The sequence below is a fragment of the Perognathus longimembris genome, chromosome 10, assembly GCF_023159225.1.
Source record: "Perognathus longimembris pacificus isolate PPM17 chromosome 10, ASM2315922v1, whole genome shotgun sequence".
NCBI lineage: Eukaryota > Metazoa > Chordata > Mammalia > Rodentia > Heteromyidae > Perognathus > Perognathus longimembris.
Window position 1 is genome coordinate 1,671,888 of NC_063170.1, and position 66,968 is coordinate 1,738,855.

A 66,968-nucleotide genomic window follows, 5' to 3' on the forward strand; every position below is an offset into this window, starting at 1 on the left:
GCTCCTGTCTCGCTCTGTTTCACAGGGAGAAGTCTGAGAGGCGGTGCCTGAGCTCCGCGGCCCCGCCCGCGGTCCCCAGCAGTGGAGTGGCACGAGTACCCCCGACCAGCCACGCGGGGCGCGGCAACCACACCGCAGGTAGGGCCTGCTGCTGCGCTCCGGGCTCCGCGTCAGACCCGACCGCAGACACTCGGGTCTCCACCCGCACGCTCTCACCCTTACGGACGTGTGTGGTCTGAGTCACTCTGCTGTCCCCAGGGGGGTCACGTTAACACGCGCCAGGCAGGGAGTCCATTCCGTGCCGTCCGGTGCCGGCCGGGCGCTGAGTGTCCACCATGGGTCGTATTGTTCGCTGTCATCGGCGTCCACTGAGCGCTGGGTTTTTCTTGGTTGTGACCGTGGCGCAGCGGCGCGCAGTCCCTTGGGTAGAGGGGTGAGATCCGAGCTCGGGTGCGCGGCGTGGGGTCTTGCGCGCCCCGTGCCTCTTCTCTCTCCCTGGACGGCCAAGTGTCTGTTGACTCAGTAGAAACGGTCGGAGCACAGCTGCTTCGGGAGAAATGCTGGCCTCTGTTCTGCGTGGCGGCCAGAGGGCCGAGCGCCCCGCCCCCCCGCCCCGTGTCAGCCCGGTGCTGACCTGCGTCTTCTGCCTGCAGAGCTTCGGGTGGAGGTGGAGCCCCCCCCTCGCCAAATGCCCCGGGAAGGCAGCTCCTCCGAGTACTCCAGCTCCTCCTCCAGCCCCATGGGGGCGCAGGCGCGGGAGGAGAGCTCTGACAGCGCCGAGGAGAACGACAGACGTAAGTCCCGGGAGCCTGCGGGGCTGCCCCCCCCCCCCCGGCCGCGGAGCCGCACTGACGCTCCGCTCTGCCCCCAGGTGTGGACGTGCAGGCTGAGGGCGACAAGGAGAAGCCCGTGGTGCTGCTGAGCCACTTCCCCGCCAACTCCGCCAGGCCCACGGCCCAGGTTCTGCCCGTGCAGAACGAGGCCGGCTCCAGCCCAGCGGGCCACCCCCCCCTGCCCCCCCAGCTGGTGCCCACCGCCACGCACCTGGCGCCCGTGCGGATGCTGAGCGCCGTGCACAAGCCAGACCGCGGCGGCGCCGACATGAAGCTCCTCTCGTCTTCCATGCACTCCCTTCTGTCTTTGGAGGAAAGGAACAAGGGGCCCGGCCCCCGGGGAGGGGCCAAAGCGGACAAGAACCTGGGCGGCGCAGCACTGGACGCGCTGCCCGCGGCGGCGCCCCACCCGCCCGTGCAGGTCCTCGCGGGACTCGCCGAGGGCAGCTCCGCCTCGGCCACGGTCTCCTTCGGGCCTCGGGCCAAAGTGGTGCCCGCCGCCGCCCTGGACAGGGTGCTGAAGGCCGCGCCGCCGCCCGCCCTGGCGGGGGAGGCCAGCGCGGCCGCGGCGGGGACGCCGGGCGCGGTCCTGCACGTGGCCCGGCCGCCCCTCAAGCTGCTGCTGTCGCCCTCGGTCCCCGCGGAGGCCGCCCCCGGGCAGACCTCCTGCCCCAACAGTGTGCAGATCAGCGTGGCCCCGGCCATCATCAACCCCCGGACCGCGCTGTACACAGCCAACACCAAAGTTGCCTTCTCCGCCGTGAGCAGCGTGCCCGTGGGGCCCCTGCAGGGCAGCTTCTGCGCCAGCAGCAACACTGCCTCCCCCAGCAGCCACCCCTCCACGTCCTTCGCCAGCCTGGCCACGCTGCCCAGCTGCCCGGCGCCCAGCTCCAGCCCTGCGCTCTCCTCGGGCCCCGAGAACACCTTCTACGGCGGCGGCGGCGGCGGCTCCACCGGAAACATTCCTCCCTCCAGCCAGAGCCACCACCACCACCACCACCCCCCGCAGCCCCCGGCGCCCGCGCCCGGCTGCATCGTGTGCACGTCCTGCGGGTGCAGCGGCAGCTGCGGCTCCGGCGGCCTGACGGTCAGCTACGCCAGCTACTTCCAGCACCCGTTCTCGGGCCCGTCCGTGTTCACCTTCCCCTTCCTGCCCTTCAGCCCCGTGTGCGGCAGCGGCTACGTGGGTGCGCAGCAGTACGGCGGCTCGGGCTTCCCCGTGGTGCACGCCCCCTACGGCGGCAGCGTGACCCCGGAGCCCGTGCTGGGCGGGCAGTCGACCTTCGCCGTGCCGCCCGTGCAGAACTTCATGGCCGGGACCGCGGGGCTCTACCAAAGCCAGGGCCTGGTGGGCACTAGCAACGGCTCCAGCCACAAGAAGAGTGGGAACCTGTCTTGTTACAACTGTGGGGCCACGGGCCACCGCGCTCAGGACTGCAAGCAGCCGTCCATGGACTTCAACCGGCAAGGTAGGCCCCCCCCGGGCGCAGCCCGCCCAAGCGCGCACGGGCCCGCACTTGAGCTCCTGGAAATACTCATGCCTCGTTCTCTGCCAGCTCGGTGTGTGAACGCGGGGCCTGGACTCTGTCCCCGAGCCTCCGTGCTCAAGGCGAGCACGTCATCGCCTAGCCGCAGCGCCACTTCCGGCTTTTTCTGAGTCATTGATTGGAGACAGAAGTCTCACTGACCCTCCTGCCTGGGCTGGCTTCACGCCACGATCCTCGGGGCTCCGCTTCCCGAGCAGCGGGGCCGCAGGCGTGAGCCGCCAGCCTTTCCCGAGCCCGCTGCTCATCCTGGCTACCGCCCCGGGAGTCCGGAGGAGGGAGGAGGGGCTGCTGGTGCTCGCGTCGGGCAGCGGCGAGCCGGCTCGAGCCCTCTGCTCATCCTGGCCACCGCCCCGGGAGTCCGGAGGAGGGAGGAGGGGCTGCTGGTGCTCGCGTCGGGCAGCGGCGAGCCGGCTCCAGGTGGCCTCGTGGGCTCCGAGTGGAGCCCGGTGCGGAGCAGCCGGAGGGAGCCGTGGCCGTGTGTGGTGCGTGCTTCCCTCCGCTGCCCTTCCCCGCCCCTGGGCCTCGTGCATTCCAGAAACCAGCTTTATTTTCCTTCTGGAAAAATTAAACTTGATGTTGGGCAAGTTGGTCCTGGCCCCTTGTGCCTGGTAGAAGCCACCGCCTGGGGCTTGAGCGGCCCAGTGTGGGAGGGGAGCGTGGGGCTCTTCACGCGGCCCCTTCCTTCCTAGAGCTGGGCTCCCGCGCACTGCCAGGCTCGCTGCCCTCTCCACAGTGACAGGCACAGCCTCGGAGCCAGAGCAGGAGGCTGGCGGGGGCCTGGCCGTGGCCTCCCCGGGCAGCTCTCACAAACCCGGAACAGCGGGGCCGGGAGCGGGGCTCAGTAGGACAGTGCTCGCCTCGCACGCATGTGCGGAGCCCTGGGTTCCATTCCTCAGCACCGCATACTCAGAAAGAGCTGGAAGTGGCGCTGTGGCTCGGGTGCTGGAGCGCTAGCCTCCGGCAGAAGCAGCTCATGAGTTCAAGCTCCAGGACTAGCAAAACAAAACCAAAAACCCACCGCAAAGAAAACGGAACAGTATCCAGAGGGTGTGGGGCAGTGGTCAGGACCGGAAAAGACGGCCAGTCGGTGGTGTGTGTGTGTCTACAGTAACTCCAACTTGATCTCTTTCTCCCTCCCTCTAGGTACTTTCAGGTTGAAATATGCTCCCCCGGCAGAAAGTCTGGACTCCACAGACTGATATTTTTCTCTGGCAACAGAACACTATTAAGCCATGGAGACCTAAGGAAAAGTAAATGCAAAGCGGAGAAGTCTAGTTGCTGTTGAGCTTACTACTTTTAATCCAAAGGTGCTTTATTTTACTAGACTGGATAGAAAATCGAGCGTAGAAGTGCATCCCACTCAATGTTATTGCCAAAATCCTAGCTGGGAGCCGTGTCAGGACTTGCCCCGGGTCCCGCGGAGCCTCGCCTCGCCTCGCCTCGCCGCTGCTCCCTCCAGGCTCACACTCAACTCCAGGGCAGCTACGCAACCCAGGCGGAGCCCGAGCCCCCGGCGCGCCGCGGCCGGGCTGGGGAAGATGTCTGTCTGTCTGTTCTGTTTTCTCCTAAAGCGGTGAGGCACTAATCTCTGGGATTCTAAGGATTGCACTACAGAGGAATGTACCTGGCAGCGGCCGTCTGCACCGTGCGCACGCGCATGCGCTCCGGGACACAGACGCCCCTGAGAGCGGTCGGGGCCAGGCTCCAGATGCGACTCAGCGTCACCACCAGCAGGCCGCTCGACGGGGCGCACCGCACCGCACCGCAGACGCATTAGTACGCCCTTCCCTTCTTCAAGCACTTGTAGCAATTCCAGGCTTTCCATTTTTTCCCCCTGAAAATAAATAATAAACCCTACAATAATAAATAGGAATAGTTCACTTTCAACAACTTCCTTTCTAAGGGTCCAAAGACCATCGCTCGGCCGCCTGCCGGCGGCTCTGAACCTGTCCCGTCCACCGCCGCCGACCAGACCAACCCCTGCGGGACACCGGACGCCCGGCGGTGGGAGCGGTCTGTGCCGGATGCTACTGGCTGTGCGGAAAGCTGGCGAGCTTTGTGCCCCACGGGGCTCCCCACGGACGGGGTCTCCGAGGCACAGACCTGTCAACAGTAATACCACCCTGCGATTTGTAAGCGGAAGATTTGAAACTTTCTCCTGTCAACTTCTTTTGTATTAAGCTGTGTATTTATAGTTAATTCCGTTAAAAAAAATGGCCTAGAAAACCAGTAGAAGAGATAAGACTCGGGGGAGCCGCGCGGCCCAGCAGCACGTGGGTGCAGCCCGCCCGCCTGCCCTCCGCAGGAAATCCCAGGCCGCGGGTTTCTGCTCTTCCCACGGGGACGGAAGCTTTTTGGTTCAGAATTTAGGGACTGAAGTCTTCAAGACGAAAGGGAATTTTCTGCTCAACATCTGAAATGCTGAAGCCTTCGCTGTTGAAACACTGACTGGTGAGGTCTTCCCCGGAGTTTTCCACTCGAATATGCATGGAGAAGAGAACGACGGCTTTCAGACCATTCGTTCTTCAGACGGACAATCAGCGGCATGCCAAATTGGTGTGAGTCAAGAGAAAGCCCTGGAAGGCCTGTGGTGCACTAACAAAGCAGGAAGTTGTTACATTTTTTATGAAGGCTTTTAGTAGAGTTTTGTAGTCTTCTTTTAGTAGTTTTATTTCTATGCAATGCAGAATTGACAGCCCTGTGTTTCCTGTCACTGGTACAGTGCTCCACGCGGCTCTGAAGGGCGGGCGTGGGCCCAGCTGAGCACCGGAGGCCCTCGGCGTGGCGCGTGGCACCGCGGCGCGCGGGCAGGACCCGACTGACACAACTTTGCCTTAAAGAGTCCCGGACTGGAGTGTGTCGTGCCGTGTTCTTAAGGAAGACCCGGAGTGTCCATTGATGTTTACGATTTTAATATTTCTGAAGGCCGTTTCAGTGGCCTGGATATGTGCTGAAAGCCAAACTTTTAAATTTTTTGGTTTTTTTAAACAAAGAAATATTTTAAATAAATCCTATTTCAACACAGTGAAATTGTTGGAAACTGTCTCATAGCAAAAGAAAAAAGTCATATTTAAGTTTTTTGTCTTAGTGGTCAGCATCGAGGAATGGAAGTGTCTGTTGTTAGCCCTCTAAGTATTTTGATATTAGAAGTTAACCGTAAATCCCGCAAACATTTCCAACAGAAGCGTGCATTCAGAGCGGAGGTCCTGGGTCCCGCGGGCCGAGAAGCGCGCGCGGAGGGCGGCCGGCCCGGGACCCGCCGCCAGGAGCTTCGGAACCGCGCCGGGGACTTAGCAGACTTGCCGGCAGTGTGCGCTGGCCCCGCCGGATGGCTTTCTCTCTGGAAGCAGCCAGTCAGCGGGCTCAGGGCGGAGACCCCGCCGCGCCCCGCCCGTGGTTCCCAACACGGCTTCCGGAGACTGCTCTCCATCTCCACGCTCGGCTCCGCCGGCCTCGCCTGCTCCAGTGTGTGGGGTGCACAGAACACAGTGTTGGGATAAAACAGCTATTTTGCTTTGTTTTTTTAACCAAAATATTCAATTTACCTTATTTTCTAATTTTTCCTCCATGGTAATACTGAAGATCGGGAAGCATTTCATGCTAGAACTCCTACTTGCGGAAGAGCACAGGGGAGCGGAGCTAGCACCTAGCAGTACTTCTGAAAGCCGGCGTGTCGGCGGCTGGAGCGGCGCGAAGGCCCCGCCTCGGGCCCCGCCTCGGGCCCCGTGCGCCAGGTGCCCCCAGGGGCAGGACCTTGGCCCTGGGTCACCTGCTGCCAAGATTCCACCAGCACGGCCTCTCTCGCACCCGTGGCTCCAGCCTTCCAGCCACTCTCCTGCTCTGCGTCTGGTCTTCTGCCATGCTGGCTTCACCCCCGGTGGCGGCGGCCTCGCCTGCTGAGGGGTAAAGGCTGCGGGGGACCGGCCTCCTGAGCCTCCTCCCGGCCCTCCCGCAGGACGCATGCCCCGTGGAGGCCGAGCTGGCTCCCCAAGGACGAGCCACGGGGCCCCAAAGGCCCGGGGTCCGGTCCCAGTGGAAGTGGGCGTCTTTGGTCAACACTTGCAATACTCTAGAACACCATATACTGTGCTGATGGAGGCCAAAGGTCCAGGTCACGCAGTGCTCCCCAGGGGGCAGTGCCCCCCAGCCCCGCCCAGCCTTGAGCGGGCGCAGGGGAGCCCCTGGGAGCCGGGTCGGTCCCCACGTGCACGCGAGCACACCAAGCAAGGCTTCCGCACCGAGACGGAACCTCCCCGGCCCTGCTGGACACGGTTTCTTTTGAGGAATGAAGGGAAATCCTCCCATTTTTGAGCCATTCTTTGGTCAATTCTACAAAATTGCATGTAACTTTATAAATATTTTTAAAAGATATAGTTTTGTAAATATTTAATATTCTAATTTGATTTTGAATTGTAAATGTCAAGTATTCCGTTTTTGGGGTTTTTATGTTTTATTATACTTTGTTAAAAAGGAAAAATTGTACATTTTTAGAATGTTTTTATGAGTAAATTTAATGTACTGAAAATAAAAAATTTAAGGAAGTCCCAGTGTTTGACTTGAGAGGGGTTGAAGCTGCCTCCTAACGCTGGGTCCCCGTCCTCAGCACGGTCCCAGAGCCGGGGACCCACCCCCGCCCCGGGGACGCCGGTGTGACCCGTGACCCCACGCTCCAGTCCACCGCCCCGGGGTGGCACGGCGGGCCGGCAGGCGTCTGTCCCCACGAAGCAGCTTCCGTGCCGTGTTGGGAATGTCTTTATTCACCCAGTGCATCGCACTGTACTAGTTTAGAGGTTGCCATCAACATGTTTTTAAAGCAATATTATGGGACTCTTATGGATGACACAGTACATACAAGAACTGGATACAGCACACACACGAACACAACAGGCTGCAAATATCCGCAGTGTAAGAGCACGAGCTGTGGGGCTCCAGACACACCTGCCCGGCAGGACACCGGCCGACCTGCCGCCGTCTCCTGGGCTCTGCACAGCGGGCCCCGTTGCCTTTACAAAGGTGAGAAGCTCGGATCACATTTTCACGCTTAGCATCGTCCATGGCTGTAGCCCAGCAGAGAAGCGCTCCCCCTGGGTGAGGGGGAAGTGAGCCCAGAGAAAGGCCCCTTTCGGATGTTCAGAGCCTGTTTCTTAGGGGCTGGGCCTGAGGTTGGCGAGCTTCTTGTCCCTGGCCCTGCGCTGGGCAAAGCCAGAGGCAGCCGGGACAGCGGGGGCCTGCGGGGACGAGAGGAGCACTCAAATAACTGGAATGCAGGCCTATTTTATTGGCAACTTGGGATGCAAAGTATTTTATTTTTAAAATTCTAAGATCTGAAAACAAAACAAGCCTGGGTTAAATCACAGGGTTCTCCAAAGCTGAGCGTGCCCCGGAGCTCAGGAAGAGCCTCCCCGCCCGGTGGGGCCGTGGCTCCAGGGTCTGTGCAGGTGGACTGGCCAATTGCATGGGGAATACCCCTTCTCTTCCTCGACCAGGGTTTTTTGTTGTGTTTTTTTTTAACCCTTTAACCTGGAGACGGCTGTTGCAGTCCTACACAGACAGCTTGGTTCCGAAGGTCTCCTGGGAGGCGTACACCATGTACAGGAAGCCGTCCTGGTCCTTCTCGCTCTCGTACACCTCCGAGATGGGCGTGGACACGCTCACCATGCTGTGGCCATTCACCAAGAGGAAGAAGGCCTGGTTGGCGTTGAGCTGAAGACGCCTTCTGTTGGGAGCCATGGGAAGAGTCAGCCTGGTGGCCGTGGACCCGGGTACCCCCCCCCCCCCGCAAATCACTGGCCTCGGGACCTTGTCGGGACTCGAGGGGCAGAGCACTTTTCCTCACCCAGCGTCCACGTGTGAGAGATGTTTGGATTACATCAACACTGGCTGTAATCACTGTGTGTGCACACTAAGTGCGACCAGCGTCTCCCGGGAGGGGGGAGGGGGCTGCCCAGCTGGGCTTTCTCTGGGTTGGGCTGCACATTAGTCACTTGTAGCACGTGGGGGGGGGGTCGCCCCGGGCAGGAGCGGCGGGAGGCCCAGCGCTGGCCCTGGCCGGCGGGGGCTGTCGGGCGCGGTACCTGATGATCTTGATGAGCTCGCTCATGTTCACGTGGTCTGGCACCAGGAACTTGGTTTTGTCCAGGACCGGCAGCTGCTTCTCGCCCTTGTACCGCTCTATTATCACCTAGGAGGCCAGAGGGGTGTGAGCTCGGCAGGGAGCTCCGCGCCGGGCTCCGCACGCCGCCTCCCCACCGGTGCCCACCCTTCAGCAGCACAGGACACCAGGCGCCGCGTCTCCATCGGGAGCCACGAGTTCCTGCCTACTCGGAGGCTGGGAGAGAACTGGCATCAAGCACACACGGGGGCCACTTCCAACTCTCCACCTCAGCCCCCGCGGGCCTCGCCCCAGGGTGCCCCACAGGCCTGGGCTCCACTGGCTGCGGCCCTGCAAGTGCACTCGGCCACAGCTGACCGAACCCAATGCGAGGACAAACTGCAACACGGAGCCGAGCGGGGCAACAGCACAGCCCGCGCTACCTCGCCCCCACCCCCCCGCCCCGTCTTCTTTCCCTCCTAACTTGAGTAAGCCGGTGAGGAAGGCAAAACAAAGGCATCCACAGCACTTGGCCGTGGGGCCTCTAAGTGACCTGCAAAATAACGGGCCTTTAATTACCAGCCAACCTTGGGGGCCCGGGGCGGGGCCCGCTGCTCTGGTCCAGGGGAGGGGGCGGCTCCTCCCCCACAACCACGGCCAATCGCCTGAGAGCGCCTGGGAATGCCGCACCCGCATCCACAGCAAGGGCCGCGGCTGCGGACCTCAGCCAGAGGCATGGCCCGGCCCCTGGGGTGGCCAAAGAGCTGGGTACCAACAAGACAGGCGGCCTGCACCCTGGCTCTGTGGCTCCCCGCCTGTAGCACTCGCAACTCAGGAGGCCGAGGTGGAGGACCGGGATTTGAAGCCAGCTGTAGCAGGAAAGTACACACACCTCCACATCCAATAGCAAAAAAAAAACACAAAAAAACAGGCTAAGAGGTAGAGGTGTGGCGCAAGTGGCAGAGCACCAGCTAAGCAAGTGAGTCAAAGCCCTGAGCGCAAACTCCAGTACCCAGGGAAAACAAGACCAGGGCGACTCCTTTCCATGATAACACAGTGCGCAGAGGTGGCTCAGGCCCCAAATTCAGCTCCCAGCAATACAAAGAAAAAGCAGACACAGCGGCCTCGAGGGGTGACGCGGTCCCCAAAGAAATGATTCTTTACCTGACGTGCGTGTCCACCTCCCCCCGCGCACATCACCTTTAGCGTAACAATGAAAACCACGGCTCTAACTTTTGGCCTTCCCTCTGGGAGGGGCCACGGAGCCAGCAGTCAGCTACGCGCCAGAGGCGCTGTCTGGACCCGTGCTGCGGGCTCCGCACGCCGGCCGAGCCACAGGACCTACCGGGATCTTGGTGGGGTGCTGCTCCCGGATGAGCCGCACGTCTTCCACTCGCTGCTCTGCAAGGAGATGAGGGGGCACGTGAGCACCTCTGCGGGCCTGCACCCGACCGGAACACACGCAGCCACGCGGACAGCGCACAGCATGGAGACCGAGGCGGCCCGGCTCCGCCCAGGCCGGAGAGCTGGACACCAATCCACACTGAGCCAGGACCGATCAGTCAGCGCAACTCTCGCCAACTCTTGATAAAGTGTGCAAACTGTATAGTGTGCGTGTATACATGCGTGCATGGAAGCATCTGCTTATTTACATGTGCATACATATGAGGCATAGGAATCTATGCCTCAAGTTCTCACTCATTCTGGCACTCTATCCTTTGAGCCATGTGCCTAGCCTGCTTACACACACACACACACACACACACACACAATTTCCTTATTTTTTTGGTGTCGGTCCTGGGGCTTGAACTCAGGGCTCAAGGCCAGGGCTCTCTACTTGAGGCACAGACCTTTTGGTTTGGTTGAATCTTTAACAATCGTACTAAGCTCCAGTGTTACACAGGAAAGATAGGCTAAACCCAGGTTTTACTAGTATGGTAATAAAGTTACAGTTAAGATGCTATGTTCTAACCAATACCAATTTACTCTAGCATCATCAGGTGTTGGTTTTTTGCCAGTCCTGAGACTCCAACTCTGTCCCTGAGCCTCTCTGTGCTCAAGGCTAGTACTCTTGTGACAAAGTACCACTTCCAGCCTTTTTGAGTAGTTTATTGAAGAGTCTCACAATGACTTTTCTGCTTGGGCTGGCTTTGAACCACAATCCTCAGAGCTCAGCCTTCTGAGTAGCTAGGATTACAGGTGTGAGCCACTAGCACCCAGCTCATCAGTTTTTTTTGTTTTTGCCAGCCCTGGGCCTTGGACTCAGGGCCTGAGCACTGTCCCTGGCTTCTTACTGCTCAAGGCTAGCACTCTGCCACTTGAGCCACAGCGCCACCTCTGGCCATTTTCTATATATGTGGTGCTGGGGAATCGAACCCAGGGCTTCATGTATATGAGGCAGGCTCTCTTGCCACTAGGCTATATCCCCTGCCCATCAGTTCGGATTTAAAAAGTTAGCATTAGGGTTGGGAATGTGGCTTAGTGGTAGACTGCTTGCTTAGCATGCATGAATCCCTGTGTTTGATTCCTCAGCTACCACATAAACAGAAAAGGTCAGAAGTGGTGTTGTGGCTCAAGTGGCAGAGTGCTAGCTAGCCTTGAGCACAAAGAGGCTCAGGGACGGTGCCCAGGCTGTGAGTTCAAGCCCCAGGACTAGGAAGGAAAAAAAAAAAAAGAGGTAGAGTGCTAGCCTTGAGCAAAAGGAAGCCAGGGACAGGGCTCAGGCCCTGAGTTCTAGCCCCAGGACTGGCGCAAAAAAAAAAAAAACAAACCCAAAAAACCCAAATCTCTATCTATCTATCTATCTATCTAATCTATCTAGGTGCTGGTAGCTCACACCTATAATCCTAGCTACTCAGGAGGCTGAGATCTGAGGATCACAGTTGGAATCTTATCTCCAGTTAACTGCCAGAGAATCTGAAGTGGTGCCCAGGCTGTGAGTTCAAGCCCCAGGACTAGGAAAAAAAAAAAAAGGTAGAGTGCTAGCCTTGAGCAAAAGGAAGCCAGGGACAGGGCTCAGGCCCTGAGTTCTAGCCCCAGGACTGGCGCAAAAAAAAAAAAAAACAAAACAAAAAAAAAAAACACCCAAAAAACCCAAATCTCTATCCATCCATCCATCCATCCATCTATCTATCTATCTAATCTATCTAGGCGCTGGTGGCTCACACCTATAATCCTAGCTACTCAGGAGGCTGAGATCTGAGGATCACAGTTGGAATCTTATCTCCAGTTAACTGCCAGAGAATCTGAAGTGGCGCTGTGGCTCAAAGTGGTAGAGTGCTAGCCTTGAGCAAAAAGAGTTCAGGGACAGTGCCCAGGCCCTGAGTTCAAGCCCCATAACCACCACCACAAACAAGAACTTAGTATCATATTTTCCAAATGTTACTGAAGGAATTCCTTTGTTAAGGTTCTGTTTCTACATTCCCATCTTAACATTTTGCAACCAGCTAGAGGTCGACTACTAAATATAAGCACACTGCAATCTCAGGTTTCTGCCTGGGCCTTCCTGCCGAACCCACCCAGGGCAAGGCTAACCTACCCACAGCTCAGGGTGGTGGGGGTGGCTTCCAGGCAGGCTCTGCCCCACCCCCCAGCAGAGCACCCCCACCCCAGCTACCTCCCGGGGGTGGGGACACAAGCAGGCCCAAGTGCTGACCTGCCACCTGGGGACCCGGCCCGCGGCTGGGCGTCCACAGCCACCTCTCCGCACAGACCCGGGCTCCCTTCTTCCCGAGCCCCAGGGGGCCGGGGGACGCCCCCACCGCCCGGTGCCCCCCGGAAGCGGAGGGCGGGGTCCGGGGCGCACAGATCACTCGCGGAGATGTCTGCTTCCACTTCCCGGGACGCGACACCAGCGTCGCCCAGTGACCGGCTCGGGTTCGGTTTGACCTCGTTGGCCCTTGGGCCGCGCCGTCCCGGCCCCGCGCACACTTCCCGGCTCACGACCCACGGCCCGCATCCTAGGAACGACTTCTGCCGGGCAGCGTCCCCGAAATGGGCGCTGTGAGGGGCGCGGGACGCCGGCAGGGTCCTCCCGAGCCGCCGGGATGGGGGGGCCCCGGCCGGCGCCCGCCGCCACCCGGTCCCCGCCGCCGGCCCCGAGCAGCCGGCGCGCGCCGCACCAGGCGCCCGGCCGCGGCCGTCCGGCCCCGCGAGCGCCCCGCGCGCCCGGCCGTTCCACAGGAGCGCGGAACGCCGCGGGCGGGCGGTGCCGTTAGGCGACCCCCACCCGGGGCCCGCGGCCCGGCCCGCCTCCGCCACCCGGCGCCCCGGGCCCCGCGGGCGGGTCGCGGGGCTCCCGGGCCGCCGACGGGGCGGACGCGGCGTCGCTCGAGGCCGCGGGGGCCGCGGGCCGCGCCCCCGCCCCGCCGCCCGGCCGCGCCCGCCGCCGTCGGGGCTCCGCACCGGCTCGGGCCCGAGGCCGGGGTGCCCCCACCCCCCGCGCGTGCGGGGCAGCGCGGCGCCCCGGCCCCCGCGGGCCCTCGGCGGAGGCCCGGGCCGCGGGCTCGGCCGCCCCGCGCGCCCCCGGCCCGGCCCGGCCCGCCGCCCCCCGGCCCGCCGGCGCCGTCGCCCACCGAAGGTGCGGCGCTGCTTGAAGGTCTTCTCCGAAGGCATGGTGCGGGCCCGGGGAGGCGGCGGGTCCGGCGGCGGCGGCGGCGTCTTCCCTTGTGTCTCCTCCACCCGCAGCGGGGTCAGGTGACCAGCGTCGCGTCACCGGGGGCGGGGCCGGGGCCGGGGCCGGCCGGGGCGGCCGCCATGACGGGCGTGGCGGAACCGGCGGGCCGCGTGCCGACGCGGAGGTGCCGCGCATGCGCCGGCCGGGCGCGCGCGGGTCGGGCGCGCGCCTCGTGCCGCCAGGGTCGCCGGGCCCGCGGCGCCGAGGACGGGAGGGCGGGCGCGCGCGCGCTGCGTGCTCGTGCTCGTCTCGCCACCGCTCGGTCCCGGTCCCCGCCGCCGGCCTGGCGTCCCGGGGGGCCCCGGCCCCTCCGCCCGTCCGGGCCGGGCTCTGCGGGGCGCCGCGCGGGGCCCAGGTGCGGACGCGGAGCCCGCCTCGGCCGCGGAGGCCCGCACCGCGCCGCGCCCTGCGCCCGTGCCCGGCGCGCGGAGGAGCCGGCGGCCCTGCGGAGGGGGCCCCCCCCCCCCGGCCCCGCACGCGCGGCCCCCCCCCCCCGGCCCCGCACGCGCGGCCCCCCCCCCCCCCCGGCCCGCACGCGCGGCCTAGGACTTGAGCCCCGGGCCTGGGCGCCGTCCCCGAGCCTCCCCGGGCTCCAGGCTAGCGCTCTGCCCCTCCCGTCTTTTCCGTGCACGTGGTGCGGAGGAATCGAACCCGGGGCTGGGAACTGCGGTCCTCAGCTCTCAGCCTCCTCACGTAGCTAGGGTCCCGGGCCCGAGCCACCGAGGCTGGCCAGGGGCGTTCTTAGGGCGTCCTGGGACTGGGGGCTGGAAGCCCAGTGACCACCGGAGATGCCCCGTGGGCGGGGCGGAGGGCAGGAAGGCCCCGGACTGCCCGGGGAGCCTTCTCTCTCCCCTCCGTCTTGGGGGGCGCGGTGGGGTGATGAGAGCCTAGGATGGAGACCGTGGCGCCCCCGCGGGAGAGAACAGACTGGCCGGGGACCCCGGGCGGGGGGCCTTCCTGCAGTGCCACCCCCCACCTGGAGCACACTTCTCTTGCTCAGGAAGCGCCAGCCTCACGCCCTGGCGTGTTCATGCCCAGGACAGGAAGCCACACTCTGCTATTGGTCTGTGCTTGGTGATTTGCCTATGACTCCTGGGGCTAATCTTCCACCTTGTACACAAAAAACCCAGAATGGGGGAACCCGGGGAGCAGCCCATGCACAGGTGCGTCGTTCTTTATCTTGCAAGTCAATCGATGAAGAAGAGACATCCTGAGTGTTTCCTGAGGTGAGGAAGGAGGGGTTTGAAGTTCTGGGTGCACTGGTACAGGTTCCAAGGATGCACCTTTAAACACTCTGGGGTGCCCACCTTGGGCCCCAGGAGCTGCATGATTTGGGGTCCTGACACCACACTCTTTGGAAGATGTTTCTGGCTTTACTGCTTTGGATCGATTGTGACCATCGAGTGAAAATACCTGGTAAGCACTTAGTACACAGTCTTGAAGATTGCTCTCACTTCTGGATTGCACTACCACGATGCTTAAGTATTGACGGGTGGCAAAAAGCTTTCTTGGCCTAAATGCTTTTAAGAGATGGGCATTTTCTTAAAGCACTGATTTTTAGTGGGACTTTCTTCCTCTCCCAAATACAAAGGCAGGGAAGACAGTGTCACTGATGTGTGGTCCTGTGGATGAAAAAGGCAAAGGAGGGGCAAGAATGCTCCTTTCCTGGAACACGGGGAGCCCCATGACTCTGGCCCCTGGTTCATGGCCGGGATTGCTTCCTGTGATTTTGAACTCCTTATATCCACATTTGCAAAGCTGCTTGTAAGGTCCGTCCCCACAAAGACGCCCCCACCTCATTAAGTCTCCACCCAGTTACCTGGGTAACTTGCAGACCTGGTGGCAGTTACCTCCCCTTTCCCTGAGGTCACAGCCTAATCCACCTGGCCACACCCTTGCCCCTGCCCTAGATATAAGGCAGGGTTGGGTGGGGTCGCCCCTTCTCTCCCGCCGTGGATCATTTTAGCCACAGGCCATCAGTTCGGTAATAAACGTTCTCTCCTGCCTGAATACCACGTGGCATTCTCCTTTACGGGCTACCTACTTTAAAAACCTAAGACTGCTTTAATTCTACCCCAAAGTCATCACGCTGTATGTATCCCGGTCACCAAAGTGAGATTCTAACCCAGGGTGGGACTTGAACCCACAGCGGGACTCCAACCCACTGCAAAAGTTGTTTTTGTCCCGAATTCAAAGGAGACCCCCAAGACGCTCAGTTAATCAGGCTAGGATTTTATTAACTGCACGGTGTCTGCACCCCACCATTTGGGGAGCGAAGTGCAGCCCCAAGCCTCAGCAGGGCTGAGGTTTTAAAGGTAAAAATCACATGCACCACATGCAGGTAGTCAAATTTAGGTGAAGCAAGCTATGGAGGTCAGTGATTACAATTCCAGTAAACTCTGGTAGACAAAGCAATCAAAGCAATCCAATTTTGGTTCTGGGCGTGACTGGTATTTACCTATTTAACTTAAACCTTAAGTTTCTCTCTTTCTGGAACGTCACCTAAGCCAAAACATGCAAGCTGAGTGGTCTTCCTCATTCCTTTCTTTTGCGCAGGTCCAGCCGCTCGAGATCAAGCTGCTTTTGGCTCCTGTTATTCAGCTTAAGTTTACCCTTTCCCAGGCCCACAACCTTGTCCAAGCCTGTTGTTTCTAGGGACTAAAAAAAAGTGTGTGTGTGTGGGGGGGGGCTCCCCTACATCTCAAACTTGATTTCTACAATCACTATATCCAAAATCTAGAATCTTCACACTCACACGCGTCCCTGCGGGATTGCAGGAGACCCCCCAACGGAACCCTATGAGCATCATCGCCACGCTGACAGCCAGGAGGACCTAGGTTGCATACTGGGCTCCAGAGCTTTTACTCAGAGCCAAGTCTCCTGGCATCTTCGTGGGGTGCCTGGGTAGAGGGGGGCACCTTGTGTAGTCACCCGACATTCAGGGCACCTGTCTAGCATCTGCTCCGAGAGGAGCTCGGGCACCGTGCCAGAGCCAGGGGAGAGAAGGGCCTTAGGGGGTGCCTCCGGCCAGTTTCGGCCTCCTTCGGGGGCTGCCCTTGGCAGTAGGAAGTAGGAAGAACGCGGGCAGGCGTGAGAAGGTGCTCGGAGTTAACCGTGCTCAGTGCTGAGATGGCGGCCAGCAGGTGGGTAGCCCTTTGTCTCCGGCTGCGTCCCGTGGGGACCTGGGGCCTGGAGTCCGCAGGTGGTGTCCCGCCTGGCCGTGTCTGGACTCCAAGATGGGGCCAGGGCTGCAAACCCCTCCAGCCACGAGGCCGATTCCGGGGCGGCTGGCCGGTCCGGGTCTGCGTGTGGCCGGTGCCCCCCGAGCTGTCCCACGCGAGGCTGGCGCTCCTCGGCTAACGGGAGCTAGGGGTCCCGCGGGCTTTCCTGCCCGGGCTGGCCTCGAACCCCGACCCTCCATCTCAGCCTCTGGAGTAGATGGGCTGGCGGGGGCGGGGGTGGGCGGGCAGCCCCGGGGCCCGGACCCGGTGCTCCAGGCGGGACGCGGGGCGCTGGCGCCCGGGGGGTGTCCGACGTCCGCCGGCCCGGGCCGGGAGGGCGGACGGCACCGCCCGGGGCCGCCGGAGCCGCGGCGGAGGCCCAGCCCGCGGGCCGCGCCGCCCGCCCGCCCGCCCGCCACACTCCCGATGGCCGGCGCGGCCGCCGCCGCCGCTCGTCCCGCCCCCCGCGCTGCGCGATTGGGGGGCGCGGCCCGCGGCCTTGTTTTCAGAGCGGCGATTGGCCGGGCGCCCGCGGGGTCATGACGTCACCCCTGCTCTTTAGAAGAAGTAAACAAACAAGGCTTGCTCAAGGGCCGGGCCGGGCCGGGGGAGGGGCGGAGGGGGAGGGGGACGGGGATCAGGGGGACCCTGGGGGCCGGGAGCCGGGGGTCCTCGGGGACCGGGGTCGGGGGGACCCTGGGGGCCGGGAGCCGGGGGTTCTCGGGGACAGGGACGGGGGGACCCTGGGGGCCGGGAGCCGGGGGTCGGGGGTCCTCGGGGACCGGGGTCGGGGGGACCCTGGGGGCCGGGAGCCGGGGGTTCTCGGGGACAGGGACGGGGGGACCCTGGGGGACGGGGACCGGGGGTCGGGGGTCCTCGGGGACAGGGACGGGGGGACCCTGGGGGACGGGGACCGGGGTCGGGGGGACCCTGGGGGCCGGGAGCCGGGGGTCCTGGGGGCCGGGGCCGGGGGGGGGGGACCCTGGGGGACGGGAGCCGGGGGCCGGGGGTTCTCGGGGACAGGGACGGGGGGACCCTGGGGGACGGGGACCGGGTGTCGGGGGTCCTCGGGGACAGGGACAGGGGGGACCCTGGGAGCCGGGGGTCGGGGGTCCTCGGGGACAGGGACGGGGGGACCCTGGGGCACGGGGACCGGGGTCGGGGGGACCCTGGGGGCCGGGAGCCGGGGGTCCTGGGGGCCGGGGCCGGGGGGGGGTCGTGGGGACCGCGGGGGACTCTGGGGGCCGGGAGCCGGGGGTCCTGGGGGCCGGGGCCGGGTCGTGGGGACCGCGGGGGACCATGGGGGACGGGGGGACCCTGGGGGACGGGGGCGGTCGTGGGGACCGCGGGGGACCCTGGGGGACGGGGACCGGGGTCGGGGGGGCCCTGGGGCGGCGCCGGGCTGCGTTGTTTCCCCGGGGTCCTCAGGCCCCGCGCGCCCCTCCCGCGGGGCGCCCGGTCCCCCGCACGGCGGGCACCGCAGGTCGGCTCCGAGAACCGTTGAGTCACGGCCGCTCTCGTGGGTTTCGGATGTTTAGTTGGAAACGAGGCTCACGGCCTTTCCTGCCCGGGCTGGATTCGAACCCTCAGCCGTCGGCCTCCGGAGTAGCCGGGGTCTCCGGGCCTCGGCGCCTCCCGGTCATCCTTCCCACTCCGCGGAGGGCCCCTCGGGCTCGGACCCGGATCGGGCCGGTGTGCGGCGCCGCGCGCCCCCTGTAGTGTTCAGGGCTCCACGGTGGAGGGGAGGCCGAGCCTCCAAAGACGAGCACGTAGCCAGCTTGCTTTACGTAGATCCGCACTTTATATCCCTAGACAGCCCAGACCCCAGCTTCCTGGCGGCCACCTGGGGGGGGGGGCCTCCCGGCCTCGCCTGCCCGGGCCGGCGCTGAGCTGCGCCCTCCAGGCTGGAGCCTCGTGGGAGTCCCCCGCGCCGCCCCTGCGGCGGCTCCACGCAGGGCCGCGCCCGGGAGCTTCCTGGGCGGGCCGGGCGGGCCGGACAGGCGCCGGTCACCGGTCTCCGGCGGGGCGGGGCGGAGTCCGGGGCGGCTCGGTTCAGGTGCTTCATGCTTCAGCCACGTAACCCGGCTTGTTTCCCCTGCCCCGCACGGGCTGGAGCTCGGGGCCCGGGGCTTGTGCGTGGCTTCTCTGCTCCAGGCTGGCACCCTACCAGCCCGGCCGCAGCTCGACTTGCGGCTTCGGCAGGGTGGTTGGGAGTGAGAGCCCCGGGAGCGGCCTCCTCTTGCCCGGTGCCCGTTTGGGCCACGCTTTCGACGTGGGCACCCGGCGCCTTTTCGCGTCTCTGCTGGCCCGGACTTGAGCTCGGCCCCGGAGCCCGGTCCTCCCAGCCAGCCCCCTACGGCCTTAATGGCAGCTCCACTTCCGGCCGTGGGGGCTCATGGACTTCCCGGCCCGTCCTCAGCCCTCAGCCTCCGGGGCAGCTGGGACGATGGGTGTGAATGGCGGGCACCCCACTTCTCTTCCTACGTGGGGACAGGCTGGGGGCCGGCCACCTTTCCGCTTCGGCCGGCGGAGGGCCGCGAGGGCAGGTGTGCCCCGCTGGGCCCAGGGCCCGCTCAGTGCGCACGCGCGCGGGGCCGGTAGCCCGGTCCCGGGACTCCAGCCCCTCCGGAGGCTGAGGTCGCAGGCCCGAGGCCCGATCGAGTCCGAACACAGACCCTCCCGGTAGGACGCGTCCCGCCGCAGCCGCTCCGTGACGGGGGCTCGTCAGGAGCCCCACGTGGCAACAGCCCTCGTTCTAACGGCGGCGGGCCGGCGGGGCGACGCGGGAAGAGCCACCCTCGCCGACACCGACGGGCACGAGGTTCATCGGAGAGCCGGGCCGCGGGGCCCCGGGTGCGGCGGGCGCGGCCCTCGGGAGGCGGCCCGGAGCCTTCAAGCGTCCCTAGGCCGGGCGGCCGCTCGGGAGCCTCGTTAGCGCAGTAGGTAGCGCGTCAGTCTCATAATCTGAAGGTCGTGAGTTCGATCCTCACACGGGGCATCCGCGGTCCTTTTTCCTCCAGCCGACTGGCGCGGTAACTCTTTTCCCGGAGCGGTTCGGGGGCAAATCTACGGAATACTAGGCTGCAAATTGCCCGGCACGCGCCTGCTGCGTGGGGTCGGGGAGGCGAGGTCAGCCCGGGACAGTGGGCGTGGCCTCGGGGGCGTGGCTCCTCCCAGGCCAATCCGCGAGGGGCGAGGCCGCGAGCCTCCGCGGGGTGGGGGCGTGGCTGCCCACCCACCCCCGCGCGCGGCGCCTGTGGCGCGTGCGCAGAGCGGCCGGCATGAGTGCGCGCGCGCGCGCGCGCCCGCTCTCCCGACCGCCGTCCGTGCTGGCGGGCATGGCGGTGTGCGCTCGGCTCTGCGGCGTGGGCCCGGCGCGCGGGTGTCGGCGGCGGCAGCAGCGCCGGGGCCCCGCGGAGGCGGCCGTCGCCGACAGCGAGCCGGACACGGACCCCGAGGAGGAGCGCATCGAGGCGGGCGCGGCCTCGGCCGGGCCGGGGGCCGGCCCCGGCGCGGGCGCGGACACGGACCCCGACGCGGACCCCGGGGCGGAGCGCGTCGAGGCGGGCGCGGCCTCGGCCGGGCCGGGGGTCGGCCCCGCCGCGCCGCCCGCGCGCTGCTCGCTGCTGGAGCTGCCCCCGGAGCTGCTGGTGGAGATCTTCGCCTCGCTGCCCGGCACCGACCTGCCCAGCCTGGCCCAGGTCTGCACCAAGTTCCGCCGCATCCTGCACACCGACACCATCTGGAGACGGCGCTGCCGGGAGGGTGAGCGCGCGCCGGGCTGCAGAGGCCGCCCTCGCCCCCGCGGGGGGTGCCGGGCTGGGTGGCCGGGGAGAGGTGGTGCCCGGGGCCTGGGAGGGCCTGGGGGAGAGGGGGTGCCTCAGCTGGACGATCAGGGGAGAGGTGGTGAATCGGGCCTGCGAGGCCGGGGAGGGGTCGTGTGCCCGGCCTGGAAGGGTTGGGGGCTGGAGGTCCTGGCCTGGGGGAGGGGTGGGAGTGTCTGCAGTCTGGGTAGGGATATGGACCATTTGCCCCAGCTTCCTCCGTGGGCGCTCCCATGTTGGATTCCTGGCTCAGAGTGTTGCGCTGGCAAGACTCCCCGGGTTTAGGGGTTCTGGTTACTGCTGCCCTCCACCCCCACCTTGACTTGTGGGTGGAGCTGGGGCTCCTCAGGGCGGGGTCTGTGTCCAGGCCTCACCTTGCCCTTAGGAACGTTGGTCGCATTTTATTTGAGTTCTGGGGCCAAGAGTTAGGGCTGGGAGTAGCGACTCTCAGTCACACTCCCCAGCCAGGCTCCGGCCTTGGTCCACCAGCCATGTGTGACATGCACTTGTGTTTTTGGCGAGTGGGTAGGTGAAAAACACAGTGCAGAAGAGCAGACGGAAGAAAGTAAACGTCCAGAGATCTCTGCCGTCAAATCTTTGCATGCACACACACGGGCGTGTATGAATTTGGTGTCCCCCCCCACCCCCCCGTGTATTACCTCAGAGACATTTGTGCAGGAAGCTTGGCAAGCTACAGCCTGCACACATGCAGCACAGACTAATCCCTGACGAAGACTGAGGTTTCCATGTTCACGTGTGCATTTTGCAGAAATCTAGGAAAGCGGGGGTGTGTGGGGGAGCAAAGATGAAGCTTTGCTGTGCCTGCCCCCCCAGGAAGGCTGCCCAGCTGATCTCTTTCCTTCACCGCAGCAGCGGGGCGGGCCGTCTGGGCTTTGCTCAACAACGTAGGGGTTGAGGCCAGGTTTGCGGCCAGCTGGTTGGAGTTCCGGCTCAGGCTCTGTTTACCGGCTGTGTGATCCGGGTCAGGTTGCTTCACCTTCCCCTGCGTTGCTGGGGCGTTTGGTGGGAGATCCTTTCCCATGGGGTGGTGTTGAGCGCCATGGGGAGCCCTCACCTGACTGGCGTCTGCGGGGTGAAGTTGCTGCTTGGTCCTTCTTAGGGTGTCTTTGGTAATTTCCAGTTTGCTTCTTGGCTTTTTCCTACAAACTCTCAAAATTAAGCTTTGCTCGTAAGGTTTGCTTTTGCAGTTTAACGTCGAGATCCAGAGACCGTCCCTGTGACCACCTCTTCCTGCAGACTGCGCTTCACGCCAGCAAGCCTGCAGAAGTCTCTGGATGTTTTCTTACCTGTAAATCCAGGGACTGTGGGGAGGAAGCTTAACTGAGTCACGATTGTGGGTAAATCGATAGGGGTTGATAGAGATTGGTGGTCCCGAGGGGTGTGTGGAAGTGAGCTGGGGTGTGGCTGAAGTCCTGCCTCGCCTGCTCGCGACTTGGGGTTTGATTAGCAGCACAAAAAACAATCAATCCCCTACCCGTAAGCGTTAGTGGTCAGTTGAGCTTCTCTTATTCTAGTCATCTTTTTAGCCCATTTTTCCTGTTATTTTTCTTGGACTTATATAGGTTTTATTACATAATCTGAGTAATTTGTTGAGTATCTATAGTTCCCTGTGTTTGAGCTTCATTTGTAGTAGCTCTTGAGAACCCTGCCGCTCTAAAGGTATGGGTTCTGACTGCTGATGAAGGTTAGGGAATGGCCCGTGAGGGGCTGTTGGACGTGGGCTCCCTCGCTCTGCAAGTGTTTCTTAACCGGTTTGACTCTGTAGTTCAAGTTGTCCTCAGACCCAGAATTGTCCGGGCTGAGCCTGAGGAGTGCGGGGAGTACAGGGTGTGTGGTTACACCTGGCTGTCCTGGCAGCTGAGCTGGGGCTGCTATGCAGTGCAAGGCCCCGGGCCAGAGGTTTAGATGGAAACCTGCACTGGCCCCGCCTGTGGTGTCCTGGCTTCGTGTAGTTAGCGGGGTCTTGGAAGGAGGGGGGAGACTTGTTTGGGGTTTGGCGAGGGTCTGGGGGCAGTGGACTCGTGTGTTTATCTGAGTCTCCTGGTCCCTGAATGACAGCCCGGCCAGCCTCCCTGGCCCTAGTGTTGGGATCCACAGTGCTTTGGGCCACAGTGGGACTAAGTAGTTCCCTGGTCCTTCCCTTGAGACCGTGAGAGGCTCCTCCTCAAGCCAGGCCTGTCCTGATGCTACACCAGTGGGCCCTGGGCCGGGGGCGTGGCCCCAGGAGAGGACGAGCCTGCCCACTTCCGTGAACACGGGGTGCACGCGGAGTCCCGCGGCGCTGCCTGGGCCCCTGCAGCTGCTCACGTGGGGGGGGGGGGCTGGACCTAAGTCATCATTTTCCAGGGCCCGCCCTCCGCCCCGGCTGGTCGGCGCCTCACCCAGTGGCCATCGCCACTTTTGACACGGTTCACTTAGGAGATGCTCCGTGAAGTGTGCACAAGCCTAAGGAGCTTAGGAAATGCAAGGTCCAATTCCAAAGCAAGGCTGGAGGGAGGCCTTCCTGCCGCCCCCCTCGGGGAGCCGGAGGGCCGTCGGCTCTGCCCTTCTTCCCTTGACAACAGATACTTTAATGGCACCGGGACGAACCTCTGTGCGCTGTTTTGATTAACTGGAAGTCTGAAGGGGGAAGCTGAAATTCAATTTTCCTGCAACGTTTGGCCTTTTTGACAGCAGTAGAAATGGATGGCCAGTGCTTCATTATTTTTTCTGAAGAAACCGGAATTGCAATTTCTGCTCTCTGATTTGCTGATGACAGAGTACAGACGTGGCCTTAGTTGGCCATGGCTGACACTAAGGGTTATTTGGGAAAAAGATTTTAAATTTTGGCTTTTAAGAGCCTGCCCGTTCTGGTGGAAGGGACGATCTGAGGGGGGAGGGGCAGCGTCGCCTGCCTTCTGGAGGGACCCCTGGCCTTTCCTGTTTGGAGGAACTTGTCTCTCTCTCCCCACCCCTCTCTGTCTCTGGTGCTGGGGATGGAGCCCTGGACAGGCCTGCTAGCCTGGGCCACGCCTCTTGACTTGTGCAAGTTGGACTTGGGCCCCTGCTGGAGTCTTCCTTCACCACGCAGGGAGCTATGGACAGGGGTGCTGTGCAGGGCATCTTCAGATGGAGGGGAGCTGGAAAGCAGCCCATGCCTGTCCCCTGGTCACAGTAGGTGGCCGGGAGCGGCCCCGCTGCCCCGTGTCCTGGCCCAGCGCATCTTCTTGGCGCAGGCGGCTGGGAAGGGCGTCGGGGGCGTCTGAGGACCTGGGCCTGTGGCCCTGCTGGGGTGGGTGTGTGAGCGCTGGCGTCGGGGGCTCCCGAGGCGCCTCCTCCTCTTCCTCTCAGAGACAGGAGCTGGGATTGGCTCCCCGAGCGGCTGCTGTATTTTGCGCAGAGCTGCCAGACATGGTTTGGACACTCAAATCTGCCAGGCTGCGCTGGGCACGGGGGCGGGGTGTGCGGCGGGTGTGGCAGCGGCCCACCTGGCGCGGCTGCTCCCGCGCTCCTTGGTCTGTGTGGACCCCCCCCCCCCCGCCCTCCGCGTGCTGACCACTGCTGCTCTGTCCTCTGGAAGCAATGCCAGGCGCCAGTGAGCCAGAGCCCGGGGCCACCGTGAGCGGGGGGAGACGGGGCGCGGCCGGCAGCAGCCGAGGCCGCTGGGGCTGCGGTGAAGGAAGCCCCTGCTCCTCCCGGCCTGCGCCTCGGCCCAGCCCGCCACGCCACCCCTGGGGTGGGCTGGGCACACCCCTGCTGGAGGCCAGGGGGTCACGGGCCCTGAGCACGGGCAGTCCTGCGTGGTTACTGGACTGCTCCCCCGCCCCCCCTTTTATTTTTGCCCGTCCTGGAGTTTGAACTCAGGGCGTGGGCACTGCCACTGAGCTGCTTTTACTCAAAGCCAGCTAGCATTCTTGAGCCACAGCGCCTCTTCTGGCCTTTTCTGTGTCTGTGGTGCTGGGGAGTCGGACCCGGGGCTTCGTGCGTGCTAGGCGAGCGCTCTAGCACCAGGCCGCCTTCCCAGCTCCCCGGGAGTCACACGGTAAAGTCCGAGAAAACGGCTGCCCGCACGCGGTGGAGTGGACGTGGAGGCGGGCAGCGCGCGGGGCCTGCGGGAGAGCCTGAGGCCCTGGGGGGTGCTCGTGCCCCCCCCCCCCAGCTCCCTGCTCCCAGGCGGGGGGCCAACCCCCGGCTCGCTTCTTGTTTCAGAGTACGGCGCCTGTGAGAGCCCGCGGAGGCTGGAGAGCGCGGGCGTGTCCTGTCGCGACGTCTACACCCAGCGTGAGTTGGCGCGTCCTGCCTTCCGTCCTGCGCTTGTGTTGAAAGCCGGGACTCGAGGGGGGTCTCGGGCCAGCCCCCTCTTTAGTAGGGCGCGGCGGGGGGTGACGCGCGCTCCTTCCCTTCCGGCAGTGCTTCACCGGTACAGACACATCCTGGGGCTGTGGCAGCCGGACATCGGGCCGTACGGAGGACTGCTGAACGTGGTGGTGAGCCGGCGGGGCGGGGGGGGGGGGGGATGCCAGGTCCCTCGGGGGGCAGGCTCGGCTTAGAGGCACAGCCCCTGGCTCGCGTGATGGCAAGGGGCAGGTGGGCCTGGACGGGCTCGGCTCACGTTGGTGGACGGGAAGGTGAGTGGGGGCTCTGCGCTCTGCAGGTGGACGGCCTGTTCATCATCGGCTGGATGTACCTGCCGCCACACGACCCTCACGTGGACGACCCCATGAGGTTCAAGCCTCTGTTCAGAATCCATCTGATGGAGAGGAGGTCCGCCACCGTGGAGTGTATGTACGGCCACAAAGGGCCTCACAACGGCCATGTCCAGGTGGGTGAGGGCGGGGCCCCCAGGCGGGCAGGGGCGTGGGGCCATCTCCCTCCCGGGGCCGTCCTGGTGGCCCGTGGCTGGGGGAAGTGTCTCCGCCCTGCAGTGTGTAGTCTGTGCCGGTTTGGACGGGTGGGACGCCACTGTCTAGAACCCGCTCCCGGTTTTGCCGTCACCGGACCCTTTGGTTCTGTCGCTGCATGCTCAGCTCCTTTGCCTTCTGTCCTCGAGATCATGAGCTGAGCTGGGCACCCGAGGCTCACGCCTGTCATCCTAGCTCGCTGCTCAGGAGGTGGAGACCTGAGGATCGTGGTTCAGAGGCAGCCCAGGCAGGAAGGGCTGTGAGACTCATTTCCCACTAAATCCCAGAGCAAGACGGAAGTGGCACCGTGGCTCAGGGCCGGCGCCCAGGCCCAGAGCTAAGGCTCCAGGACTGGCGAAAACAAAACCCCAAGGACCAGGAGCTTAGAGCCAGCCTTCCTCCTGGCCGCCGGCCTCACGGTGTGGCGTGCAGTCGGCGCCGCCGCGGCCTGGCAGTGCCGTTCCCGCCTCTGGGCCCCCGGCGCTCTCCTTCGCATGTCCGTCTTGGCCCCACCTTGGGCATGTTCAGGTGGGCGGGCACCGCGTGCGGAGCGGACGCGGCGCAGCCGAGGCTCACCGGCCGCTTCCTCTGCGTCTTCTCCTGCGCCACCGAACTGAAGATCGGGAAGAAGGACGAGTTCTCCACCAAGTGCAACCAGACGGACCACCACAGGATGTCGGGCGGGAGGCAGGAGGTGAGCCCGCCGCGGGGCGGCGTGCACGGAAGCTGCCCCCGTGACCGGCAGCCGGGCTGCGGTGCGCACACCCACGGCTGGCGTGGGACCATCTCGGGGTCCGGGCCGGGGCCCGGGCGGGTGTTGCCCCGGCGGGGGGGGGAGGGGTCCTCAGCTCCGGCTCTCCGCTCTGCCTCCGGCCGGCCCGCCGGGAAGCCCCGTGGACGCGAGTGCCCACGGGGCCGTGCCCACCGGCCCGCGCGGTCTCGTCACAGTGCTGTGTTCTCTGGGAAGGAATTCCGGACGTGGCTCAAGGAGGAGTGGGGCCGCACGCTGGAGGACATTTTCCACGAGCACATGCAGGAGCTCATCCTGATGAAGTTCATCTACACCAGTCAGTACGAGTAAGCAAGGCCGCCGCGGCCTCCCCGCGGGGCCGGAAATGCAGCGTTCGTGGCCACGGGCCTTCTCTTTTCCTTCGTGGGTACTTGGAGCAGCCCCCAACCCCTGTGGGTGCTGTGGGGACGGTCCCCTCGGAAGGCTGAGCACAGTCCTTCCTCTGTGGGGCTGTGAGTACAACTCTGTCTCCTGCTCCCACCTGTGATTTTTTTTTTTTTTGTGTGGTGTTACTGGGACTTGAACCCAGGGTCCCCAGCTCTTTCTAGCCTTTCCTGCTCAAGGCTGGCACTCTGCCACTTGAGCCACCGCTCCACTTCTGGTGTTCTGCTGGTTACGTGGAAATGAGTTTCAGGGACTTTGCTGGCTGGGCTGGCTTTGAACCATGATCCTCAGAGCTCGGCTTCCTGAGTAGCTGGATGACGGGTGTGAGCCACTGGCCTCTGGCGTCAGGGCTACTTGCTGTCACCTGCAGCGCAGGCCCTCCAGTGGCCGTCGTGAGTTGAGGCCAGTCCTCAGAAGTCCAGTTCTGGGCTGTCTCCTGGCCTCGGCCCAGGTCCTGGGAGGTGTCCCTTCCACGGCGCTGTGTGCTCCTTTCCTGGGGGTGACGGGAGTGGCAGTGCGCGGTGCTGTGTGGCATGTGTGACAGGACCGGGAGGGGGGTGAGGCTGGTGCGGGTCGGGGTGCAAGCTACCGTATGGCCTGGCCCTGAGGACGCCTGCCCCGCCGGAGCCCAGCCCCCTCCTTCTGCCTGTCTCCCCCGCAGCAACTGCCTCACCTACCGCCGGATCTACCTCCCGCCCAGCCACCCCGACGACCTCATCAAGCCCGGCCTCTTCAAGGGCACGTACGGCAGCCACGGCCTGGAGCTGGTGATGGTCAGCTTCCACGGCCAGTACGCCAGGGGCACCAAGATCACCGTGAGTCGTTGCGCCCGGGCTCCGTCCGAGCTGCAGGTCCTGCAGCCACGGCCGCTACGGCAGCTCGGGAGACGCTCCCCCCGCACTCGAGTCTCCCAGTAACCCCCCTGCCACCTCCAGCCCTGATCTGGCCGCTCACTGCTGAGGTCACACTCGCCCCCTCCCTCTCCCCCTCCCCCCAGGCACTGGAGTCAGTGGCTGGCCTGACCGTAGCTGTCGTGCCCCGAGGGAGAGTGGCCCCACTTCCAAGCTTCCTGTCTGCCTTGGGGAAGCTCCGGTGGCCTCGTCAGGCGTGGGAGAACGTGGTTCTTCCCGAGGTTTGCGCGCTGCTCCTGCAGGCCGGGTCCGGCCAGGTCCAGGTTCCTGGGCGGCCTGTGCCGTGAGCCCGGGAAGCTGGAGGCGCGCTGCCGCCCTGCTGGCGTGTGCTGCAGGGGCTTCCGGGCGCCGGGCTTCCGGAGGCAGCTGGAGCTCTGTGCGCGGGTGGACGGCTCTGCGAGTTCCTCCGCCCTCTGCCAGACGCTGAGCTGGTCCCCACCCAAGGTCCACGGGCACAGGCGAGCGCGGAGGGCGGGCGCCGCTGTCCCGTCTTCTGATCCCCACCCAGTGGGCCGCCAGTGGGCGCTCGCTTGTCAAGGGCTAGTGCTCAGCCGGTGGCAGAGCCACAGTGTGTTCTAGCAGCCAGGGCGGATCTGGGCAGGAGGCTGTGCATTCGCTTTGGTTCTGAGACCCAGCGCTGCCATCTGCCTGTCCCACAGGGTGACCCCAACATCCCTGCGGGGCAGCAGACAGTGGAGATTGACCTGAGGCACCGCATCCAGCTGCCCGACGCTGAGAACCTGTGCAACTTCAATGAGCTCTCACGCATCGTGCTGGAGGTCCACGAGCAGGTGCGGCGGGAGCAGCAGCAAGAGGCTGGTGACAGCCCCGCCCCGCCTCGGGAACAGCCGGCCACCAGGGGACCTGGCGGGGCAGCTGCCCAGGACGGAGCGGCCTCAGCCCCGGCCGGCCAGGGACAGCCTTTTGTGCTGCCTGTGGGCGTGAGCTCGAGGAATGAGAAATACCCGCGCACCTGCAGGATGTGGTAAGGACCACGGGGGCCCTGGCTCCGTCACCAGCTCTGCGCCTTCACCCTTGTTCTCGGGGTCCTCTCACCCCTCTGGGGACTGAGGCTGGGGCACCTCTAGCTGCCTCACCCGGCACAAACGCCATGGCTTCGCCAATGGCTTCCGAAGGGCCAGGGAAGGGCGCCCAGGTCAGAGTCCCGAGACTGGCAAGTAGACAGTGGAGAGGCCCGGCCCGTAGCCCCTCGTGGTGGTGGTGAGAACCCTGCCTTCCGTCCGCCGGGATGTCCTCGCGGGGCCTCCCACACTGCTGGTGAGCACAGTGCACACGAGGCCTCGGGTTCTGACCAGCCTTGGCCGGCCACGCCCACGCCTACCATCTTTCTGCTGTTGGTGGGCTGCCATGTGGCCTGCACTTCCTTGGCTTTTGCATTTACACCCGTGCCTGGCCCGTCTTCAGGCCATGGTCCGTGTTCCGTGCCCTTCCCGGGACCTATAGGCCCTTCTGCCCAGATGAACAAGGCCTTTGCCCAGGCCCCTTACATTTGCTGAAATGGAGTAAAATGAGTGACTTCAGTATCTGTCTCACGGACCGCATTCCGATGGCCCGCTGACCATCAGCGGCTGGAGCTGCCGTACTAGACAGCGCAGATCTAGAAGAGTCTACCAGCACACAGTCCTGCCGGGTGGTTGCCCTAGGGTTGAGGGCTAGTTGTGGCCGGTCTGCCTGTCACCCCGCCTCCATCCTTAGGGTTCTCCCCTTTAGCCTCCAGGGGGCTGCCACACCATGGCAGTGTTAATTCAGAATGAACCACCACGGGGGAAAGGCAGGCAGCGTGTCCACGTACACAGCAGCATGGCTGGATCTGCAGCGGCGGCACGCACAGAGCCGCCCAGTGGAATTTCAGCTGTCATTTAGAATGTGAAAGAAAATGGCTTCTCTTACCTTATAAAAGTGTTCCAATCCCCAGTGTCCCGTGCCCGCACCAGAGCCCCGCACAGCTCAGCCCAGGCTGTGGCCGGCCCGGGACCCCGACCATGCCCGCACCAGAGCCCCGCACAGCTCAGCCCAGGCTGTGGCCGGCCCGGGACCCCGACCATGCCCCAACCAGAGCCCCGCACAGCTCAGCCCAGGCCGTGGCCGGCCCGGGACCCTACCATGCCCGCACCAGAGCCCCGCACAGCTCAGCTCCCGACTCCAGGTTCTGTGGCCGGTGAGGGTGTCCAGCCGCAGCTCTCAGCGCTCCGGTGGATCCGGCCTGGGCTGGGCACAGCTCGGGGCGCTCAGGCCCTGTAAGATGGACGGGGCTGCGATTGAGTTGAAGGTGGGCCTCAAAGGCACGCCGGGGGCTTTACAGGTTTTAGTCGAGGTCAGGCTCAGCGGTCTCTGCTACCCCCGATGCCCCTGCGGTGATGTACCAATTCCAGAATTCAGATCGTGGCTTCCTTAGGCCTGCTCTGCGAGGCTGCGGCCAGGCGGGCCTGCGCTTAGGAGCGGGGAGGTTCAGTGGCCAGTCAGGCCCACGTCCTGGCCCTCTGCGTCCAGGTGCCTGCCTTGCGTGTCCGCAGTGGAGTCTGGTCAGGGCTTCCGGGCCCTGTGGTCCCATCAGCCTGCTGGCTCGGTGGCGGTGGCCGGGGTGGTGCCTGTCCTCATACCGGGCCCTCCTTCTCACGCTGAGTTCTGCTCCCCAGTTTCTACGGCACGGGCCTCATCGCTGGCCACGGCTTCACCAGCCCCGAGCGCACACCCGGTGTCTTTGTCCTGTTCGACGAGAACCGCTTCGGCTTCCTCTGGCTGGAGCTGAAGTCCTTCAGCCTGTACAGCCGTGTCCAGGCCACGTTCCGGAACGCAGACGCGCCGTCCCCGCAGGCCTTCGAGGAGATGCTCAAGAACATCCAGTCCCTCAGCTCCTGACCACCGCGCCGCCCGGGCTGTGTGGCCAGGGCTCGGCAGGCACGCGGGATGGGGCCTGGGGCCTGCTCCCGGGCGTGCGCCTGCTCACCAGGGGCCGGGTTATGCGTAGCGGGTAACATATTCTTGTACACTCATGGTAGCCGTGAAGGGGAATGCTGAGCATGTCAACAGCAGCAAGGCAAACAAAGCACCCACACAAGCACCCATGCGAGAGTCAGGACACACGGGAGCCAGAGGAGGCCGTGCGGCGGGGCAGGGGAGTTCACGCGTGAGCTGTGGCGTCTCCTGAGGCGGCGGGAGGTCGACGGCCCCCGGCCAGTCGCCCCGGCCCGAGCGGACGAGATGCTGCGGCTTCGTAGGTGGAACTTCCCGCGGCCCACTCCTGCTGGAGGCCGGGAGAGGACGCCGTCACCAGTGGGGCGGGGCAGATGGGGCCCGCGGCGTGAGAAGGGCCTCGGCGGTTGGAGTCGCTGGTGTGCAGGACCCTGGACTGGGTTCCTGCTTCTCTGCTGCTCGCTTGCTGGGTTTGGGGCACGGGCCCCGCCCTCGCCAGTGCAGTGGGGGGGGGCGCGGTCACGCGGCAGTGTCCTCGCACGCGCAGGCCTCTGCCCGTGGCGCGCGGCACCGGCCCTGCTGCTTGCTAGCCCCTGAAGCTGGGTTTTGGTGGCCTATCAGCTTTTCTTTTATGGTTAAATATGGTTTTTTAAAAACTACTGAATGTTTAATGTGTTTTTCGACTCGGTTATCTTTTTTGGGGGATTGACAAAATGTAAAGATGTTGTACAGAGTGGTTACAGTTACATAAGGCCGTGGGTACATTTTTTGTCAAACATTGTTACTCCCTTGGTGCATCATTTTGTACCCCCCTCCCTCCCGCCCTCCGACTCTGTCGGGGCTTTGCTGAAGAACAGAGACCACATGTGCAACCATTGCAGACTTTCCTTTTCCTTTTTCTTTTAAACGTTAAAAAATGTTGGTTGTGGGGCTTGAACTTGGGGCCTGAGCTCTTACTCAGAGTGAATGCTCTACCACTTGAGCTACAGTCCTACTTCCAGTTTTCTGGTGGTTAAGTGGAGATGAGTCTCATGGACTTTCCTGCCTGGGCTGCCCTTGAACTTCGGTCCTATCTCAGCCTCCTGAGTAGCTAGGATTACAGATGTGAGCCACCAACACCTGGTGACCCGAGAACTCTTGGCAGTGCTTGTTGCGGCCTGTTCAGTCTCCGAGTGGGTTTGCAGGCGAGCCTGTTTGCTCTGGTTACTTGTCCACGGAGCCTGCTCTGAGCCTTGGCGCTGCGGAGGTGGCAGTCGACTGGTCCTGGTGGCCTTTGCAGAGACCGACTTGAGGACCGACTTAACCTTCCCAGCCTGAGTGCCTGCGCACTGGCAGCTGTGTGCCTTGCTCAGAGGCAGCTGCCCAGGGGCCGCCGACAGGTCCTCCCAGGAGGGGCGGCCAGGCCCTAGGGGCCGCGAGCAGGGCCTGTGGTGGACTGCGTGGCCGGGGTGCAGATGTGGCCTGCTGCTTGAGCCTTTGCTGCTTGTTTCCCTTCGCAGTGCCAGACGAGCCTGCCGTCAACAGTGGGAACTGGCACGAAGCTCTGAGGAAGGTGCGCTCGGAGCACAGCTCAAGAGTGGAGGTCGGGCTCCTGCTCTTTAGGTTTTCTCTTTGTCTACTGAACTTTTTTTTCCCCCTAGTCCTAGGGCTTGGACTGGACCTGGGCGCTGTCCCTGAGCCTTTGTGCTCGAGGCTAGCGCTCCACCACTTGAACCACAGCACCACTTCTGGCTTTTTCTGAGTAGTTTTGGAGAGTCTCACGAGCTTTCCTGCCCAGGCTGGCTTTGAACGGCCATTCTCGGGCTGAGTCGCTAGGATTACAGGTGGGAGCCACCAGCACTGGCTTTTTTTTTTTCTCAGCAGGAGGGTCAGCCGTCAGGAAGGCCGGGTGTCACCTGCCCAGCTCCCTTCCTGGCCGTGAGAAGGCTTGAGTGACGCAGACACTGGCTTCCTGGTTGTCTCCCCCCTCCCCCCATGTACTTGGCCACAATCTCAGATTATTTATGTGCCCTCCGAGGCCGGGGCTTTACCCTCTGCAGGTGGCGACCCCAAAGGCTGTCACTGTCAGGTTCTGCACGTTGCAGCAGCACTGGCAGTTGAAGTTGGGCAGCAGCTAGGTCCGGTGCCTGACTTCAGGTGGCAGGTGGACTGAGGATGGGCGTTGGTTCTCCTGCTTTGTGGCCTCACTGCCCTTTGCTGCTGGTTAGGTTGCTTGCGGTGGGGGGCAGAGCACTGGGGGCCTCTCCTCTGTGGAAATGGGGTTGGGCGTCCAGCACAAATTGGAGACCCTTCTGTGCTGGGGCTGAGTCTTCATCTCTCCAGTGACACCGAACGCCTTTGTCTTTACGGAAGCGTGGCAGGGGCCCCGGCTGTCAGCCTCCTGCACCCAGAGCTCCAGTAGCCACTGGAGTTTCTCCTCCTTGCCTGTTCTGGACTTGGGTGCATCGAGCACCTGTGGCCTGGCTCGCGGCTGCCGCTGGCTGCACGCGTAGGGCTCAGGCTTCGGGCGCCCCTGCCCGGGGCTGTCACGGCCTGCGGCTTCACTGTCCTCCGGGGCTTCCTCTGCCAGCCTCCTCCCCATGGTGCCAGGGGAGAGGGGAGAGTGGGGGTGGAATCGGAGGGCTGCACCCGTCTTTACTGAGAGCCGTGTGCCGTTTGACCTGGATAGCAGATCGATGCTCCCCAGTGCCCGCCCTCCCAGCAGCCCCTGATTTTGGGCTCCCTGATCTCTCGGGCCTCCTGGTTTAGTGAGGACATCCTCTCAAGATGGAGCCGCAGGACGCAGTACACTCCCCTCTGACACTGCAGCTGAAGCAGCAGCCGGGCCCCTTCTGCCCCCTCCTCTTCCCACTGCCTGCCTCTGCCCCCTGCGAGGAGCGCCCTCTGCTGGCACAGACCCTTTCCGTTTGGGGAGGGTCAGGAGTGTCCTCCGGGAGAATCCTCGTGTTTGGCTGGGTGTGCACTTGGGGAATCTGAGCTGCATGGAGGCCTTAGGCGATGGACGGTGGCGGGGGCTGAAGGGCCAATTGGAGCACGAGCGGCGGAGCCTCTGTTCTTCAGCCACAAGGCCTACTTGCGAAAGAGCATTGTCTTGTGCTCCCCCGTGCTCTCGGTCAGAGAGGTTGGTTCTAGAGGTGCTCAGGTTTACCGGAGGGCTGGGGGGACCCTAGCAGTAGCCCTGTGCCCCTGGTGCCTTGTTCCCTGGGCCCTGTCAGCTGGGACATGTTTTTTTCTTTCAGTTTCGAGTAAATGTTTCCGAAGCCTTGTGTGCGGTGTGGTTTGTGTCCTTGGGAGTCTCTCTGGGTGGAGGATGACACTTGGGGGCTTATGGGCTGTTGGCCTGGCAGGATGGAGCAGTGGAGGGCTCCCTGGAGCCTTGGTGGTCTGACCCCGTCTGTGTGGCCCCATCTGCAGTGCCCAAGGGAGCAGCGTGTCTTGGCTGACCTCACTGCTTTTCCCCTCACAGCCACTGGCTTTCCAGTGGTTGTCTGGAGGTGAGTCTCATGGACTTAACTGCCTGGGCTGGCTTCGAACCTGGATCCTCAGATCCCAGCCTCCTGAGTACCTAGGATTACACTTGTGAGCCCCCAGTGCCTGGACTTAAAGAGACCTTATTGTTAAAAAAGTGTTTTGGCTGGTTGTGGGGCTTGAACTCTGGGCCTAGGCGCTGTCCCTGAGCTTCTTTGTGCTTAAGGCTAGCACTGCCGTGAGCCACAGCACCACTTACAGATTTTGAGTGGCTAATTGGAGATAAGAATGTTACAGGGACTTTTCTGCCTGGACTGGTTTCAAACTGTGATCTTCAGATTCAGCCTCCGGCGTCGCTGGGGTGACGTGAGTCACTGTGGTCCTGAGATCTCAGCCTCCGGCGTCGCTGGGGTGACGTGAGTCACTGTGGTCCTGAGATCTCAACTGGGGTGACATGAGTCACTGTGGTCCTGAGATCTCAGCCTCCGGCGTCGCTGGGGTGACGTGAGTCACTGTGGTCCTGAGATCTCAGCCTCCGGCATCGCTGGGGTGACGGGCGGGAGCCACCAGTGCCTGGCTAGAAGGCGGGTGGTGATTTCACAGCTGGTTTAGTAAACAGAAAAGCAGACGGGGGGGGGGGTGGTGCACATGCTCCCCAGGTCTGTCTGGCCTTGGGGCTCGTTTCCATCTGTGCTCATCGTACAGGAGAGCAGCCAGCCAGGCGCGCTTAGCCCCCAGCGGCTGTGCTCATCTTACACAGGGCTGGGGCTCTGCCTCTGCCTAGAAGTGGGGGAAGGGACACCACCAGTGTCTGGTGCCCGTGTAGTTCCTTGTCCTTGAGGGCTCCACGGGAGGAGGATCCCCATTTTCCATCTGCGAAGCTGTTGGCAGGAGTCTGGGTACTTGGAACCCTGTGTTCCTCCTTAGTGGAGTCTTTCTGCAGTGAGACCTCTAGTGGGGACTCAAGGTTGCTGCAGTGACTACAGCCAGGGACGTGAGAGGAACAAAAAGCCATTTTTACTTTTTATACACGTGCACATACACGCATGCACGTATACGTACACACGCATGCATGCATGCATACATACGTTTGGTGGGGGTGCTATGCAGGACCTCGGGTATGCCGGGCTTTATACTTGCTAAACTGGAATTGGAACAGGTTCTGTGACCTCGAGGCAGGCTCTCGTGTGCCACCTCCTGTGCTTCCTGTCTCTGGACATGACAGGCATGTGCCACCACAGCTTTCCAGTGAGTCAGCGTCTTGTGAACGTTCATGGCCAGCTGGCCATGAGCCAGAATCATCTACCTCTGCCTCCCAATAGCCAGGAAGCTAGGAGAGGCGTAAGCCATTGTGCCCAGCTCCAAGGAGCTTCCCTTCCCATTCTGGGGCTTGAACTCAGGGCCTGAGCACTGTCCCTGGCTTCTTTTTGCTCAAGGCTAACACTCTGCCACTTGAGCCACAGCGCCACTTCTGGCTTTTTCTGTGTATGTGGTGCTGAGGAATCAAACCCAGGGCTTCATGCATGCGAGGCAAGCACGCTACCACCAAGTCCCATTCCTAGCCCTCCAAGGAGCTTTTTTTTTTTTTTTGGCCAGTCCTGGGCCTTGGACTCAGGGCCTGAGCACTGTCCCTGGCTTCTTCCCGCTCAAGGCTAGCACTCCGCCACTTGAGCCACAGCGCCGCTTCTGGCCGTTTTCTGTATATGTGGTGCTGGGGAATCGAACCTAGGGCCTCGTGTATCCGAGGCAGGCACTCTTGCCACTAGGCTATATCCCCAGCCCTCCAAGGAGCTTTTTAAGACACTTCAAAAAATCTTCTATGAGAAGCCCCCAAAAATCCTCTATGCAAAAAAGTCTTGCCATGTATCCCAGGTGCTGTCTAGGAGCCTCGCCACTCAGAAGAGCAACACCTGGGCTGTGCTGTGGCCCCAGGCCATTGGCCTGTGGAGCTCAAGCTATGCTGACGCTGTTTCCCCGTGGTGGGTGGTGGTCCCTCTCTCGTTAGTGGGCAGCAGATGACCTCAGCCTGGCATTTGGGGCATGAAATCACTGAGTGCTGAGCACAGGTTTTCATTCCTGTGGGCGGCAGACCTGCTGTGTCACCCTGCAGAGTCCATGTGGTATAAGAACCCGCCAGTTTCCCAGTGGCTTGCACTGGGTCCCATGGGGGTGCCATTGGTATTGTATCTGGCTGTGACAGGTGGCAGTGGACACCTGTTGTGGGTGTGCCTTGTGCTGTCCACGTGTGGCAGTGGCTGTCTACATGCTGTGTGTGGTCCTGGGAGGCAGCAGGAGGACCTGGAGTCGCTGGCAAGAAGTCCAGGCCTGGCCGGGGAAGGGCAAGGGCGAGGACAAGCCCCTCGCTGGCACGTGGCCGGGGAAGGGGCAAGGGCGAGGACAAGCCCCTCGCTGGCACGTGGCTGGACTGGGCAGGGAACTCAGGTTATTCCATGATGAGTGGACCCTGTCCCCAACATCCTTCCCCTTGTAGAGGTCCGAACAAGCCAAGTCTGGACACTGCTAAGAGCCCCAAGCAGGCAAGTCTCAGTACCTCACCTGGGAACCCCCGAGGTTACAGAAGGCCAACTCGTAGGTGCCACTCCTCACCACCGTCTACCTTCACCTCTAAAATGGTTCCTGCTCCTGGCAGCACCTATTTGTGGCCCTTGGAGGGCTCATCTATGCCTCCATGAAAGGTTAGGGTCTGGGGTGGTGATGTGGAACCTGAGGGGCAGAAGGCTCACCCTGTGCTGGCGTCACCGCCATGCCCCACTGTGAGAGCAGAGCGTCAGAGGGGACCCTGCCCAGGCTCAGGTCACCAATGCCCTCCCACTGCAGAGGGTGCGTGTGCGTGCGAGTGTGTGATAGAAGAGAGCGAGGGCTCCAGAAAGGAGGAGAGACATGAGCAGCAGCAGGAGGCACCTGTGGTGCAGAGAGGCCTGAGGCCTGCAGAACGGCTTGAGGCCTATGGAGAGGCTTGAGGCCGGAGGAGAAGCAAGAGGAGATGTGAGGAATAGAAAGGTCGGTTCCTCGGCTTTGCGAACAGCCCCCAAACTTTCTCGCCAGCCCATGTGCCCCGCAGTCTCGCGGGTTTTCACCCCTGGCGTGCGCTTTCCAAGTGACGTTTGCTCATGAGGGGGGCCTGTAACAAGCTCGCTAGGCGATTGTCAGCATTCTGGCTCATCACCTTCTCTCGTCCCTTCCTACCATTAGCCTTTGCCCCGCCCTAATAAATCAGATTGCTCACGAAGCGTCTCCGAAAAAAAAAAAAAAAAAGGTCAGTTCTTGGAGGCTTAGAGGTTTGGAGGTTGAGGCTGCTCTGAGCTCTGGGTTCTGGGTAGGCAGCCCAGGGCAAGGTAGTTGGCAGGCCAATATTTGGAGGTATTGGCTGGTCTGGTTCTGGGCTGTAAATAAAACTCCTTTGCCACCTTTAGCCATGCTTCCGTGGATTTCCTTGCTCGCAGGTTATTACAGTGACACAGTCTGGGAAAGGGGGTCAGCTAAGGAATGGCAGGCACAAAAGCCAGGCACCGTGCCTGGTCTGAGCAATGGGGTAGGAAGTGAGGAATGCAGACAGGGATGCGCGTGTGAGTTCATTCCTGAGTGCCGGAACTAACCATCCCTGTAGGCCCTGGCAAGGATTAGGGCTCAGCCATGGCACCAGGAGGCTCTGAGCAGGTTCAGGGTTGGAAAGGGTGGCAGGGGGAGGCAGATGCCGTGAGGACAGGGAGCGTGGCTCTCTGGAAGTCAGACGGTGAGAGACCCGGGGCATGTGGAGCAGGCGGATGCAGTGGGATGGAAGAGCTGAAGACCATGTGCCACGGGGCCACTGAGGTGGACACCGCCTCAGGTGTTTGCGGCTGAGCCCCGAGCTCCTGGGGCTCGGCAGAGAGTAACTCAAGGCTGCCACTCCCGCCTGGGTGCCCCGATGGCAGTGAACGCGAGGAGAGATGGCCAGTCCTTTCTCCAGGCTCCGTGGCAGCCCATCTGTTTCCAGGGCCCCCTGGCACAGCCCTTCCAGTGGCCTTGGCCTCAAGGGCAGGACAGCATCGCATCGCCATGGAGCTGCTCTGTCCCCAGGGTTCCGCAGTTCCATTGGAAGGCAAACTCCCACAGGGTGCAGGGGGGACACAGCAGGTGGCTGGGTGGCCTCTTCTCTCACGGTCTTCCCAGGAGGCTCGAGTACCTGGTCCCCAGGGCAGTGGGGTGGGGGCAGGGGTGCAGTGGTGGCAGAGGCATTGAGAAGCAGTCCTCTTCGAGCCTGGCTGGGCCCCTTTGTCCACCCTCCCCCCCCCATGACAGTAAGGATGACGATGAGGACGATCGTGTGTCCCCTGGGCGACGGCAGGCTGGCAATGTGAAGCCAGGCCAAGCGCAGGCATCCTATGGCTCTTGAGAGAGAACCACGTCACTGCTGGCGAGAACGCACACCAGTGACTCCGAGAGGAAAGGGTAAGGGTGACACAGGGCACCAAAGTCTGGGTAAAAACTAGGAGCCCTGAATTAAGGGGCATTTGTTTGTTTTTTTGCCAGTCCTGGGCTTGGACTCAGGGCCTGAGCACTGTCCCTGGCCTCTCTGTGCTCAAGGCAAAGGCTAGCACTCTGCCACTTGAGCCACAGCGCCACTTCTGGCCATTTTCTATATATGTGGTGCTGGGGAATCGAACCCAGGGCTTCATGTATACGAGGCAAGCACTCTTGCCACTAGGCCATATTCCCAGCCCAATTAAGGGGCATTTGACACAAAACCAACCCACCCCATCAGTGCCTGGGGAGCTCTGGTTCCAAATTTTGCAGGATGGAGCCTGAAAGGCCCAGAAAATTTCTCCAGCAGGGGAGACTACCACTTCCTTAGATTCTCAACGTTCACGTTTGGATTTGCTGTTTGTCGTGGGTCCGATCAGGCCGGGTTACTCTGGGATAGTAAGCCAGCTTGGGTTCCCCAGCAAGGGATTTTTTTTTTCTTCAGGATTCTCTCTCGGTTTAATGTGGCATTACATGGCATCTACCAGTCATGTGGCCAGACCCTGTTCTTTTCATCTGTAAAATAAAGTTAGCCTATATCCAAGATGCTCACGTTCATCTACACATTAGAGTTTGTGCAGGTCCTAGGGCTTGGGTTCAGGGTAGTAGGCTCTTGGTTCGCTTTTTTTTTTTTTTATCACTCATGGCTGGTACTCCACCACTTGAGACACATCTCTACCTACAGCTTTTTTGCTGGTTAATTTGGAGATGAAAAGTCTTAAGGATTTGTCTTCCCTGAACTGGCTTCAAACCACAATCCTCATATCTTTGCTTCTTGCTAGGATAATGAACCACTGATGCCACAAAGTGTTCCTCCTCCTCCTTTTTAAAAATAATTTATTTATTAATTAAACATTTTTTTGACAAGGTGTTGTCAAAAGGGGTACAGTTACATAGTAGAGTTGTGTGTGCATTTCTTGTGATATTTTACATCATTTTTCTTTCCCTTCCCTAGGTCAGGTAGACACATATACGATACACAGTGTACCAAAAACATCAATGGTAGCCACGTGGCCTACGCCAAAGGAAATTCACCTAGGGCTTTAAATGTAATGTCGGCAATAGGGTTTGCTTATCCTTGTCTTATATGAACGTATATACATAGCTTTTGAGCTATTGTATTCCCCTGAGAGGTCTATTTTTGACCTTTATATGTTGAGTAATTATTTGGTTTTAGTTACATAATGTAGGGTCGCTCACCAAAACCTGTGGGCAATACCATTTGAGAAGTTTTTGGTTTACAGACCTGGTCTCTACTGTCTCCCCCTCCCCCCACCTTAACAGTCATATATCAGGGAGATCATGCCCCTTTGTTTTCTGTGTTCTAGGCTTGTCTCGCTCAACATTATTTGTTCAAGTTTTGACCATTTCCCTGCAAATAACAATATTTCACCATTCCTAATCGCTATGTAGTATTCCATTGTGTATAGGTACCATATTTTTTTGATCCATTCATCTGTGGAGGGGCATCTGGATTATTTCCATATTTTGGCTATTGTAAATTGTGCAGCGATAAACATGAAAGTGAAGATGTCTTTTTGATATCTTGAGGCCTGTTGTTCAGGATAGATGCTTAGGAGTGGAATGGCTGGGTCATAAGGTAGGTCTATGTTGAGCTTTTTGAGGAACCTCCATACTGTTCTCCAAAGTGGCTGTACTAATTTGCACTCCCACCAACAATGGAGAAGGGTTCCTCTTTCCCCGCACCCCCTCCAGCATTTGTTGTTGCCTGAGTTCAGAGTATAGGCCATTCTAACTGGGGTGAGGTGGTATCTCAGGGTTGTTTTTATTTGCAATTCCTTTACTGCCAGGGATGTTGAACATTTCCTCATATGCTTCTTTTCCATTTTTATCTCTTCTCTTGTGAAGTCTCTCTTTAGGTCCTTTGCCCATTTCCTAATTGGTTTATTGGGCTTGGAGGGGCTTAGTTTTCTGAGTTCTCTGTAGATGACAGATATTAGGCCTTTGTCTGTTGCTGTGCTGGTAAAGCTCCTTTCCCATATGGTTGGCTGTCTTTCTAGTTTGGTGGCTATGTCCTTAGCTGTGCAGAAACTTTTGTAGTAGTCCCATTTGTCAAGTCTCTCCCCTATCTGTTGTGCCCCTGGGACTCTATTCAGGAAGTTCCTTCCTGTGCCTATAAGTTCTAGTGTCTTTCCTACTCTGTCCTTCAGTAGTTTCAAGGACTCAGGTCTGATATTGAGGTCCTTGATCCATTTTGAGTTGATCTTGGTGCATGGTGATAGGCTTGGGTCTACTTTGAGTTTTCTGCATGTGGCTGCCCAGTTCTCCCAGCACCAGTAGTTGAAGAGGCTTTGTTTATCCCATTGTATGTCTTTAGATCCTTTGTCGAATATCAGCTGACTGTAAGAGTGCGGTTTTATTTCTGGGTCTTCAATTCTAATCCATTGGTCTTCAGGTCTGTTTTTATACCAATACCAGGCTGTTTTTGTTATGATGGCTCTGTAGTAGAGCTTCAAGTCTGGTATGGTGATACCTCCTGCACTGCTTTTTTTGCCTAGTGTAGGTAGCCAGGGATTTTTGGTTCTTTTCTGGATTAGTGTGCCGTGGGATCCAAGCGAGAGACGCATGCAAGTGCGCTGCAGGGCAGCCAGGCCCCTGCTCTGAGTACTGCAGCGGGCAGCATTTCTCCTGGCGGGTAGCGCTCTCTTCCTTGTTCTGTCTCCGGCCTTCGGAGGCAGGGAGGAGTGTCCTTTGGTTGGACAGCCTGTGTCGTGATGGATTTACTCTTCTGCTTCTGTCCCGCTGGGCCTCGGTTCTCATTTGCCTTCGGTGAGGCAGCAAGTTCACTTCAGAGTTTATAGACAGGGCTAGTTTGCCAATAGGATTATACCAACTGCACGAACAGTGTCGCAGAGTTCCAGCTGACACAATCCTTGGCCAACCTGCTACCCTTGGTCCTTTTAATTTTAGCCATTCTTGGGACGAATGGGCAGTGGGTAGCTATTCTTTACCTGAAGGAACAAGAGGACGTCCAGGTGATGAGAGCTGGAGGTTCCGGGAGTGCACGAGCACATTTCCTATGCCTTGCTGGGTCACAGTGATGTTTTGGGGACTCAGGGAACAATGGAAAGAGCCGAGAAGCCATACTCTCACACACTCTCATGTGGGGTCACTGCTGAAGTACTGGCATCATAAGATGGAGGCACTGCCCAGTGGCCTGGGTGCTGGCCAGGAGAGAGTGCATAGTGAGTAGTGGCTGGAGGCCGGGCCCTGCTCTATGGTCATAGAGCCAGAGTGCGAGCAGGGCCGGGGGCATCCTGTCTGCCCAGCGAGTGGAATATGGTGCACTGAGAGGCTCCCCATTGAGCAGGGGTTGCTGAAGATAGTCTGGGCAAATACTGATTTTAGCCAGGAGTATTAGAGTCAGCTCGAAAGTCTCTGAGAAGTGGAGAAGGTCAAACTTCCCCCAAGGAATACAAATTGGAGTTTGAGATAACTTTAGGAACATTAATGGGGGCTGGAAGCACTGGATTTCTATTTCAGCAAGTGCCCAAGGCCCATAGAGGAAGGAAGGTGGAGCTCAGGAGAGGGGCAGGGGGCAGCCAGAGTGTTCCAGGGGCACTCTGACTCCCTAACGACCACTGTGTGGACCTTGAAGCCCCAGGCTGCTCAAGAAATGCCCTTTCCCTAGAAAGGCACAAACGGTGCCCTCGATACCGCCTGTAGGAATGCAACTGATTGAGCCCAGTGCTCGCTCTCCCCCCCTCCCCCTCCCTCCCCCTCCCACCCCTCTCCCCCTCACTAGATCTCATGGAAGGAAGGGCTTCAAACAGAACCCGGGGCTGGGCCTGACCTGATGGCTCGCACTTGTGATTAATCCGAGCTGCTCAGGAGGCTGAGGGTCGGGGCCGGAAGCCAGGCTGGGCAGGGAAGCCCGTGAGCCGCTCCAATGAGCGGAGGCGCGGCCCGGCTGGTGGAGCACCGGCCCGGAGTGAGGGAGCTCAGGGACGGCGCCGGGGTGGAGCTCACGGGGCCCCGCCGTGGGAAGTGAAGTGTCCAGCGTGTTGGGTGGGGACGGGAGGTGAGAGCGGGGAGGGCGGGGGAGGGGGCGAGGTGGCCCCCAAAGGAAGCGTCCTCTCCACTGGACTGTCCCCGGAGCCCCTCCGGACATCACCTCTGCAATGACAAAGATGCGCACACCGAGACCTCCCGCCCCGCGCGCCCCCCCGCGCGCCCCGCGGCCGCTCCCACCTCTCTCTCTCTCTCCTCGCAGGCGGCCGAGACCCCGACCCCGGCGCCCCTCGGCCCGTCCGCCGGAAGTGGTGAGTGGCGCCGTCCCCCGCTCCGGGCCGCGGGCTCGGGGAGGGCCCCCGGTGGGCGGGCGTTCCACGCCCGGGGCCAATCCGCCGCCAGGTGCGCGGGCCCGGTGGGCGGGGCGCGGGGCGCGCGGGGCGCGGGCGGCTGTTGGGGGCCGCGGTGCACGCCGGGCCGGGGGTGGGCCTGCGGGGCCGGCCCGAGCGGCCGCCCGGCGCCATGCTCGCTCGCGAGGGCCCCGCTCGTCGGCACCGCCGCCCCGCCGCCACCGAGCCGCCGTGGGCCCGGCCCCGGGCGGCGGGGCGCCCGGTGACCGGCGAGGGCCATGGCGGGCGCGGCGGGCGGCTCCGGACCCCAGCCGGGTGGGGGCCCCGGCAGCGGGGGCCGCCCGCAGCCGCGCTCGTGAGGGACCGCCCCGGGCCGCGTACCCGGAGATGTCAGGGCCGGGCCTGCCGGCATGGACGGATCCAGGTACGGGCCGCCCCGCGCCCGCGGCGCCTCTCCCCGCCCGGCTCCGGACGCTCGCGCGCCCCTGCGGGCGTCCCGGTGCCCTCTGAGCCGCCGCGACGAGGCGGGAGCGGAGGCCGGAGGCCGGGGTCGAGGCTCTGACCGACCTCCTGCCAGGCTGGGCTGTGGCGGGGGGCCCCCGAGAAAGCGTCCCCGACGGGCCTACCCGGGAGGGGGCGTGGCCACGGCAGGCCCCGCCCCGCCCGCCCCGCTCCCGGGGCGGTGACCATGGCGGTTAGTTAGTATTGCTTGCGCCCCGGGAGCTGCCCGTTAGCCTTCTTTTGATCAAGGCCGGCACCCCCGCCCCTGACTGTGGTGGTGACTGGGGATCGAGAGCCTCAGATGTGCCCGCTTGGGCCGGCTTGGAACTGTGATCCTCAGACCTCAGCCCGGGAACACAGGTATAAGCCGTCAGCCTGGCCCACCATCCCGTGTTGACAGGATTTTTATTTAACACTGCACTAGCTTATGGGTGTCCAGTAAAAGCATCCGAGGTAGGTGGTTGGCAGTCCTGTGTGTGTGTGTGCCGGGAGAGTGAGCTCACAGACGCTAGGCAGGCACTCTTAAGTCATGCCTCTAGCCCTAGACACAGGTCGTTTCTGAGATAAGGGCTCACACTTGGGCCTCAGTCCACCTTTTTGGGGCTCCCGTAGCAGTTAGGATAACGAGCGCACATCACCGTGTGTTGAGGGGAGGTCCCATGCCCAGGCTGGCCTGGAACCATGACTCTTCCAAAGTAGCTTCCAAAGTAGGTAGGGCGACAGGTGTGAGCCGGAGGCAGCCCCAGGTCCTAGAACGTTCTCTGCAGGTTGTACCTCCGTCAGATGGAGTGTAAACTGACCCTGGAGTGCACGGAGCCCCGTGGGTGTCTGGGAGCCCCAGGCACTTGAGTGAGCCCCCCCCCCCTTGTGCTGTGCCTGCCTCCCCTTTTCCCGGGCTCCAATGGTGGCCCTTCTGCTCCTGGGCTTCTGTGCTGACAGTTCCAGTAGAGCTGGCTCCAGGCCACACGGAGCCCCCAGCCTTAACCCAGAGCCTCCCTGTTGTTTTCTAGGAAGAGCACATTTCAGACTTTTGGGAAAGAAGTGTGCCTCACGGGTCATTCGGTAAGCAAGCCCGTCGTCACCTGTCCCGGCCCCATGGGTGGCGGGAGGGGCGGATGAGGCTTCAGAGGCGGTGCCTCCTGAGAGGCTACGCCAGCCAGGGAGGCGTGCGGTCAGGGGCCATCACCCAGCCCTAAATCTCTTTGAAGGGCCAGCCCTTCCCCCTGTGTCCCCAAAACCCCACACTGAGTCTAGACACCCAGAAAAACCAACATGGCCCCCGGGACCTGCTCTGGCCGTCAGCATCTTCACCTGCCCCAGTGGTGACAAAGGCCAGGCCCAGAGCACCGTAGTTGGGGTCCCTCGTGCCTCTAGGGTGGGCTGGGCTCTGCCGTGGCCCGGAGACTTGTGCACGGTGAGGTGGTGGGAAGTGGCGGAGACTCCCTCCGCCCCGGTGCGGTGCGCAGGCTCTGGCGCCGCCCTCTAGGCGGAGCCTGGGCCCGTCCCACCTGCAGAAGCCGCCGGGCACTACTGTTGGCGTGCTGGCTCGGTACACGCTGGCCTCACGCCGACCCGTCTCTTCTGGCTCTTTCGTAGCTATGCCCCAGCATGCAGACTGTTCTCAAAGAGTGCATCTGCTGTGAGTGCCACATCGGATTCGGGGGCCACCTGCCCGTGCCCAGGGCCGAGGCAGCCCTGCCTTACTGGGTCCCGCGGACCCTGCGGCCCCAGAAGCAGGTAGGTGGACTGCCCGGGCCTGCTCTGCGGGGTGGACGTCAGGGGGCCCAGCGCCTCCCTGGACCCCAGGTGTTGGGTGAGTGAAATTCAAAACGTCTTGGGGAGGGTGTGCCGTTGGAGCAGGTGTTGAAAGCCTGTGCTCGCGGACGCGCGCCGGGTACGAGACAGGCTGCTCACGCGCGAGGCGCGCCGCGCTCTCACGGACGCGTGCTTCTCTCCAGCGGCACGGCGGGGGGACGGCCGGAGCGCGCGCGCACAGCACACAGCTTGGAGGGCATGCTCGTGGGCGCTTGTGACTCGCCCGCCGCGCGCACACCGCGCCCCCAGGCAGCCGCTCATCTGCTTTCTGTTGCCTCGGCTCCGCTTGCGTGTCTCGCACGTGTCTGGATGGCTTCTTTCGGTCCACGTTGTACGCGCGGTTCATTTTCTTTTCAACCAGTAGCACTGGGGTGGGAACTCAGGGCCTTCCACCTGCTAGCAGGTGCGCGGCTACTTGAAGTGCATCTTCCGCCCTTGTTCCTTTGATTGGTTTTGAGGTTGTGTCTTGATTTTTGCCCAGGTCAGCCTGAACTGTGTTGCTCCTGTCTATGCTTTCCACCAGAGCTGGGGTGGTAGGTACCTGCCACGCCCCACTTCTGATTGGCTGAGATTGGGTGTTGAGAACGTTTTGCGGGCCTGGCCTTGAGGTCAGATCCTCCCGATCGCAGCCTCCTAAGTAGTTAGGGTTGCGGCCACGAGCTACCTGCCCCGCTCGGCGCTCATTTTTCCGGCTGAGTAGTATTTTGTCATAGGAATAGACCGCAGCTCATGTCTCGATCTGGTCCATGGAGACCCTTTCCACTTTCATCGGTCCCTTGCGGGGCCTTGGTGGGCCTGTGCGCGAAGGACACCTGCTTCCTGTCTTGGGCAGTAGCTGGGAGTGGGGTTGCTCGGCGCTGCTGTCGGCGTGCGCTTCACTCTTGCCAGCTGTTTCCGGCGCCTGGGTACCTCCTTACCTTCCCGTCAGCCGCTTGCCAGGGCCCGCCTCCTTCCTGCTGCTGCTCCCGGCTGCCAGTGTGTCCACCTGTCGCCTTGGTAACAGATGCGCCCCTCCTGTGGTTCTGGTGTGCGCTTCTGCAGTCGGCGTCGGGAATGTGTCCGTGTGCTTTTGCTGTCGGCATGAGGCGTTTCGCCCATTACCCAAGTTGGGTTTTGTGTTACAGGGTTTTGAGACTTCCCTGTGTGCTGTTTCGGAAGTTCCTCTTGTAAACGTGTCCGTGGCGTTGGCTTGGCTTGCTGTTCTCTTACCAGGATCTTTCAAAGAGAGAAGTTTCTGGTTTTGATCAAATCCAGTTGAGCGGTTTGGTCCTTTCTGCGCCTTGCTTAGCTGAGCCCACCGGACCTCTTGGGACTCAGGTGGGGCAAGAAGCGGCTGCATGGGGGCACCCCCAGCCTGCCCTCCGCGATGCTGCCTCAGCGCCCACAGCCTTGGGGGCCCAGCGAGGCGAGGCCGCCCTCCTGCCCTGGGCCCCCCGCGCCTCTGGCCGGAGCTGGGTGGTGAGCGGCGTGGGCAGGAGGGCGCCAAGCTCCCCGCCACGCGGCGGCTGCGGTGGACAGGAGCTCACTGAGTGTGGCTGACGAGGTGGGCCGGGCCCGGGAAAACCAAACAGCCCCCAAAGAGCCGCCTAGCGTGATGGTGCCCGCTGTGGAGGCCCTGCCAGCGGTGCTCGGCGCCCCCGGGGTCTCGTGACACTGCCTGAAATGCACGCATCCTCCCGGGGGTGCACTGCTGGGTTTTGTGTCAGAACGCCAGCCCGGCGTCTCCTAGCCCAGCACTCAGGTGCCCGAGGACCCCAGCGGGAGGCCTGAGGCCGAGGACAGGGCCAGTTCTCCTGTCCCTGCCCATGGAGAGGGTGCTCTGTGGCCCACCTCGGGGATGCCATGCGGCGGGGGGGGGGGGCTTTCCGCCCCGGGAGGTTGGGCATGTGTTCAGGAGGGGCAGAGGGGTCCTGCGGGCCCCGAGGCGCAGACCGATGGGGTGGGATGAGCTGGTCCCTTTTTCCTCTTGAGTCTTCTCTTCCCTTCCTCCGGTAGATCCCAAAGATGGTGCGGCTCTGTGTCCCCAGGGCCGTTAGGACATGCCCCTGCCTATGCCACAGCTTTGGGGGTCGCCTCCCTGCGCCCTGGGTTCAGGCTGCGATGCCCTACTGGGTGCCCCGGGGGCTGAGGACACGGAAGAAGGTAAGGAGGCGGCTCACGGGGTAGTGAGGGCTGGATGGGGGGGCCTGGGAATTTCCCTCACAAGGCCAGGGCCCCCGGCAGCTGTGGCCAGGCGAGGGGGGGCGGCTGTGCGAGGCTGGGCCCCTTTCCCCGGGAAGGACGGCTTGTCCGGCTCCCTGCCGGCCCTTCCTCCTCCCCCTCCCCTCCTCAAGGCCTCCTCCTTCCTCTTCCTCCCTTCCCTTGCCCTTCCCCACTCTCTAGTCCTGCCCAGGCTCCTGTGGAAGTTGCAGGAGGGGCCGTCTCCCAGCTCTTCTGTGCTCTGGCTCTGGTTCTCTCTGGCTACCTCCAAGCTGCAGTCCCGGGCCGCACTGCCAGGACCTGCCAGCCTGGCTCGCCCCAGCCCCGGGGGCCTGCGGGGTCCTCCCTCCTTCCTCTTCCCCAACTCCACTGAGGAACACGTCCCCAGCATGGAGACCTCAGGCCACCCCCTTCCCAGACTCCCTGGTGACAGTAGCTGGCATTCTTGTCTTGTAGGTAGTGAAGAGGCAGTGGAGTTTTAAAGGCATGAAAGGTAATGGTATCTCCTGCCCGGGGGGGGGGGGGCGGGCCCCATGAGCTCCGGGGTGTGGTGGGACAGGAGGGCTCCTTCCACCCACACCCGAGCCCCGCCCCTGCCAGACACCGCCAGTCACCTGGTCTCTTCCCAATGATTGAAGCTGGGGTTGGGGGAACGTCTGAAGTGCTCTTCAGTTCATGATGTGTGCACGCGTCTGTGATGTGTATGTTACGACTTCATACGTCTCCTGCATCTTCCTTAGGTATTCATGCTAATGGAGCCAAGGCACATTCCTTCCACGCAGTGTCTGCTTGTTGGAAAGCGTGTCCTTGTGCTCACAGACCGTGACTTTAGGTAGACACAGTGTGTGCCCCCAGCACAGTGCACACTCAGCATTTCCCTGTGACTTCCCGTCTGTGCAGTGGGGGTTGGACTTGATCTTGAAGGTGGTTTCCAGCTGAGGGCTGGCATCGTGTCGGCCCCTGTGCGTGCGGTGCCACTGTGCGGTGGCACTGTGCACTGTGCGGTGCATAGCGGTCAGTCCTCTGCAATGCACTGGTGTTCTGGGCAGCACCCCCGGGGGTGGGGAGGGGAACCACCAGCGGGCACTGTCAGTGGTGCAGGAAGGTGCGAGCTCATTCCAGGTCGTGAGGGCGTCGGTGGTCACAGGCTTTAAGTAAAGCACGTGCCTCGGGCAGGACAGCCGTGCGCATGCTCTGTGCACCGCCCGTGGGATCTTCCATGGTGAGTCCTGAAGCTGGCTCGTGGCTCTGGGTAGGAGGAGGGACACAGTGGGGTGTTCCTGAGGAATGGAGCTGCGAGCCCCATGAATGGGCCCGAGATAGACAGGTTGAGTGCCCCAAGACAGCTCCTGGAGTACACGTCCTGGTGAAGCTCTCACGTGGGACTCCATTAGTGCACCGTGGCAAAACCAGAGCCCGGTCTGGCATAGTGGGGGCAGGCTGGAGGTGAGTTCAAGGTGACGGGGAGAAGGGAAGGTGAAGAGAGGCTCAGGGCCCTTTACAATAGGGAGGTTGGTAAGGACAAAGCAGAAAGCTTTAGGCTACGTCAAGGGGCAGGTGAGGGGCAATGGTGGAAAACCTCTCCAGTGGTAGGAGACATTGGTCTACAAGCCCATTAATCCGTTATCGCTTATTTTGGCTTTGAGTACTTGGTGTCATTAGGGAAAGCTAAACGGGCTCACCTGTCGTGGCCACCGGCAATGCCCCTCCCTGAGAGGAGAGGAGGCTCACCTCACGCAGATGGCGAGCTGGGGGCGGTGACTCAGGGCTGCCATCCAGCTCTGGGGGAGGCAGTGGGAGGAGACTTTTCATCTGCGGCTGGCCCAGGCACAAGTGTGAGGCTCGACATCAGACGTAAGCTAAAGATAATAGGGCTGGGGACGTGGCTGGAGTGGTAAAGCCCTTGTTGAGCTGGCAGGTGCAAAGCCCTGAGTTTAAATCCTAGAACTGCCAAAAAAAAGGGAAAAAGTAAACACTTGGTTTATTGTTACTACATCTAACAGTTAATGTTTTTAAAAACTAGTGTTAAATTTTACTCCAATCTTCGTTTTGCAGTTTAAGATGATTTTTTATTTTTTTTTGTCAGTCATGGGGTTTGAACTCAGGCCCTGGGCCTTGTCCCTAAGCCCTTGTGTGCAAGACTAGTGCTCTGCCACTTGAGCCACCGGTCCACTTCTGGCCTTTTTGGGGGGGTAGTTAATTGGATATAAGAATCTCACAGACTGTTCTGCCAGGGCTGGCTTTGAACCGTAATCCTCATATCTCAGCCTCCTAAATAGCTAGGATTAGAGATGTGAGCCACTGGTTTCTGGTATTTGTTTTCTTTTTGAGATGGGTTCCTGATGTTGTGTGTAGGCCGTTCTCCAACTCTTGGGCTCAAGGGTTCCTCCTCCTCCTCCTCCTCTCAAGCTTAGTAGGATTAGGTAGGCTATGTTTGCAGCTTTATTGAAGCGAGGAGACAGGCAGATGAGGAGGTGAGTCTCACTGCGCCTAGGGTGTTGCTTTCTCAAGCTTCAAGTAGAGTGATTGAAGCTTGAGGCTTTAGCTCAACCCATTTCTGTGTTTTGAAAAATTCTTAATTGTTATTATAAAGTGGAAGACAGTGGGGTTACAGTTGCATGAGTCAGGTAATGAGCGCATTTCTTCTTAGACAGCGTGGCCTCTGTTTTTAAGGCACTTTTTGGAGTGCTGGATGTGCTTTACCGCCGAGCCCCACCCCCAGCCCTGAAAGTTCATTCTCAGTGTGCGGTGGTGCTGAGCAGGTGCTCCCCACTTGAGCCATCGACGCCCCTTTTCTTTTGCATTAGGCTCTTTTTCAGGTAGTCTTGTGGGACGAGCCACGAACTGTGGTCTCCCTCTGTGCTGGCTGGCGTGAGTCCGGGACTGGCACCGAGCTGCATGTCCTCGGCCCAGTCTCCACGTGGGTGTGTTGGCAGGCTAGAGGCCTCAGGCCGGTCACAGGCGAGACCACTCGGGTTTGTTCTCAGGCCAGACACTGAGGTTCTTCTTAGGTTAGATCACTCGGGTTCCCAGGCTAGACCATCACACACAGGAGGAGATGCAGATGTCAGTGCCGCGGGCTCTGACGTACCCTCTGGGGCCGTGTCTGTGGTTCTCCCGTGGAGGGGGTACCCCCGCCTGGTACCCCGTCACAGGCTCACAGAGCCCAGCTGCTTTCCGTCAGCCCAGGGTCTCGCCTCGCCCGTCCATTGATCCATTCTGGTTTCATTGGATCCTCCCCCCTCCCCCCGTCTCAAACCCAAACCAAAGCCAAGGGGCCCGTCCGTCAGTCCCGGCTGGACCTCACGTCCTCCAGAACAGCCCAGGGTGCTACTCCGAAGGGCAGATTCGGGCACACCATGGCACATCACAAGCTGGCCACACGCACTTCCTCTTGGCAACCGTGGGTGCAGTGTCCCAGAGCCCTACAGGCTCCTGTGGGTTGTGTCTCGCCCTGTCCCCTGTCCTCAAGCCCCTTCTCGCCCCCAGAGCGCCGCTTACTGGAGGCCTCTCGGCACAAGCGCTGGCGGATCTGCGGAGACAGGCGCCTCCTGCTCAAGTGGCAGCACCTCCAGGCTCTTCACCAGGACAAGCCGCTGGCGCTGAGGAGGGCGGCCAGCCCCCCCGCCCCGCCCCCGCCCCTCAGCCTCAGCTTCCTCACCTTCCTGCAGGCCATCCTCAGGGCCCTTGTGGCTATTCGGTGAGCACTCGGCCTCTGAGGAACGGGCCTAGCCATGCCCACTTCCGAACGCCGGCCCCTCCCTCGAGCCCCTGACCACCCCTCCCTTACCCACTGCTCTGTCTCAGAGCGCCCAGCGCTCAGGACCAAGGTAGATGTCCTGTCTGGCCGGGTTGTGCGGGGTGTCCAGTTATGTCCCTCAAGCCAAACCCCAGCGTGCCTTGGGCCTGGCAGACATGGGGATGGGAGAGCCGTCTCGGGGCCCTGCCCCCCCACCCCCAGCCCCCCGGGAGCTAGGGACAGGGTGGCATGGGGTGGAGGAGCTTTGCTTCTGGAGCCGAACGGCTGTGGCTTCCTCTCCTTGCACCCCTTGCCCAGGCCGGCGAGCAGGGGGCTCTTCCCCTGCAGCGGTTGGGGGGCTCCCCAGCGTCCCCATGTTGGGAACTGATGCGGCTCAGACCGGCTCTGGCTGCTCCCCTCCCTGCCCCCCGGTCTCCTCAGCCCCCAGGTGCAGCGGGCAACCTGAGGCCCTACGGTGGCCTCGTGTTCCAGTCTCAGTCTGGGGCAGGTCCTAGCGCCACCCTTTCCTTTGCTTTCTAGCCAGTTATTTTGGGTTTGAAGTTGGAATCTTGAGCGAAGAACACCAGGGGAGCGCCAGTCACTGCCGCGAGATCGGGAGCGCCAGGGCCGCGGAGCTGCGGCGCCCAGGGTTCTCGCCAAGGCCACGCCGTCCCCGGGGCTCCCGGTAGCCAGCTGGGGGGAATTCAGATGGGATTTGGTTATGAAAGCAGTTAATAAATATTATTTGTGAAACTCCAAGCGGGCCGCTTTTTACAAAGGGCTGTTTTCTTGAGTGGAGGAGGGACCTCAGGGAGATGGAGAGGAGCCCTCCGCCGCCGCGCACCGAGCTGGTGGCTTTTGACCTGTGTTCAGTGTGTCGCGACTGCCACCACGGTCTAATTGGAGGACATTTAATCACCCCACAGATGGTGTCTCCCCGTCTCCCCCCGAACGCCCCCAACGCCTTGACTGGCGTGCGTCCCCCCGCGGCTGGGTTTGCCTGCTGGCCCCCTTCCCGCAGCCGCGTACCCTGCAGGGCACGCCCCCCCCCCCGCCCCTGCACGAGAGCGGGGCCCGCTGCTCCACGCCGGCACAGCTCCCGTGGGCTCTTGGGGCGCCCTCACGTACTTCCACGGCTGCTTAGGAAGCAGCCCCGAGGACGGAGTCGAGGCCTCGCGCGGGCGGGGCGGGGGGCCCCACCCCTCTGCCACGTGCCCGGCCGCGGAGGCCTCGCAGGGTGACGGCGCCTGCGTGGCAGTGCTCTGCCTCTGTTCCGGGGCGAAGGGGCGTTTGGCAGGGCATCGCCGACCCTACCCAGAGGGGTCCTGGGGAGCGGCCCCGGGTCCTGCGGCTGGTCTTGGCGTACGTGGCGGTGAGGTTATGTAGGAAGCCTGGCGGGGACCGGGGGGGACTGACGGCCGCCACCCCTGGGCCTTCAGGCATCCTCACTGGGAGGCGGGGCCTTGGTGCCACCAGAGGGCGCTGTGCACAAGGCTCTGGAGTGGCAGGCGTGCTGCAACCGCTCAGAGATGCGCTGCTGTTGCCATAGCAGCTCAAAGCAGGGAGTCAGCCCCCCAAACACCTGGCCTCCTCACCTCCCCGTCCACCCCAACCCCCTACACCCCACCTCTCACTTCTCAGCCCTCCCACCCGTCCGCTTCCTGCCCCGTCTCTCCTCCCCTACCCCTAAGTGAGCCGTGAGCTTGCAGGTGAGCCCTGCTGGGAGCGGTTCACACAGCCGCCTGAGGAAGGGAGCCGCGCGCGGCCACTGTACCCGCTGCACACCGCCTGAGCAAGGGAGCCGCACGCTGCACACCGCCTGAGCAAGTGAGCCGCACGCGGCCACTGTACCCACTGCACACCGCCTGAGCAAGGGAGCCGCACGCGGCCACTGTACCCACTGCACACCGCCTGAGCAAGGGAGCCGCACGCGGCCACTGCACCCGCTGCACACCGCCTGAGCAAGGGAGCCGCACGCGGCCACTGTACCCACTGCACACCGCCTGAGCAAGGGAGCCGCACGCGGCCACTGCACCCGCTGCACACCGCCTGAGCAAGGGAGCCGCACGCGGCCACTGTACCCACTGCACACCGCCTGAGCAAGGGAGCCGCACGCGGCCACTGCACCCGCTGCACACCGCCTGAGCAAGGGAGCCGCACGCGGCTACTGTACCCGCTGCACACCGCCTGAGCAAGGGAGCCGCACGCGGCCACTGTACCCACTGCACACCGCCTGAGCAAGGGAGCCGCACGCGGCCACTGCACCCGCTGCACACCGCCTGAGCAAGGGAGCCGCACGCGGCCGCCGAACCCACTGCACACCGCCTGAGCAAGGGAGCCGCACGCTGCACACCGCCTGAGCAAGGGAGCCGCACGCGGCCACTGTACCCGCTGCACACCGCCTGAGCAAGGGAGCCGCACGCGGCCGCTGTACCCGCTGCACACCGCCTGAGCAAGGGAGCCGCACGCGGCCGCCGAACCCACTGCACACCGCCTGAGCAAGGGAGCCGCACGCGGCCACTGTACCCGCTGCACACCGCCTGAGCAAGGGAGCCGCACGCGGCTACTGTACCCGCTGCACACCGCCTGAGCAAGGGAGCCGCACACGGCCGCCGTACCCACTGCACACCGCCTGAGCAAGGGAGCCGCACGCGGCCACTGTACCCGCTGCACACCGCCTGAGCAAGGGAGCCGCACACGGCCGCCGTACCCACTGCACACCGCCTGAGCAAGGGAGCCGCACGCGGCCACTGTACCCGCTGCACACCGCCTGAGCAAGGGAGCCGCACGCGGCCACTGTACCCGCTGCACACCGCCTGAGCAAGGGAGCCGCACGCGGCCACTGTACCCGCTGCACACCGCCTGAGCAAGGGAGCCGCACGCGGCCGCCGAACCCACTGCACACCGCCTGAGCAAGGGAGCCGCACGCGGCCACTGCACCCGCTGCACACCGCCTGAGCAAGGGAGCCGCACGCGACCACTGTACCCGCTGCACACCGCCTGAGCAAGGGAGCCGCACGCGGCCACTGTACCCGCTGCACACCGCCTGAGCAAGGGAGCCGCACGCGGCCACTGTACCCGCTGCACACCGCCTGAGCAAGGGAGCCGCACACGGCCGCCGTACCCACTGCACACCGCCTGAGCAAGGGAGCCGCACGCGGCCACTGTACCCGCTGCACACCGCCTGAGCAAGGGAGCCGCACGCGGCCGCCGAACCCACTGCACACCGCCTGAGCAAGGGAGCCGCACGCGGCCACTGTACCCGCTGCACACCGCCTGAGCAAGGGAGCCGCACACGGCCGCCGTACCCACTGCACACCGCCTGAGCAAGGGAGCCGCACGCGGCCACTGCACCCGCTGCACACCGCCTGAGCAAGGGAGCCGCACGCGACCACTGTACCCGCTGCACACCGCCTGAGCAAGGGAGCCGCACGCGGCCACTGTACCCGCTGCACACCGCCTGAGCAAGGGAGCCGCACGCGGCCACTGTACCCGCTGCACACCGCCTGAGCAAGGGAGCCGCACACGGCCGCCGTACCCACTGCACACCGCCTGAGCAAGGGAGCCGCACACGGCCGCCGTACCCACTGCACACCGCCTGAGCAAGGGAGCCGCACGCGGCCACTGTACCCGCTGCACACCGCCTGAGCAAGGGAGCCGCACGCGGCCACTGTACCCGCTGCACACCGCCTGAGCAAGGGAGCCGCACGCGGCCACTGTACCCGCTGCACACCGCCTGAGCAAGGGAGCCGCACGCGGCCACTGCACCCGCTGCACACCGCCTGAGCAAGGGAGCCGCACGCGGCCACTGTACCCGCTGCACACCGCCTGAGCAAGGGAGCCGCACGCGGCCGCCGAACCCACTGCACACCGCCTGAGCAAGGGAGCCGCACGCGGCCGCCGAACCCACTGCACACCGCCTGAGCAAGGGAGCCGCACGCGGCCGCCGAACCCACTGCACACCGCCTGAGGAAGGGAGCCGCACGCGGCCACTGTACCCGCTGCACACCGCCTGAGCAAGGGAGCCGCACGCGGCCGCCGAACCCACTGCACACCGCCTGAGCAAGGGAGCCGCACGCGGCCACTGTACCCACTGCACACCGCCTGAGCAAGGGAGCCGCACGCGGCCACTGCACCCGCTGCACACCGCCTGAGCAAGGGAGCCGCACGCGGCCGCCGAACCCACTGCACACCGCCTGAGCAAGGGAGCCGCACGCGGCCGCCGAACCCACTGCACACCGCCTGAGCAAGGGAGCCGCACGCTGCACACCGCCTGAGCAAGGGAGCCGCACGCGGCCACTGCACCCGCTGCACACCGCCTGAGGAAGGGAGCCGCACGCGGCCACTGTACCCGCTGCACACCGCCTGAGCAAGGGAGCCGCACACGGCCGCCGAACCCACTGCACACCGCCTGAGCAAGGGAGCCGCACACGGCCGCCGAACCCACTGCACACCGCCTGAGCAAGGGAGCCGCACGCGGCCACTGTACCCGCTGCACACCGCCTGAGCAAGGGAGCCGCACGCGGCCGCCGTACCCACTGCACACCGCCTGAGCAAGGGAGCCGCACGCGGCCACCGCACCCACTGCACACTGCCTGAGCAAGGGAGCCGCACGCGGCCACTGTACCCGCTGCACACCGCCTGAGCAAGGGAGCCGCACACGGCCGCCGAACCCACTGCACACCGCCTGAGCAAGGGAGCCGCACACGGCCGCCGTACCCACTGCACACCGCCTGAGCAAGGGAGCCGCACACGGCCGCCGAACCCACTGCACACCGCCTGAGGAAGGGAGCTGCACGCGGCCGCCGAACCCGCTGCAGACCCGAATCCACCTGAGTACGCGTGTGCACCTGGTTAGAGTGTCCCATCAGCCCACATGTCACGCCATGCAGACGTGGCTGCTGCCTTTCACCCGTCCGCCCAAGAGGGCTGACCATGGCCATGGACCCAAGGCTTTGTGGCTTTCTAGAACGTTCCCTGAGCCTGGGTGGCACGTACCACCCTAATGTCCTTTGGAACCTTGTCTCTGTAGTGGGGTGAAGGCAACACCTCCTCCAGGTTTGTAGCCTGGCAGATCTCAGGCGTTCTTGTACTGGGTAGGCCAGGGGTGGCCGAGCTTTAAGGTAGTGCTGCCTTCTCCCCACCCCTTTGTGCAGTTTGGGAGAGAATTTAGTGCTTGGATCTAGAGGGAAACTGAGGCAGAAAGGTCAAGTGATTTGCACAAGGCTGTAGAGTGCTCATGTGCAGCCCAGGCAGGGTTCAAACCCGGGTAGCCTGGTTTAGAGCCCAGACCTCACCTGCCGCTTGTTTGTTCCAGAACCCCAGGCCTCAGGCCGGGACCAGAGTTGGGTGGAGAGCATGGAGGTCTCCTGGCTGGCCCCTGCAGCGTGCACGCTCAGCGAGTGCTTGGCCAAAGTCAACACCTGCCACGTGCTTTGGGCTGGATTTGTGCAAAGGCAGCATGCAAAAGCACGGAGTGCCAGCTGTCCCTCTCCCCAGAAAAGGAGGGGCACTAGAGGTTGTCCTCCAGTGGGGTCACATGCACAGCTCTCAGTGTGTGTCCTCCTCTGTCTCTGCGGTTCTCTGACTACCAGGACTTGGGCCTGGCACGTCTGAGCGGGCGGGACCAGCCCGGGATGCCCGCTTCTCCCAGCCCTGCCCAGCCCCTCCTGGCGGGCTCCAGCCTGGGCTACTGAGGGGCGCTCCGCCTCCTCTCCACTCTGCCCAGTTCCCAGCACACCCCGCCATCCATAGACGGAAGGGTGCTGGGGGAGCGTATGTTCACAAGTCTCGGTCTCCCTTCCCTCGGTGACTGCCCTGTCACGGGCTGGCACATACTTCCAGTCCTAAAACAAAGTAACCGGCTTTTTTTTTAAATGGTGAGATGCCAGGTGCCCAGGAGTCTCGTGTGGGGTGGGTGGGGTGAGTGTCTGCCTCACACTGAGGGGACAGTATGGATGACCTCCCCGGCCACCTCCATTCCCGTCCTGACCAAGGCCAATCTGACCAAGTGGCAACGGGGGGGGGGGGGCTCATGCCGGGGCTGGGGCACAGAAAACCCAAGGCAGGGCAGAAGCACTTTGGGGGTTCCTCTCATTGCTTTCACCACCTGTCCCCCTTGAGAGAGCTCTGGTCCCAGGGCCTGGCTGGGTAGGGGCTCTGGGGCTGCCTGGAGATGCTGAGCCCGAGAGCGGGACGCCCCGTCCAAAGCCACGCAGGACGTTCCTGGCCTCTGTGTCCAGTGACCTCCTTGCTGTGGGGTACTCTGTGCTCCCCACTAGAGGGCGAGGTGGGTGAATTTCACGTGGACCCAGCCAGGGTGAAGGTGGCTCAGTGAGGACAAAACCTTGCCATGAGCTGGAGAGGCCCGGCGTGGGCCCGGCGTGGGCCCGGCGGGGGCCCGGCGTGGGCCCGTCAGGGCGGGCGTCACGGAACCTCCGCCTGGTGCACGCGGTTCTCTCGGGTGGGTGTCCTCTTGGGGGGTCTGGAAGGCCCACCGAGTGACGGGAAACGGCCGGCTTCCCTTTGGCCATTTCCAGGAGAGACAGCCCTGTTTGCGGGCACCGTTTTCATTTTAAAACAACAAACCTCAGGCCGATGCTTGCGCGGGGGAAGGTGCTGCCATTCCGGAGGAGGCCAAGTCTAGCATTCCAGAGCGGGGAGAATTTTGTTGTCTCAGCACCAGCCAAGCAAGTGTGTGCTTTCCAGCCCCAATCCCAGCCCACAGCCCGGAGTGGGGGTGTGCGGGGGGCCGGTGGGGGGGGCTGCAGGCGTCCTCTGCCTCTCCAGCCCCAATCCCAGCCCACAGCCCGGAGTGGGGGTGTGCGGGGGGCCGGTGGGGGGGGCTGCAGGCGTCCTCTGCCTCTCCAGCCCCAATCCCAGCCCACAGCCCGGAGTGGGGGTGTGGGGGGGGCCGGTGGGGGGGCTGCAGGCGTCCTCTGCCTCTCCAGCCCCAATCCCAGCCCACAGCCCGGAGTGGGGGTGTGCGGGGGGCCGGTGGGGGGGGCTGCAGGCGTCCTCTGCCTCTCCACCCGTCGCCTGAGCTCTGTGAGGAGGGGCGCTCTGGCCCTAGGGTGCCTTGCCTTACCAGGGTCAGGCATAGTCGCCCGTGAAGGGTGGCTGTGGAGCGCCCCGTTTCCTGTGCTGTGCCTCCCTGGCCTCGGCAGCCCCTGCCCTGGGCTGCAGCACTGCCCCCACTCCTTCCAGAAGCCTCTTTGTGTTCAGAGTCAGCTACAGCAGTCTGACATGTTAAAGAAGGGCCGAGACTTTTTACACGGCGGCAATACATGACTGGTCTTCTCTGCTCCTGGGAGTCCCTCACGTCCATGAGCTGCCGAGCCCTGACCAAGCCTCCGACTCACAGCTGGCAGGACGGGCTGAGTGTGGGCGTCGCCTCTGCCCCAGCAGGCCTGGCTCCGAGAAAGCTGAAAGCAGACAAACCCTACCGCGGGGTGCTGGCAGGGGAGGAAGCCTGCAGGCCAGCCACGGGGTGGGGGGATGGGATTGGGGGAGGGAGCGAGCGGGCCCAGGGCCTGCGGGGACAGTGCTAGGCCCGGGACACGGGCCCAGGAGAGCGGAAGAAGGAGAGACTCAGACACTGACCGGGGCCGGGGGCCGGAGCTTCCTGGGCCCTTTGTGACCGTGGCCTGCACTCAGGAGGACTTGGGCCCCTGGCTGGGTGATGGACTCCCGTGTGCGCCCTCTGGTGGCCGAGGTGGGAACTGTGGAAAGGCCAGCGGGGTGCAGGTGGGAGCCCCGGGGTCCTGGCCAGCCCTGGGGGTGTGCTGGTGGACTGGCTGGCAGGAGGGGGCTGTCGGCCGAGCTGGGGAAGGCGGTGGGAACCGTCCGCTGACATCTGGGTGGCGCTGGCGGCGTCCGAGCCGGACAGCAAAGCCAGGTTAGAGTTGGCCGCTCGGGGAACGGGCGGTGGGGATGGCAGAGACTGGCAGGCCTGGTCTGGAGGAGGGGAGCCCCTGCCGTAAGTAGGGTGTCGACCGTCAGACGTCACCCCCACTCGAGGTCACATGGCAAGACTCATCCTCTAAGCCCAGAGACCCTGCCCTCCCACACTGACGATGGGTGGGGGCGGGGGGCACACACGGAACCTGCACGCCAGCTTTCAAACAAGGTTCAGATGCCATGCCATTGTGCCAGGCCTGGCAGCCACCTGCCTGGGCGGCACTGCGGGGCTCCCTCCCCGAGCCCCCGTCAGGGAGGGAGGAGGAGGAGGGCGGGGCGACGGTATTGGGGGATAGCACCCCCGGTGTTCAGTGAGGCCGTGGGAAGCTGAGCGCTCCCAGCCCCCTTTCCGGGGCGAGGGGGGGGCCCTCTGCTGGAGGGGGTGCCAGACACGCTGGTGCGATCCACCCAGCGCTCCAGTGTCTTAGGGACCACTGTCCCAAGGCCTCTGCGGGCCCCTGGGTTCAGGGAGCGGATGGGTACGGGGTGCTGGAGGGGCAGGGGTGCCGGCTCTGCTTTGGGAGGTGGTCCTCCTGGGTGCTTGGCTGTGACTCTGTCCTCAGCGTCCGGGAGCGCAGTGTGACTCTATCCTCAGGGTCCAGGGCAGCCCGTGGCTGCCCCCCGGGACGGCAGGACTCTGGGCCTGCTCCCAGGCGTGGGCTGGAGTGTACCTATGGCTCCGTGGTCTCAAAGTCCCCAAGTGTTCCAAGTGTCAGTATCCTGGGTTTTCGGGTGGCCCGTCTCTCTCTCGGGGAAGGGCTGGGCAGGGGCTGTGTGAATGCCGCCCTGTGCAGAACCCCGCCAGGGCAGCTCTCCTCCAGTCCCGGCGGTTCCCACTCCGTGCTCAGTGCTCGCCTAGGAGGTGGATCGCAACAGCAGAGGTGAGGGAATGAAGGGAGAATTATCAGGTGTTTACGAAGCACCTGGCAGGCGGGTGCCCGGGGGCAGCTGTTAAGTAAAGGCGCACGGAGCCGAATGGTGGCCATGGTCACTGGGGCTCCTCAGCTGCTCCGTGGTCTGGAGGGGGGGCCTGGTCCGCGCTGCTCACCTGACCTTGGTGGCGCGTTTCACGGGTGCCGACTGTGCTGGGGGGCGTGCCAGCCCTGGGCACTGCGGACGCCCGACGTGAGGCCTCGCAATTGGCTTCCGATGTCGCTGCAGAGTCCTGAGTCATTTAACGATCTGGGTGCTGGCATTATGCCTCATGCGCGGGCATGGGTGGCAGGTGACTAATTTCAGGGGAGCGTTCACGATGCGTGTGTTTGGGGAAGTTCCCAGCTCCGAACCCTGAGGTGCCAGAGCTGCTCAGGACCGTGTGAAACATTTCCTGTCGCTTGCGAGAAAGAAAAAAAGAGCGGCTGTTTTGTCACAGCAATTGAAGAGACATTTCACAACCAGCGCTCAGTCTGCTGGAGAATGTTTATCAAAGGCTGCAGAAGGCATATGTCTGGACATTTCCAGCACTTGCCCTAAGGGAAGGACTGGTTTGTCACCACCTGAAGAGTGATTTTATCACTTCATTTCCTAATCTGGTAATCAGCGCCCCCCCGCCCGTCTAAATATCACGACACACCTGTCCATCTACCTGTCCATCCACCCACATCACCCATACAAATATGTCTTCCTCTATTATTCACCTGCCTACCTTCCCACATCCCACTCACCCACTGCCCATCCATCTGTCCATCTATCCATCCGTCCCCATGTCCCATCCACCCATCTGTCTGTCCACTCACACCACCCATACAAATATGTCTTCCTCTAGTTGTTCACCTGCCTACCTTCCCACATCCCACCCACCCACCCATCCATCCAGCCATCCGCCCATTCATTTATCCACGTATCTATTCATCCATCTACTCATCCATTCCTTTATTCACCCCCCATCTGCCCATGTAGTCATTTCCCTACCATCTCAGCCGAGGAAGAGGCCGTGTGCTCGTCTGCTGTTCTGTGGGAGTGGGCGTGTTTCCCTCTCGCCAGGCTCTCCTTGCCTGCGCTGCACAGTGCAGATTCACCCTTGGCCTGGCCTTCCAGGCCTTGTGGTGGCCACAAGGTAGAACCTACACGGGATGTGTGCAGGAAAGACCCAGCTCCCAGTACTGCTTGCATCCCTGACTTCCTTCTAGATCCTTGGGGGTCCTATAGGGACCAGGACACAAAGGCTCACTTGGGGAGAAGCCAAAGGCTAGAACTTCCTACCTCTGGAAACAGTGAAAAGGTGAAAAACAATGTCCCTTCGTTGTGTATTTTCCAGTTAAAATAGTGACTTCCCTTCTCTGCGTCAAGCACTGTTCTTGGGGTCTCTACGACTCTCTTTTGCTTCTGTCCTCCCAGGTGAGAGAGAACTGGTTACGACTGGGCCAGGCATAGAAATCCCAGTCTTCCTTTTTAAATAAAATTTAAGACCCTCTGAAACGGCTTGCCAGGCTGACCTCCTGGCCTTGATTCTCTGTCGAGTTTCTGAAAGGCCCGCGGGCCCCACTGCTAATGTGCTGTGATGGATTTTCCTGTCTCTGGGAGGGAGGTGCTAATGCCTGAGGTGTTGACCTGCCAGTTGACCTGCAGCCGGTGGGAAGCTGTGGTGTGCACGCCTGCGCCATCGGGTCCCACTCTTCCTGTCCCGACGACCGCCGTGCGCAGGTGTGCCAGAGGACGTCTGCATGCCGTCCCTGTGGGTCCCCGCTCGGGAAGCAACGCCGCCGAGCCTCCCAGTGAGCGGAGGTGCGACGCTGAGCAAGCCCTGGTGCGCGCGCCCGGTACTCGAGGTGCGACGCTGAGCAAGCCCTGGTGCGCGCGCCCGGTACTCGAGGTGCGACGCGGAGCAAGCCCTGGTGCGCGCGCCCGGTACTCGAGGTGCGACGCTGAGCAAGCCCTGGTGCGCGCGCCCGGTATTCGAGGTGCGACGCTGAGCAAGCCCTGGTGCGCGCGCCCGGTACTCGAGGTGCGACGCTGAGCAAGCCCTGGTGCGCGCGCCCGGTACTCGAGGTGCGACGCGGAGCAAGCCCTGGTGCGCGCGCCCGGTACTCGAGGTGCGACGCGGAGCAAGCCCTGGTGCGCGCGCCCGGTACTCGAGGTGCGACGCTGAGCAAGCCCTGGTGCGCGCGCCCGGTATTCGTCGAGCGCTTTCCGGGCGTCAGGCCGGCCGGCTGTCTGTGTGTGATCTCACGTGTCCTCATCCTCCCGGCGTGAGGCAGCTGTTCTCGTTTTACAGATGTGGCTGGCTCCACACCTGCTTTTTTCTCATCGATGACACATCTGTTTGTTGTAAGTGCCACAAGACTTGGTCATTCTATTTGTGTGGTGATAGCTTGTCTGTCCTGGGGTTTACAGTCAGTGTTTTCCATGTGTCATCGTCTCCTTCCGAATAGTGTGGCACTTTATCCAGCAGCCCGACGGTGGCTCCCCAGGCCTCCCTCCGCCCTGGCCTGGCCGTTGCCTTCCATGTTACTTTCACACCCAAGAGCCTGTGGCCCTGGGCTTCGGCTTCGGCCTGAGACATATTTCAGGGCGGCTGAAGAGGTCTCCTGCCCTTACCCTTCACTTTAACAATTTTGAAACTTCTTTTCTCTGTATAGAGCCAAATCTCTGCCTGGTCTTCTATTCCTTCTACTCTTCTTTCCTCCAAAAAAGCCTTCCTCTAATTATCTGTAACAGAAGTCTAGGATGTTGATAAGGTGTCTGAGATTTTATTTTTTTTCTGAAATTGAAAAAAAGGGTGCTTTCATTTTATGAGAGATATTTCTTCTTGGGGCAGACTTACCTGGATGGTTATTTATTTATGTGTGCCTTAGCACTTGATGGTTGCAGCCATTAAAAAACAACAACCCAGCATGGGGCATTGAACCTAGCTCTCTACCACTTGAGCTACAAGTCCAGTTCAGTCTGCTGTCATTCTTTCCTTGGTTCCTTAGTTTCTCTGGCTGCCTTAAGACCGTTCTCTTTATTTGTCAGCAGTTGGAGTATGAGATTCCTTTACGAAGCTCTGCTTAGGGTTCTTTGAGCATCTTGGATTTGTGACTTAAGGTCTTTGGCCAGTTTTGTGAAAATCTCCCATTAGTTCTTCACCTATCACCTACACCATTATGTCTCCCTTCTCCTGCTGGGGTTCTGTTCCCCGTGGGTGGACTGTGTGCTGCCTCTCCTGACCGTGAGGGGCACGGAGGGAGTGGACACTGTTTTGGCTTGTGGTTCTCAGGGCTCCAGGCCCAGGTCAGGTGGCCTCTGCCGTGGGTCTCAGGCATAAGCTTGGAGTGGCCAGGAAGTGAAGGAAAGAGGGTGGGCCAAGGCCCCAGAACCCCCTTCAGGGGCACTGCCAATGACGTAGGCCCTCCCAGGAGGCCTCGCCGCCCAGAGGCCCACAGTACCTTCCGGCAGTGGGGCCCGGGACCGCCTTCCACCAGAGTGGAGTGTTGATGTTGTCCCAAGTGTCCCGATACCGCCTCCTCCTGGTCACTGCCGCCACTCTCCACCTCTGGCTCTTGCTCTCCCTCTGCGAGCTGGTCTAATCCACATGAGGCTTGGCCGGGACCTCCTCTGTTGGCAGCTGCCCCACAGAGGGGCAAATCCCAGGAGCTGGGTGGCGCTAGAACTCCCGCTTCCCTCTTGGATGCAGGACCCTGGTACTTGCAGTGTTCCTTCTGGGTGTTGATTTGCATGGCACAGATTCACGTGCTCAAGTGGGCCTGGGGTGTGCTGGCCCCATGGGTGGGGCGACACACCCATCCGCTAGCCTGCCAGCCCGCCCACCCCACCCTCGTCACTGCCTCTGGCTCTGCCTGGTCTGCACATTTCACCTACATGCCCTCCGGCGCTTTGTGTCCAGCCTCTGCCCCTCAGAGGCCTCTGCGTTTTGGGCTGGTCAACGTTATAATGCACGTTCGCTCTTCCTTCTTCCCATGGCCGAGCCGCATTCCACCCTGCGAGTAGACGCCACCTTCTCGCGGGCGTGGCTCCTTGGGCTGTGTTGTCTTCCCCCGGGAGCTGGTCCCCTTCCGCCTTGCCTGCACCCCTCCAGGGCTGGCTTCTCCAGCAGTGCGCGGCACCGCGCCGCACCCTCTGGTTTGTTGGCCAAGACGGTGACTGCCCTCGGGAACCGCAGAGGCCCCTGAGCTGTGGGAGCTGCTGTGCGGCTAAGCAGACCCTGGAGAGATCCCCATTCCTTTCCTGTAGCCCCCCAGGTCTGCTGCTTGCTTCCTATCCTGATGAGAACCCAGGGACGGTAACCGGCCCGGGTCAGGAGGCCGGTCCCTGGGATGACAGGGGGGTGGCTGCCCCTGCTGGCCAGGAGGTGGCGCTGTCCCCCACTCTATGGTCTCCAAGTGCAGGCTGCAGGGAGCCTGCTTGGTCCCCAAGGGCCGCTCAAGATCTAGTGGAAGTAGTGGGTATTTGGACCCAACATCTGGAAGGGGGGTGGGGGGGAACCAAGGAAATAGCAAGGAGTTCACGTCTCCTTCAGGCTCTGCGCAGAGCTCCGAGGTGGGTTGTGGGCTGGAAGAGGACTTCGTTGAGTTCTGCCCCGACCTTGGTGGGATGGGGGCTGGAAGCCCAGCTCTGTTTTTTGTGAGTGGTGGGGACGGGGTGCACGCAGACGCCGCCCCTGCTCCGCGCCCCAGCAAGTCCCAGGACAGCCTGGAGCCTCAGCGTCCTCACCTGAGAGGAGTTGGGAGGCGGTGAGGCGCGTCTGGGCCGGCCGCACGTGGGGCCTGCTCCGGGCCGCTCACGGAGGGTCGCCCGCAGGCACTGGCGCGGGGACTCACCGGGCCCCCGCCCTGCCCGAGGGCGGGGGAAGGGGCTTCTGGCCGGGCTGAGGGGGGGCCAGAGGCACCGTGTGGAGGTAGAGGGCGGGGTGCCTGGAGCCCCACACGGAGTGGGGTCCCTCTGCGCCTTGGGGCTCTGGGCTGGGCTCCAAGGTCTGCTCACCAGGGTGAAGGGAGCCCTCCTGGGAGGGGCGGAGCTGGCACTCCGGGACCCCCCCCCCCCCCCCGCACATGGGTGCTGGCCGCCACCAGCGTTTAAGACTTAAAGCGAGGAGGAGAAAATCATCTAGGCTGAGGAATCTCCCTGGGCCTGTGCTGACTCCGTTTCCCTCTGCCTCAGGTCTGTCTGTTGTCTCTTCCCTTGACTCCCTGCCTGCTGTTGACTGGCCCATGCCTCTTGGGGTGGTGTCCCCACTGCAGGTGGAAGGCCCCGCCCCCCCTCCCGTGCAGGGTGGGGTTGGGTGTGTCAGGGTCTTGTTGGAATCTCTAGAGCTCTGTGTGTGGAGGGCTGCACACCACACACGCACGCACACGCACGCACACACGCACACGCACGCACGCTTGCCTGCCTGGCGTGTCCCCCCTGAGTAGGGGTGACCAGATTTGGTTTGCCTGGGCAGGGGCAGGGGTGGGGCAGGGCCGGTTGTTGGGGAGCACTGCGGACATGGTGGTTTCTGCTCCCGGGCATGGCCTGGAGGGATCTTGCTGGGGGCACACACTTTGGGGGGGGTGTCTGGAGGTGAGGGTGTCGTGGGACCCTCCCCGGCCGCTGCCTGGCCCGCCCGGTGGGTCTGGGGCCGGGCTGGGGGCCAGGCGCGGCTCTGCCCTGCAGAACAACCTTTGGGTTTTCACACTCCACTCTGGAAAGTCATTAATGTGAAAGGAAGCCTGTAGCCCTTCCCTCGCGCCACGCCAGCGCCGCCGGGCCCAGCACAGTGTAGCTTTTGTTTGGGGCTCTGGAGTGTAAAATTGGAGTGGCAGATTGTCGGTGCTCACATTTAGAATTTCCTGAATTTCATCAGTGCCCCACTCAGATGACAATATTTAATCCCAAACATCTCCTGCCTCGGCCCCCCTCCCCCCGCCGCTGTAAGGGGCCCCTGCATTCTGCAGAGCCCAGGCCTGGAATTTCTCCATCCTTGCCATTCACCTTAGGATTCTGGTGCCATTTTATTTCCTGCCGTGCCTCCAGTTACTCTCGCTGACGGACGCATTCTGCATCTCAGGAGTTTCCTATCGTGGTCATCGTCTGTTTTCATTTTGAGACGGGTATTGCTGCGTAGCCCTGGGCTGGCTTTGAACTTTTGACCCCCTGCCTCAGTTTCCCAAACGCTGGGATGAACTGGTCTGTGCCACCACACTCGGCTGTTAAAAGAAATGTCTGTATGAAGTGCAGGTTTGCCCCACATGGGAGCGCGAGCCGTCTGAAAGGAAAATCTTCAAGTTCTGCTTTACTGCTTGGAAATTTAGCCCCCGTGAGACGACACAGCAGCGGGGGCCGCATGCCGGCCTGGCTCTTGTGGTGATGGGGCTCACGGGGGCGCTGGTCGCGAGCGTCGGCCTGCGTGGAGGGAAGCGGGGGGCCGGCGTCCAGGGCACAGCACCCTGCGGTGAAGAGAAGGCGCTGGCAGGCCTGTCGCCCCTTCCGGAATGGACACGGGGGGGGGGGGTGGGGTTGCACACCTGGCAGAGGCCCCGGTGGGTGAGGGAGGGCCATGCTGCGTGGCCGGCTGCTGTGCCCCGGGGTGGGCGCCCCGTGGGGGAGGCACCGGGGCAGAGCAGTTGGCGGTGCCCTCTGTGCGCGGTGGCTTTGGGTACGGCGGGGGCGGGGGGCCCCGCGCTGCTGCTCCTCGCCGGGGGCGGCCACGCCGGAAGCAGGGCCCACGCACGGTGTGTGTGTCCCCGCAGGGTCACCCGGGGACCGCGGAGGCCGCGGCCACGGGCGGGATTCCATCGGCGTGAGACGCGGGGGTCGGGGGACAGGAGCGGAGGCCTGGTTGCCGTGGGCCTGGGGGGGGGGCGGTGGGGAGGGAGGCCTTCCAGAAGCAGAGTCCTGGCGGCCACGCCGCGTGCCGGCTGTGAACGTACCGTCCGGGCGCCGTGGCCGCCGCCCTCTCCCGCAGCTCTGGTTGAGGGCTTGGCCCACCGCGGGTACATTGGGCAAGAAGGTGGCCTGTCCTGGCGCGGTGGCCATTCGGGGAGTGTCTTGGAAGGTGTCTTGTTTATGGATGGGGGTGGGTGCTTCATCTCTCGCATCCCTACTGGGTTTTGGAAACCTTTCCCAGTAGCGTAAGCTTTTCATGGAACCCTCTGCTAATGTACTCTTCAGGCAACGCTCATCTCCTCCCCTCCGCGGCCTCCCAGACGCCTACAGAGGCTTGGAGCGGGTGGCCGTGTTCACCAGACAAACACTCCGGTGTGGAGAGGGCACACGTGGGACGGGTGCTAGGGCAGAGGGGTGGCCACGGAGTGCTCACCCCAGGGTGGTGATGGTAAGAAGAGGCTTCTGAGATGAAGCCCGAGATTGCAGCCGCCGACTTCCAGCTGGTGTTCCTATCTGGGCAGGACATG

General features: G+C 62.5%; 4 protein-coding genes and 1 non-coding gene across 6 annotated transcripts in view; 4 read left to right on the top strand and 1 right to left on the bottom strand.

Moving 5' to 3' along the window:
• The window catches only part of Zcchc14 (zinc finger CCHC-type containing 14), a 51,544-nt gene extending 44,623 nt beyond the window's left edge, over positions 1-6,921 (top strand). Inside the window, exons 10-13 of one of the 2 annotated variants that reach the window (XM_048354989.1) lie at positions 2-138; positions 654-794; positions 872-2,302; positions 3,524-6,921. In XM_048354989.1, coding sequence (XP_048210946.1) covers positions 2-138; positions 654-794; positions 872-2,302; positions 3,524-3,579 — 1,765 coding nt within the window. In that variant the 3' untranslated portion in view covers positions 3,580-6,921. The remainder of the gene's footprint in view (position 1; positions 139-653; positions 795-871; positions 2,303-3,523) is intronic. The other variant, XM_048354990.1, reaches the window with a different exon arrangement.
• Positions 6,922-7,114: 193 nt separating this feature from the next.
• Map1lc3b (microtubule associated protein 1 light chain 3 beta) lies at positions 7,115-13,198 on the bottom strand. The gene is made up of 4 exons (XM_048354992.1): positions 13,046-13,198; positions 9,817-9,872; positions 8,455-8,561; positions 7,115-8,096 (listed from the first exon to the last, which is right to left on the bottom strand). The coding sequence occupies exons 1-4, from the start codon at positions 13,083-13,085 to the stop codon at positions 7,922-7,924; spliced, it is 378 nt and encodes a 125-aa protein (XP_048210949.1). The 5' UTR covers positions 13,086-13,198; the 3' UTR covers positions 7,115-7,921.
• A 6,094-nt stretch (positions 13,199-19,292) lies between these two features.
• Positions 19,293-19,365, top strand: Trnam-cau. The gene has a single exon. It is a non-coding gene; the product is annotated as a tRNA-Met (tRNA).
• Positions 19,366-19,705: 340 nt separating this feature from the next.
• Positions 19,706-30,864, top strand: Fbxo31 (F-box protein 31). Its single transcript, XM_048354994.1, has 9 exons — positions 19,706-20,132; positions 24,401-24,472; positions 24,602-24,678; positions 24,846-25,013; positions 25,712-25,786; positions 26,060-26,169; positions 26,928-27,081; positions 27,837-28,162; positions 29,835-30,864. Exons 1-9 carry the CDS (start codon positions 19,706-19,708, stop codon positions 30,055-30,057), a joined length of 1,632 nt encoding a protein of 543 aa, XP_048210951.1. The 3' UTR covers positions 30,058-30,864.
• An 11,971-nt stretch (positions 30,865-42,835) lies between these two features.
• Positions 42,836-51,145, top strand: C10H16orf95 (chromosome 10 C16orf95 homolog). Its single transcript, XM_048355458.1, has 7 exons — positions 42,836-42,849; positions 43,916-43,988; positions 44,523-44,663; positions 46,737-46,883; positions 47,397-47,433; positions 50,430-50,640; positions 51,121-51,145. Exons 1-7 carry the CDS (start codon positions 42,836-42,838, stop codon positions 51,143-51,145), a joined length of 648 nt encoding a protein of 215 aa, XP_048211415.1.
• The last annotated feature ends 15,823 nt before the right edge of the window (positions 51,146-66,968 follow it).

What these genes read in the sequence shown, in the direction of transcription:
- C10H16orf95 (XM_048355458.1), top strand. An exon ending in CCCTGCGGCCCCAGAAGCAG is followed by an intron (nt 44,664 to 46,736) that starts GTAGGTGGACTG and finishes TTCCTCCGGTAG; the next exon opens with ATCCCAAAGATGGTGCGGCT. An exon ending in GGCTGAGGACACGGAAGAAG is followed by an intron (nt 46,884 to 47,396) that starts GTAAGGAGGCGG and finishes CTTGTCTTGTAG; the next exon opens with GTAGTGAAGAGGCAGTGGAG.
- Fbxo31 (XM_048354994.1), top strand. Translation starts at nt 19,706, where the DNA reads ATGGCGGTGTGCGCTCGGCTCTGCGGCGTGGGCCCGGCGCGCGGGTGT. An exon ending in TCGCGACGTCTACACCCAGC is followed by an intron (nt 24,473 to 24,601) that starts GTGAGTTGGCGC and finishes CCCTTCCGGCAG; the next exon opens with TGCTTCACCGGTACAGACAC. An exon ending in ATCTACACCAGTCAGTACGA is followed by an intron (nt 26,170 to 26,927) that starts GTAAGCAAGGCC and finishes TCTCCCCCGCAG; the next exon opens with CAACTGCCTCACCTACCGCC.
- Map1lc3b (XM_048354992.1), bottom strand. Translation starts at nt 13,085, where the DNA reads ATGCCTTCGGAGAAGACCTTCAAGCAGCGCCGCACCTTCG. An exon ending in CAAGCAGCGCCGCACCTTCG is followed by an intron (nt 9,873 to 13,045) that starts GTGGGCGACGGC and finishes ATCTCCTTGCAG; the next exon opens with AGCAGCGAGTGGAAGACGTG. An exon ending in AGCACCCCACCAAGATCCCG is followed by an intron (nt 8,562 to 9,816) that starts GTAGGTCCTGTG and finishes CTGGCCTCCTAG; the next exon opens with GTGATAATAGAGCGGTACAA.